At 33.1% G+C, this 72,089-nt stretch overlaps 1 pseudogene; it reads left to right on the top strand.

The window, feature by feature from the left end:
• Nucleotides 1-61,383: 61,383 nt before the first annotated feature.
• LOC149557651 (pathogenesis-related protein PR-1 pseudogene) lies at nucleotides 61,384-61,875 on the top strand (annotated as a pseudogene).
• Nucleotides 61,876-72,089: the final 10,214 nt, after the last annotated feature.

Raw genomic sequence — 72,089 nt, 5'->3', positions numbered from 1 at the left:
CAAGAACTAACATGCAAATGATTAGAAGTAGCATGCAACCATAGATTTTGACATGCAGCTGATTAGAAGCAACATGCAACCACCAAATTCACCAAGAACTAACATGAAAATGATTAGAGGTAGCATGCAACCATAAATTTTGACATGCAGCTGATTAGAAGCAATATGCAACCATAAATTATGACATGCAAGATTTGGGTAGTTGTCAAAACTGACATGCAAACTTCTACAAACCCTCAGGCTGGCAAGATCATAGCTCTGATACCACTGAAATGTCCCTTCCTCTGATTTTATATGAAATTTAAAGCCTCTAATCAGATCTTTAAGATCAAACAACCAATCTTTCAAAGATCCACAAATTTCTCAATAAACCCCAAATCGGGTATGCCAGAAATAGTGCCAAAAACTTCACAGCTTCACATATTATTAGTAAATCTGAAAGTGGACATTTTTATAGAAATTTCAGCAGCATAATAACCTAAAAAATGACATTTTCAGATCTGTATAGCATTTACACAACAGCGCCCAAATGTAGGACAAAAACCATGCTCATCAGGCTCCCGAAATTAGCACAAAAATGCCTGAAAATACCACAAAAACAATAATAATCTATCTCAAAAGTTTAACCACATCCTAATACATATATTCAGCTTTATTTTAATATGTTAAAGTCTGAAATACAGCAGCAACCCAAACTGATATGAAATACTCAACCTGAAACACCAAACTCTTACAAAAAAACACACTCAAAAATCCACAAATCTGCACTGTTCAGCACAAAGGAAAACTCTTTATGAGCATGCACATGGAATGGCTTCAAAATTCCATCCTTAGCCTTCTTAGAAACCTACAAACTCCCATTCTTGGGTCTCCTTTTCCACAGGTTTGGCAGCCTCTGAAGAATAATAAAGAAATGCGCAAAAATCAAGTTCTGGAATGAGCCCAAAATGCCTCCAAACTCCTTAAAAGAGGGCATAACCCTAACTCACATCCAAGAGGGGTTAATAAAACATATTTTAATAATAATTTTCATTTATTAGTCCATTAGCTTCCAAAGATTATCCCCTTTTTTCGAAACTTCACCTTTTTGGGCCTGCCTGTGTTAGAAAAGATTATTATTTTTAATTATTTGAAAAGGGGACATGACACTAATTTTGAAGCCATGGTCAATAAACTTAATTTCTTATGTAAAATTTTAGGAGCCCATTTATCTCAGTCTAAATCTATCTCTCTTGGATGGAAAGATCAACCTTTGGACTAGTTTGATAAATTTGGGTTCCAATGGGGAGGCCCCTATAAAATTGTTAAATACCTGGGTATTCCTTTCTTCGTAGAGCCTTCTTTGAAAGAAATGTGGAACTGTGTCAAGGAAAAAATCCATAATAAACTTAATAAATGGCACAATAGATCTCTATCTCTTGCTGGTAGAATCCAAGTGTGCCAGAAAAATCTTTCTTCATACAATATTTACTATGCTTTTGCCTATTCAATGACTACCAGGTATTGGAAATTCAAAAAGCTATTCGCAATTACCTTTGGTTTGATGGGAAAGGGAACAAAAAGATTCATCTGATTAAATGGGAGTGGTGCCATGTTGACAAACTCCTTGGGGGATTAGGGCTTAAGGACCTCAAACTTAGTGGTCTTGCTTTGACCTCCAAATGGATCTTTCATGCCATGGAGGGAGATGATCCATGAAATTTTTTTATTAGAAATAATATTGAAAGGGGTTACCCCAAGAAAGCCAAATTCTGGAAAAATCTTCCTCTAAGTGATCTGATTTATGGTGATTTTCCTATCATGGTTCAAGGTTCAATTATATTCAAGTCCATTTGGAAAGCTTGGAACCATGTTAGACAATTCATTAAGAGCAATTTTTTTCATGATGATAAGACTCTCCATGGTGAAAGATCCATTTGGTGGAACCTTAAGCTACATAATAAATCCCTTGCTCTTACCCAAGAATGCTCTGCCAAGCACTAGGCCACTTGTGGGATCAAACAATTTATTGATATTTTTGAAAATGATAAACTTATCCTATGGGAGGAGTTAAAAGGTAAATTTAACCTGCCTAATTCTTAGAAGAAAACCTATAGTATGATTATCAACATTTTTTAAATTAATACTAGTTTTATTATGAATGCTAAAAAGGATTCTAACATGTTTTGGAACATTCTCTTGTCTAACATTTTGTGGGATTTCAAAATATTCCTAGATTGTTTACTGAGAGTCTTTTCAAAGTCTCATCCATTTTAAAATTTTCTCGTAGGTTCAAAATACTATGAAAGTTGACAAAGCTAAATTCAAAAGAGTCCTTAAAAATGGTCACGCCACATTTTTAACCAATGAGGTGAAGAATGGGTACTTTTGGAAATTGCGCATGGACAACATTCAGACTTTCAATCACACTATTAGCCTTCTCAGTAAGGAAATCAAAAGAAATAGTCATGGTACTACTGGGGAAATGATCTATATGGTTAAACAGATTCATGAACAGAAAAGCATAGTCTGGATGGAAGGCTCTTTGGGCTAGACTACCTAGATTGATACTTTTGAAGATGTGCTCCACTAGCTGTTAGGATTGTCTCTCTTTTGGGATTCTTTGTAATTATTAGTGGTTATCTCTGGTTTGAGGCTAGGCCTCTTGTGATTATGTTTTAATACTCTATGATTCCTTTTTGTAACTTTGAACTCCTTATATTTAATATAAAAAATTAAAATTTCAAATGAGTTCTTTTAGTTTTCTTTTTAGACTGGTTGGTAGACTCGCTGCTTCATAATTGCTAACATTGTTTGGAGGTGCGACTATGCGAAATTATGATCTTCAAGGTCCATAATTTTTATGCAATTCATATGAATATATTTGATTTTCTTTAAAATTTGTATTCATGTCATTTTTAATCAATTTTTTGTAATGTTTAAGATATTTGTCTTTTAATTATGATTATACTTTGTTTGAAATTTTCATACTATTTTATTCAAATTTTGAAGAATCTTTATGTTTAGAATACCATTAATCGTCATCTTCATTTTAATCTTTAATTATTTTTTGTATCATGCAGAACTCTAGCTCTACAGAAATTTTGTTTATATAGACAAACCAATAACAGTTACTAGTCGAACTCAGGTCAGTACTAGAAAGTACAAATGAAAAAATAGGATTATAGAATAAAATCTAACATAAGTATATTGGCTGGACCAAAATGCACTTTTATTAATTAATTAAAAAATTAAGTGTAACAGTTTTACGAATTTTAATTTATTAAAAAATACAAACAATTTGATTATAGAGGTGCATTTTAACCTCTCCATAACCAAAACCAGCATATTGTATTGTGCGATTACACACTTAGAAAGAAATGTTCAATGGATAAATTAAATTGCTTATACCCTAGGAATGTTTATCCCACATTCTCTTGTAAAGAAAATTTATCGAGTTGATTCTCCTTTTATTGTGTAGTATATACGCCGCAAGGCAACAAAACAAATATATTGCGGTTGAGAATGATATAAGTAGTGCGGTTGACAACAATAGCTTAGCTTTGAACTCCATATGATAAAATAAAAAATAATCATAATATTCAATTAACTTTGAGCTTTGAATCTTTTTGAGTGTGAATTAAAAATCATCGTCTTCGTCGCTTGCACTGAAGATGCATGTTTGCCACTATTTCTATGATGATATTGAAACGAAGAGATACCGTACTTGGAATCACGATGTCACCATCATCATGTGAAGAAACTAAATGAACTGCGCAGATTAGGGTAACCACGCCGAGACGCTAAAAATCCATTTTGCAAACAATTTGTTGTTTATAAATTTGCATAATGTTTGCCGTAGAGATCGTATAATTATTAATTTTTACATATAAACAAAAATAAGAGGAACCATAACTCGACAAATAACCTCTGAAGCTTCACATGGCAACCGATTCAATATTTTTGTACTGTACGAAATCAAAAGGAATATCAATCTGTTCTGCAAAATAAAGATATTTTTACTTGGTTGGAAGTTGTCCCTACTCTATTTATTGAAGTGTAGCTAACATATTCATGCGATTGGAATATAGATTGATTGCCTTTGCATAATAATTGAGGGAGAAGAGTTCTTACCATGGTCTGATTTTGAGGTTTGACCTTGTTGAGGTTACTTTCTGCAATGATTATATATAAAATGTTAATGAAAGCATTACTTTAAATTAGATTTCTTTAAAAATAATATAATTTTTTAAAATTATAAATTCATAATTTATAATAAAATAGTTGTATAATTATTAGAATTATACACTATTTTATATATATATATATATATATATATATATATATATATATATATATATATATATATATATATATATATATATATATATATATATATATAGATTACGAATGATAAGTTAATGATAAAGGAAAATTCTAAATCAATTTCATGACTTGATTAATAGAATTACATTAAACACATTTCAATAATAGACAAATTAATATCAGTTTAACATATTTTAAGGTTTTGAGCAATATGTGTGTGTGCCAGAGATTCTAATTTTCAAATCTTGTCATAGTTCTAAATATAATGTTGTACTCTTGTAATGAGTGGTTCACAAGACACGATACTCTTTTATAGATGGTATTGCAAACAGAGATGATGGATGCAGCTATATACTTAATTAAGCACACGAATTAGAATTGTAATATGATTTGTCACATCCTAATATTCTAAGTGCTTCGTTCCTTCTCATGAATAATAGACTCTTGTAAACCAATACTAATAAAAATAGATTAATGATCTCTCATTTAAAAATAATAGTACTGAATTGTGATACTAATATCACAATTTGCTAACATTTTTAAAATTTCAAATATATAATCAAACAATTTATTTAAAATGTAGAATGTCCATTCTGCCGAATTAGAAGCTCTCCGTCGTAACTAATCTCATACAAAATGTCTAAATATCCCTCAGCTTCATTAAATCAAGCATCTTCTAAGAGTATTCCTAAATTATAAACATGTTGATGGAAATGTTTTTATCTATATTAGAGATTGTACACTACCCTTAAAATAAAGAGTTTTGGTAGTAAGTATGAACACGGATAAAAACAAAAATTTAGTGGAAGTATGTACTGGTTAATGATTACTTTACGAGTGATCATTGTAATATCACGCTCGTGCATCCCCTCAAGCCGTCTGTAGTTTTGCCCCCTCTCTGAAGCAACTCGCATTAAAATAATGGGCACACTTCCCCACGTAATCAGCTATCACCTTTCTCAACGTGCCTATTGCTTCTGCTGACCCTTTCTTATACGACGCCAAACACGGTGAATATAGTTATTAAAAAGTGAATATAGTTTTTTAAAACAAAACAAGTTTGTGATAACAAAACTTGCGAGGAAAGAAAAATTTAGTTTAAAATTAAATTTCCTCTACCAGTCATGAAACATGGAACCAGGCCTGAAATTTGAGTAAGGATATTATTAATTTTGTTTTCCAAGTTAAATTTGAAAACTTGAAGTGCCTGTTATTTTTGTTACTCTTGTTTTTGAGGAAACTGATGTTTGGCATAATAAGATTCAATTCCATATTAACTTGTTTTTATTTTGTATATAAACAGTAACCAGCTTGAGAGTAATTAATAATAGTCTTCAAACATTACGCAAAGATGTTTGAGTGGTAGAGAAAATGTTTATCCCGTTTAGAACACAATCTCTTCACACAAAAATTCTCATCAGTTTTATTGAAAACTTTCTTCGAGAAAGAATTTCTTAACTTGAGATTTAACTGAGAGGCCGCATATGGTCCAGTAACAGAATTTCGTTTAACTAAAGCCTCTTTCATGAAGAACTGACTTAGAAAGTCTCGGATCGTTATGAATAATATCTTGTTTAAGATTAATATTTTAAATTTTCTCGGGCTTTTAAGAGTAATATTTAAAAATATTAAATTTTAAAATTGTTCGTTCTATTTATAGTATTGAGAGTTTGATATTTTGAACTAATTATTATTCCTTGAATTCAAACGGAAAGCTCTGTTTTAACCTGAGATGTTGATTCTCCGAAATAAAGTTCTCGTATCTGCATTTACACACTTCTATAATAAGATTTATTTCATCTCTATCATAGTTTTAGGCTTCAAACTCTTGAAAATCGTGAAATTAGTGAATATTACCGTTTTATTCACGACACTTCTTGTATGTTTACGGACGCCCGAACTTGGCAAAGGTTTGAAATCCCTTTGGATCTTTAACAGATTCATTTAGAGTTGTTACTAGAAAAACGACGGAATTTGAATTCTGTTGTTAAGATTTTAGTTTATTTGTGCATTTATTAAACTGTTATATTATTAGTTTATTCATGGAAAAGTAAATAAAAAAGGGTGAATAGTAAAGACATAAAAATGAGCATATAGGTCTATTAGTGTATTTCAAATTTGAAATTAAAGAAAAAAGTGATAAACAGAGGGTCAAACAATGGGCTCTTTGTGAGCCATTCAACTTCAAGGGCCCATTGACAAATAATATTAGATTTCACTCCTTAGTTGACATCATTACTATTACTACTTAATAATTTACATTATATGATGATAAACAATTTTTCATCCAGTTGAAACAATTTATTTCTATATTTTCAAGTCCAACTTAAAATTAAAGTCTATACTCTTGTGTACTTCATTTAGCTTTGGGCATTTCATAGTAGAAGTCATTGTAAAAATACATACCAAATGGTATACTCTAATACTAAGTCTCGCCGCTCCTTAATTCTTTTCTAGTCCTACCTGATTTAGTTTATAATTTTGGTATACACTTAAATTAACAATATTTATAATAAAATATATTTCAATATACTTATAATTATTATCCATTTATTTTTCCTACCATAATTTACATATACATACATCATCACCATTTCTAAATTATTATTATTTTGAGTTTACTCTAATAGCTTAAGAAATAGATCTGAACTATCTTAAAAATAAATAATCTTACAAAATATAATAAGTAATTAAAAGAATAATATCTTGTAAAACAATTACATTCAATATTCTAATTTTATTTGTATAAACGAACTAATAAGGACAAAAAAAAACAAAACTAATAAGCCTAAAATTTACCTTATATATACAACTGTAAGATAAATTAATTTAAACTACGGAACAACAGTCAAAAACAAGTTTGCTCAGCAGGAGGTTTAAATTATTTATTCTCATTGAATCCCAAATAGTTTATGGACAACAAACATTCTCCTGTACTAGAAATTTGTCTAGTAAATTCTGCTTTTACCGTGTACTATGAACACGACGACAATACCACATAATAAACAACATACTTCAGTTGCCAGCGAGAGCTTTGACTTTTGTACGATAAAATGATAAAATAACATATAAGTCGATTAACAGAGAACTTTGAATCTTTTCGAGTGTGAATTGAAAACATAATCTTCGTAACAGCCACTGAGGATGCACGTTTGTCAACGTTATGATGATATTTAAACGGAAAGATTTCGTATTTAAAATCTGAAATACGTTACAACCATGTGAAAAAGCTAAATTGGCTGCGCTGATCTGGGCAAAAACACCAGGCATTAGAGTAAATATCAATCGTTAAAAATTCAATAATTTTCAAAGCAAGCAAGAATGGAAAGATCTATTTTCATTAATTAGCATTATGTCTGCTGTCGAGATCGTGAAAATGTCAACTTCATAGCAAAAGAACACCGACAGAAAATAGATTACACGAGATCTTATCTGAAGCTTCGCATTGCACTCATATCAAGATTGTTTTTAAGTACGCAATAGAAGAGAAAACCACTTCCAATGTTAATATAGACTCTCGAGGATAAAAGTCATTCTTAGTTTATTGAAATCTTCTTATTATATTTATATAATTCGAAAAATAGTTTTGATTAGATAAAATGATGATGTGGGATGTTTTCACAAATTCAAATAGGTTCACTAACATTAAATTCTGAATCTGTGAATTTAGAGTTTTTCTTGAATGCTTGAAGGATTGAACTGTTAATACTTATTGAAGGTTTGTTTAAAGAGATGATATTTTGGACAAATTTTGTTTTCAAACAAATGTTTTATGGACAATAGCAAATTCTAGCACCTAGCATCGAGTGTCATAGATTATTTCTGTACATAATGGATGGTCAAATGAATAGAGAAGGTCTTCTTTTATATCAATTGAGGAACAAAAACCAAGAAGGTCCAATTGAACAAAGAGGGAAACAAATTGAAATCCTTGAAATGGGTCTATGATCCAAGGAATAATACCTCCAAGAAGGGACAACTTCAATCTTTACTAGGGGTCTGCTCTCTTACTTAGAGATTAGGCAGATGTTATCCCTTACCTCAAAGATGATCTTTCTAAGTAAAATTTAGCTAAGAGGAAAGGGTCACTATCCATAATATTATAAATGTAGGATACAATTTTTTTTTTTTAATAATACACTCACTTTCTTGTCATTATTAAGAGGAATATGATTTTGTGGCTTCCCTTCAATTAGATTTTTTCCCATGACCAAAATAGGAAAAAGAAAAGAAGTGGAAAATAAAAATCAAGAAAAGAAGAATTATATATATATATATATATATATATATATATAAGACAAGAAAACACAACAAAAGGAAGATAAATATAAATAGAAGCAATATTATCAATAAAGAAGAGATCACATCTATGGGGAGATAATATTATTAAGAATAAAAAATTACAAACTCACTATTCTAAAAAATAACATATACTGAATTTAAAATTGCAAATTTTACTATTGACATAATACCTTACCTAGAAGTATCTCTAAAGCTCTAGGGTCACCATATTTGAGGAATATGCAAATTACTTGGATAAATAGTTATTTTTAATAATCGTGATGACCTTTTTTGAATCTTATTCAATTAATTCATTTAGCTTTAACCTTTACTATTTGGTCAACAAAATACTATATGTTGAGTGGCTGTCACCTTAGTATTATCAAAAATTAGGCCCTATTTAAATTGGATGGTAAGAATCATGTTTGACCTTTCTTTTCTTTTTTGTGTCTTTGGTGCATTTTGTCTTGAGATTAACGAATGCCATTTACATCAATGATTTATGAAAATATCATTTGACTTTTTGCATTCCCTAGAATGAAGGTATTTGAGAATAATAATTGAAAAAAAATTCAAACTAATGAATATTTTAATTGCAATACTTTTCTCCGTTAACACATTATCCGCTAAGCCATGGCTGTTGAGCTAACTCGGCTTGGTAATCGGTGCATTTTATTTTGATGTTTAGGCGTTTCATGTGCATTACATCCGGAGCCCAAAAACAATTGAATGCAACAATGCCGGGGCTAATGATTAGTTCAAGAATAATATCAGACATATAAATCCTCTCGAAAGTCGTGTGTTGTTTCGCTCTCGTCTGAAGTAACATAATGTGCACGTAAACAGCCGTCACGTTTGTCAATATGCTGGTTGGTTTCATCGACCTAATCTCATAACGTCGGCTGCATTATTAACTCAAAACACGGTGCTTTATTAGTTCAGAAAACTTCTTACAATGGAATTAGGTTTAAAATCTCAAAACTTGTAAGCAAAGCGAGCAGGCATAACGCTAATAACCATAGAAATGAAGACAACAATGCTCAAAGAGATAAGGATTAGGCTTATTCTTTCTATCGAATGCCACCCACTTCAATCGATAATAAAAAAACACAATATTATAATTTGGGCAATGTATTTAAAGAGGCACTCGTTACACAGCTTGTCATATCTGAATCTCCCTTACAGACTAGTTATCAATTGTTGATGTTGAATTCGATTACATCTGATTTTCCCTTAGAAAGCAATGATCAAATTTCATCAACTGTGAAAAGTTGTTACAGTGAGATCACAAGATATATTGTGCAAGAATGAGTCAATATTGTCAAATACTCCTGTTTCTGGTTGTGCTGGGATTATGCTGTTCAGATGTTTTGACGAGCTCTGAGGCCATTGCAGACTTCATTGATCCTCAGAATGTGGCCAGAAAAGCCGTTGGAGCTCCACCGCGAGACAGAGAAGAAATGACTGCCTACTTCAACATTCTGAAGGATCGCCCTACGGTGAAAATGGACACGTCGGCAGGCAATGAGTGCTTGGATTGATGAGAAAAAGTGGTATGTTCATTCTACTAACACTTGCACTAGCCCAGATTGCACACCTTACACTCAGATTGTGTGGGCAACAACTGAAAGTGTTGGGTGTTCAATTATCAAATGTAAGAGCAATGACACATGGGTTATATGCAGCTATTATCCACCGGGCAACTATATTGGCGATAAGCCTTATTGAGCGGCTTGGTATAGGTAGCTTAATTTTGCAGTTCAGATGTAGCGAATATTATTGTGTGTCATAGTAGTACGATGATTCACAAATACAGTAATGTTAATTATTGTCAATTGGACAGCTGTTATTTCTGATCCGGAAATAGAAGTAGTATTTATGGATAGCTTGGACAGCTGTTCGTCCTTATCTATGAACAGCGGTTGTATTTATGGGTGGTTTGGACAGCTGGTTGTCCACTTGCCAAAAATTAGTAAATGTTTATTATTTATTAATTTTAGTGATTCTTTTTGGACACTTTGCAACCAATTCTATTATTGGCTGTCGAGTTGTCTTAATCTCAGCCGTTGGTTTGATTTAATCTCGGTCGTTGGTTTACCAACAGGAGTAGTATAAAAAGGGGTCATTGGGTCATTTGGAAAAAGAAGTTTTGGAGAAACGTTTGTAGTGTTAGCAAACAGTCTTGCAGTGTTAGTGCAGGAATAGCAGTGGAGAATATCAGCGGGAGAAATTAGGAAGTTGTTGGAGTTCAGCCAGTGAGAGGCAAGAAATTTTGTATCTCTTGATTTGCTGAAGTTTAATATAATTCCTCATCTGTAGAACTGGTTTTCCCTTACGGGTTTTCCCAGAGATAATTTGTCCGAAAATATTGTGTTCATTGTGTTGTGCATTTCTTTCTGTATTTTAAGTGAAGTTGCAGTTGTGTTATTTTTCGATATTAGCTAGGAATTTGTTTTTAGCAGTTTAATAATCATTTATGATAGGAGATTGATAATCAGTGACTGCAATAGTTGATTTTTCACATGGTATCAAAGAATTGTTAAAGGTAGAAGAGTTTTTCCCTAAGAAAGAAATTTTGATCTCTTTAGATTTATTATTGCTTTAAACCCTTGAGATGGCTTTAGCTGGTTTGAGATATGAGGATAGATTGGATGGTGCCTCAAATTTTGGTGTCTGGAAGGCCAAAATTTCTTTATTGTTGGAAGAGAATGGTATCAAGGATTATGCTACCAGTGGTGTACCTGTACCAACGGATGCAACACAGCTTGCAGCATATAGGAAGGACGATGCCAAAGCGAAGAGGATTATCCTTGATGGTGTCAAGGATCATATTGTTCCACATATCTCAGAGCTAGATACAACAAAGAAGATGTGGGACGCCATTCTAAATCTATACCAGAATGCTACCACCAACAAGAAGTTGATTCTCAGAGAGAAGCTAAAGAATACCCAGATGAATCAGGGAGAAGACATCACAAGTTACCTCACCAGGCTCAGACTTGTCAAGGATGAGTTAGCAGCTATTGGAGATAGCCCTAGTGATGATGAGCTAGTGAGAATAGCCCTAAATGGGTTTACTAAACAATGGAGTGTCTTTGTTTATGTTGTCAGTGGACGAGATACTTTACCAAGTTGGGATCGACTATGGACTGATTTCACTCACGAGGAGTTTAGACTAAGTCTTGTCAATGGGGCCAACAAGAGTAAGAAAAATGAGGTGGAACAAGAGAATGTTGCCCTAGCAAGTAAAGGGAAAGCAAAGAAGGGATCTAGCAAATGATCAAATTCACAAAGTGAAAAGAAGAAGAAGGACCTTTCTAAGGTCAAGTGCTTTGCATGTCACGAGTTTGGCCACTATGTCAGTGATTGTCCAGAGAGGAAGAAGGGTAAGAAGCAAGTGGCAGCTTTAGCAAGTGCAGAAGAACTCTCCAGTAGAATGGAAGATGAGTTTGCACTCATAGCTTGTATGGTTAGCTCAACCTCATAGTGTGTTTGGTATATAGATAGTGGGGCGTCATTTCATATGACAGGAGTTAGAGAGTACTTCTCTAGTTAGAAGGAGGAGGACACCAACATCCAGATTTCTATGAGAAACTTGTCCAAACTCAACCCTGTTAGGAAAGGGACTATTCAATTTCAGAAGGAGAATGGAAAGATAATTCCAGTTCATGATGTGTTACATGTGCCAGGCTTAGGTATGAATTTGATTTTTGTATCTGTTCTTCAAGATAGGGGGTATAATGTACTCTTTAGAGGGACACATGTGTTGATTGAGCACAAGGATTGGAAATCACCCATAACTATTGGAGTTAGGAGTGGTCGCCTTTATAGATTGCAGTTTGATACTCCTAAGGCACTTATGAGCAACAGTAATCTTAGAGATCTTGGAGAGTTACGGCATATGAGGATGGGCCATATTCATCATGGAGCACTTAGATTGTTTTGTGAGACCATGACAGGTGTTCCAGAGGTAAGCACAGAGCATGAGGATGTATGTAAGGGATGTGTGTTGGGGAAGTTTACGAAAGCATCTTTTCCAAGGAGTGACACTAGATCTAAGGGTGTTCTTGATCTAGTACATTCAGATGTTTGTGGACCAATGTCAACGAAATATCTCAAAAGATATGAGTACTATGTTACTTTTATTGATGATTTCTCTAGAAAGACCTGGATATACTTCTTGAAGACTAAGGATGAGATTTTCAGTCGATTCCAAGAGTTCAAGGCTCTTGTGGAGAACTCGACAGGAAAGAAGATAAAGGTTCTTCGATCAGACAATGGAGGCGAGTACAAAGGAAATGTCTTTCAGGAGTTCTACATCAGAGAAGGAATCAAGAGAGAATGGACTGTTCCTTACAATCCACAGCAGAATGGAGTTGCTGAGAGGAAGAACCGTTCTATATCAGAGGCAGCAAGAGCTATGCTACATGACCAGGACATGCCCCGCTACTTATGGGCAGAGGCGTGTAATACAACAGTCTACATTCAGAATAGAGTTCCACACAAGGTGCTAGGGAAGATGACACCAGAGGAGGCTTTCACAGGGAAGAAGCCAGATGTTAGTCACTTCAAGATATTCGGGAGTTTGGCATATTGTCATATTCCTAGAGATACATGTACAAAGATCAGACTGCAGAGAGGGGGTACTTTGTTCGGTACAGTGAGACCTCAAAGGCATACAGGATTTTCATTCCAGGGACTAAAAGAGTTATTGTCAGACGGGATGTCAAGTTCATGGAGGACAAGGCATTTAGGAGATCCAGAGATTTGCGAGCAGATGATAAGAGTGAGCAGCCAACGGAAGCTCCAAGACCAAGTCAAGGGCAACAAAGCTCAAGTACAGTTACCAGTACGAGTGTAGACTCAGTTAGTGAAGATTCACAGAGTATGGAGCAACGGGTGCAACAGGAAATGCATCTAGAAGACTTAGAGGTTGACATTTCATCCTCTACAGTTGGCAGCAGGAACCATGAGGTTCCAGATGCACAAAGGGATACTCAGGAGTTTGTGGGAGCTCCTAGGAAGAGTACTAGACAACGAAGACAACCAACCAAGTTCAATGACTATGTGGCATTAGTTAGTCAGTTGGTAGATAGTGAGCCTTCTAGCTATCACGAAGCTGCAGAACATCAGGTATGGCAAGATGCTATGGTCAAGGAATATTCTTCAATAATGCAGAATGATGTGTGGGAGGTAGTACCTAGACCAATAGATAGGGCTGTAGTTGGATCACGTTGGATCTATAAGATAAAGCACGGTGCAGATGGTAGCATCAAGAAATACAAGGCTAGGTTTGTGGTAAAGGGGTTCTCTCAGAAGAAGGGAATAGACTATGAGGAGACATTTGATCCAGTTGCCAGGTATACTTCTATACGAGTTGTAATCTCACTTGCAGCACAGATGGGATGGCAAATCCATCAAATGGATGTCAAGACAACATTCCTCAATGGTGAGTTGAAGGAGGAGGTATACATAGAACAACCAAAAGGCTTTGTAGCACACAGCAAAGAGACCCATGTGTGCAGATTGAAGAAAGCATTGTACGGACTCAAGCAGGCTCCTAGAGCATGGTATGAGCGCATTGATACATACTTGCAAAAAATGGACTTTGTGAAGAGTGAAGCAGATGCTAACCTCTACTACTTGATGGTTAGGGGTGAGATTCTCATTCTTGTTCTTTATGTGGATGACCTATTTCTTACAGGTTCACTAGGGCTCATAGTGGATTGCAAGAGGAACCTTGCAGAAGAGTTCAAGATGAAAGATTTAGGACTTATGCACTACTTTCTAGGCATGGAAGTGTGGCAGACAAATGGGGAGATTTTCCTTGGTCAAGGGAAATATTGCATTGAAATCTTGAAGAAATTTGAGATGGAGGATTGCAAAGCCATGTCTACACCCATGATCACGAATTGGAGGAAGGTAGATACATCTAAGGAGAAAGATGTAGATCCCACTTTATATAGACAGTTGATTGGTTCTCTTATGTATTTGGTCAACATTAGACCAGATATAGCATTTGCAATAAACTCTCTTAGTCAATTCATGGTTGAACCAAAGAGAATGGATTGGATAGCGGCTAAGCATGTGCTACGTTACTTGTGTGGTACAGTCGAGTATGGGATCAGATATGTTCAAGGTGAAGGTATCAGGTTGATAGGCTATACTGGCGCAGATTGGGCAGGAAGTACAATAGACTTAAGGAGCACTTTAGGGTGTTGTTTCAGCTTGGGATCAGGAGTTGTATCTTGGTTCAGCAGGAAGCAGAAGTCTGTGGCTCTAAGTTCAGCAAAAGCAGAATACATAGCAGCTAGCATGGCAACATGTGAAGCCATATGGTTTCGAAAGTTGTTAGTAGCCTTGTTTGGTCAGAAGGTTGAGACTACTGTGATACATTGTGACAATCAGAGTTGCATCAAGTTGTTTGAGAATCCAGTGTTTCATGATAGGTCTAAACATATAGATATCAGATATCACTTCATTAAAGATTGTGTACAAAGGGGAGTTGTTTGACTACAATACATACCTACAGATGAGCAGGTAGCCGACATTCTGACGAAGGCTTTAGGAAAGGCCAAATTTATCTTCTTCAGAGATAAGATGGGTGTCATGCAGAACAGCTTCCTCGCTAAGAGGGAGTGTTAATTATTGTCAGTTGGACAGCTATTATTTCTGACTTGAAAATAGCAGTAGTATTTATGGGTAGCTTGGACAACTGCTCGTCCTTATCTATGAATAGCGGTTGTATTTATGGGTGGTTTGGATAGCTGGTTGTCCACTTGCCAAAAATTAGTAAATGTTTATTATTTACTAATTTTAGTGATTCCTTTTGGACACTTTGCAACCAATTCTATTATTGGTTGTCGAGTTGTCTTAATCTCAGTCGTTGGTTTGATTTAATCTCGGTCATTGGTTTACCAACAGGAGTAGTATAAAAAGGGGTCATTGGGTCATTTGGAAAAAGAAGTTTTGGAGAAATGTTTGCAGTGTTAGCAAACAATCTTGCAGTGTTAGCAAGGGCGCAATGTTAGCGTGGGAATAGTAGTGGGGAATATCAGTGGGATAAATTAGGAGGTTGTCGAAGTTCTGCCAGTGAGAGGCAAGGAATTTTGTATCTCTTGATTTGCTGAAGTTTAATATAATTCCTCATCTGTAGAACTGGTTTACCCTTAGGGATTTTTTCAGGGACAATTTGTCCGAAAATATTGTGTTCATTGTGTTGGACATTTCTTTCCATATTTTAAGTGAAGTTGCAGTTGTGTTATTTTTCGATATTAGCTAAGAATTTGTTTTCAGCAGTTTAATAATCATTTATGATAGGAGATTGATAATCAGTGACTGCAATAGTTAGATTTTTCACAAGTAACACTACTCTCATTATCTATCTTTGTTGTGTTGGTATTAACAACATATTGAAGTGCCGTTGAGTTTATCTTTGCAAGTCACCTTAAAATAATAGTAAGTCCAGGTTTAGATTTCTTCCACGATTAACTTGTGTGAAAAGGCCTGCATTTTGAGGAAATATTATTATTAGGTATTTGTAAATTAGAGTTGAAAACCTAACCGCATGTTGATTTTGTTGGTTTACATTCAAAGACAGCTAACTTAAAAATCAAGCTAAACTTGGAGTTTGATTTTGACAATGATAGTATCGTATATTTAAACGCCCATAGAGGATACTAAAATCACGGGATTTTGTTCAAGAAAAGCTTCTTTAGTCAAGATCTGACTTTCATGAAGAAGTTTGTTTCACATACTCAGATTAACGTTCCAAATTTTTTCCTTCAGTTTTTATATTTCAAGCTAGTAAGTTTTAACCGGAATCCTCCTTTTGGACTAATATTCAGAGTCTGAGAAATCATTGAGGCCATACCTCGCTAATTTCCCACCTTTATTCTCGAAGATTTGGGCTTGTTTTTAACCTTGCAAAGAGTTCGAGAAATTTTGAGATCACCTGTAATGAAACAATTCTTTATCTTTACAATATTTGTTCTCGTTGGGGAGAAACTTGGTGCATTTTCATAGAGTTTGCAAAGTCTATGAATGTTTGAAACCTCGTTGACTTTTTATAAGGTTTAGTTAAAGTTGCAAATCTATAGAAATTACGATAGTTTGAGTTTTGCTTTTCGTTTTGTTTGGTTTCTTGTGAATTTATCATAATGTTATTGTGGATAATTTTTGAAACTATATTAAATTATATACAAGTTAAATTTAAAAAGTATGAAAGGAATAAATAAATATAAAATAAGATAAATGGAAAATATGATAATTAAAAAAATTTAAGTAAATAAATTAAAGAATTAAAAAAATTCAAATTAAATTGAAATAATAGAAACAATTAAGGAAACAATATGAAATAAGAATGTTTAAAAAGTTCCAAAATTTTGTACTTAAAAATATGGTAGTGATAAAAAAGAAGTTGTAGATAATTTAATATTGACTGGTTAGTTGTTGATAAGTAGGCGATACTTTCAATAACAAGTTAAATTGTGATATTGCTATAGGATTTAACTATGTGATTTTGAATCAAACTCATTGACTCATGTTTCATGAGTAATGTTTCATCCGAAAGCCCTTTAAGCTCATCAATTGATAAGTAGGAGATCATTTCCAAACAAGTCAAATTGTGATATTGCTATCAGAATTTAAGGATTTAACTATATGATTTTGAGTCAAACTCATTGACCTTATTTTATATGAGTATCATAGCCATTATTTGATAATTTATTTCACAATATCTATTCATGTTATGATTAAATGCATCTTCAAATTTCATATAATTGTTAACTCTATTTACATTATCAAAAATATGTACAAAGTGATGTATTATTGTCCTAAGTCTTACTTCTCTCCTTTTCTAATCTCTTGCACTTCTCATTATATATTTTTCAATGTACTTATTATCATTATCAATTAATTTTACTTACTATGACTTTCATTTTAGTATATCATCAAAATTTATAATTCAATATATTAAATTGAATTTATAATATAAAAGTAACAATTTGAAAAATACTTTTAATAAAAATAATCTATCTTCTTCACAAAAAAATCAAAATTATAAAAGAGCAAGAAAGCAATGACCTTCATAAAACATCTGCACCAATTTGTTTTTCCTTAAGAAACTAGCAACACTCAACACTTTTCTCTGAGTTGGAAGATACAAATTAAATATAATTACTATAGCATATAGCACCATTGCACAGCTAGAAGGATACTCGACGGGAAATTTAATTAATCATTCTCAAAAAATGTTTATCCTAATAGTTATTTTGTTAACTGTACAGTAAACATTCTCTTGCACATCAAAATTGTGTAATTCACATTCCATAATAAAAAATTTACACATCAATGACAGACAATAAATGTACTGCAGTTGACTATGAGAGTTTTGAATTCCACATGATAAAAATGATAAATAATAGTATTATTCAACTAATCCATGTTAATCGATCTTTATGATGATCTTCAGATTTAAAAAGAAAAATCCTATATTACAACGTCACACACTGAAAAATAAAAAATAAAAAATTGACAACGCAGGTTGGGCTAACAACTTCATAATATAGATTAAATGTCAGAAATGCTGAAAATTCATTCAGAGTAACGAAAATTGTAAAGAATTCGTCGGTCGTAATTCTGCTGGCAATACATGAGCAACCCGACAAATTACCTGTGAATCGTCACATTACGTTTCTTGAGTGAAGTATGAAATGGAAAAGACCAAAATATATATAGATTACCAGGTTGAAAGTTTCCCATAGTTGATTAAAATATCGTTCACATATATAAATTTTATAGAAAAATGCTCTTTTGTAGTAAAGAAATATTAATTTCAAATTTAAATTTCTTATAAATCCAGCATTATTATATCGGCTTGCATTTTGAGGCAATGTTGTTTTGTTTTGTAATTTGGAGCCGAAAACTTTCACTTCCTCACGATTTTGTTGGTCTGTCTTCTAAGATGACTGATAATTTCCCATATTAAAATCAACTTAAATTTGGAGTTGGTTTCATCTGTTACCGTGAATTGAAATGCCCTTATAACATGCACTCACGATGATTTTGTTTAAGAAAAATATCTTTATTGAAACACTGAGTTTCACGAATTATCTCATCACATTCACAAATGTTTTGGACAGATTCAAATTCTATGTATTTGCATTCAGTTTTTATATATTTATTTACTTTCTTTTGAATTCTAACAGTAGCATCATTTTGAGGAATCCTAGAAAACAAGATGTTCTTAATTCTAAAAAATTGGTGAGATCATACATAAAATTTTCCACATTATTCTCAAACATCGCAAATTCTTTCTAACTTATTAATGATCTCAACATGTATCATTCTTGTATCGTTTAAATATATTTGATCTCGTAGAAACTCTTGTTCATTGAACCTACAGTTTTTCTTATTACAATGGTAGTATCTTCTAGCTTTTCTTTGCTCTAATCTTATACTTAATTTTTTAAATCTTTGTAGACTTATGTAGGAGCTTTGTATCATATGGAGATACTATTGATGAATTCAAGAGACTTGGGTTACATAATTTTCTTAATTCGTTGTGTAAATTCATATTATTTTAATTTTTGTAGAGTCCAATGTAAACTTTCTTATATCATTTTAGAATAGCCTACTATTTGAATACCATATTTCATAGGAGGTTTTTTTTTTATTATGCTCAACTTTTGACGGATTTAATAGTAATTAATGACAACCAACAAATAAATATGATGTTTCCTTACACCTGAACCTTTTCTTCAATATTCAAGTAATGCATTACACTGAAATGCAATGTCTATTTAAAAATCTACTTGCAAAACCTTCAAACACAGTCTACCTTTAAGTTTAGTTTGTGTCAACACTTTCAGTTGGGAAAAATTGCAAAGTTTTTGGTCTATGAGTTGGGTTTAAGGCTTCAAGCCCATTCTTTTCAAACCTAATATGCCATAACTTCATCACATTCATTCATAGATCAGCTCCATAAATTATCTCATCAAATTCCTTTATGATGCTACCTACTTATGGTGGAATGTTTCTTTAAGTTGTATCATTGTTCAATCTATCTCTCTATACATCCGTACCTTGCCTATTAAGTTGTATCTTTGCTGGAATCTAGTCTTATTTTGCATATTTATCTGAAAAGTTGAAATTTCCAACTAAAAAACATAGTTAATGAGATATTGTCGTTTGAAGCACATCAGCCTTAGAACTTAATATGTCTCCTTCCTATCTTCTTGAAGCAATCCCAAGTCATGAAAGACAAAACAACACATATTTGTGTGAAACATTTGTATCGGATCCTATAATCCCACTTTATACTAAATATATATAATTCAACATAGTTTAGAAGAAACCACCATTCGCTGTAAAAAAAATGCAACTAAAATATTTGCATCATGATATTACTTTTATCTCTATCTAAAGCTTCAAGAATAGAGCATCCTCTGTTTTGTGTCATTATGAGCATATTGTAATCTTCAACATTTAGATTAAATTTTTTTTTTTAGATAATTGAATAACTAGAGTTATTTTTATAAAAAATCCATACTAATAATAAAATTATTGATCTCATAAATTTTAGATGTATTTTTTGTGTATATATTTGTATAGGCCTTCTAGCTATATGTCCAGAGGCTTGTCTAGATACATGTATTTTTACAAATCTATTATAAACCCCTTTAATTCCTTACAAAGCTTCTACTTTATATATTTACGAACTTTTTCAAAATCTTTATTTATCTTCCATAAATTTCTCATAGCATTGTCATCAATATTTTCTTTCACAATAATCTTTTCTGAATTGGGTTCTTTCTCTCTTTCAATTCTGCTCAAATTTTCTTCGCAATAACCTTCTTTCTAAAACCTTCCATTAATATGCTCATATTTATTCAATTTTATTGATGCACAATATTTTTATTAATCTGCTCATATTTTTTCAATTTTATTAATGCAGAATATTGCTCTTAGATTTAGCCAATATTGCATCTGGGGCAAACCCATAGTTATTTGATCATTACATCAATATAAAAGTTCCTTAATATCTTGTATAACAATGTATTATCACTATATAGTTTTAAATTTAGTTTGATCTTGGTGACCATTCCCTTACAATGTTAAGAATGATTTACCATATATGCTTTTCATTTTCTGTTATAATAGAAAAAATAATATGCTAACAAATATTATTGAAAACCTTTGTGAAGATACCCTTTATGTCCATAAAATAGAGTAATCATATTATCTTCAAATCAGATTTCAATCTTAAACCATCCAATAGAAATATGGAAACAAATTTGTTCATTAAAAAAGGTCTACTATTAATCAAAATTTCAAAAGACTGATATTCATTATTCAATATTCCTACTTGTTGTTTTGACTTTGTTTTGATTGAAATGTGAATTAGATGCATTCAATATAAAATCTTCAAAGAACCAATTTTGGGATTGGTTTTTCTCTTCTATGCAACAACCCCATATTAAAACAAAAAAATATTGGATCTATTTTTCTTTTTATGAACAAGAAACTTGAAACCATTGAAGTCAAGTGACCAAAAATCAGACCAAAAACTGTTTCCATGTAATTCAATTTTTAAATAACTCGAAAAGCATTGATTTTGGATCAGCCTTTATAAAAAATTATAAACCACTTCTTCTATCATTTTTTCTTGGTTCAATAACTTTTTTTGCAAAAAGAGGGGTAAAAATTTATTAAGACAGAAAGGAATACAACAAGGAGAGCTCAACAAGGAGCTCGATCCTAAGCAACAAGATCATCAAATTCTTGCACCATCTCAAAGGACAGTTGCCCCCTATCCCTAACATTCCAACCCGGATCATGACTAGAAGCCCATTTGGCTAAACAATCAGCAGGTCTATTCCATTCTCGCGGAATATACTTGAACCTATTGAATTGAAAAGAGGAAGAGAAGAAAAGAATCTACTTAACAACAGTGGCCAGCTACCAACTAACATCCTCAAGCTCTTGCGAAGAAAGCATGTTCACCACCACCTGGGAATTAGACTCACAAATAATCTTACTCCATCCCCACAAGCAACACTGTTCCACTTGGTTGAATAACTTGATGCAATGTTTTTGAAATGGTTCTTTAAACTAATCTCAACGAAATCAAATTTAAGTACAATATGATTTAAGATTTCAACGTAAATAAGCAAAATTAAGCACATGGAATTCAAACTCTGATTGTACAATCGAATGATAAATTCAATACTACATCAAATATGAAAGCTATTTTGAATTGGAAGCATGTGAATAATTTGGAATGTGAATTGATACAAATATGTAAAACGTGTGAGTGAAAAACTTAATTGCTAGAGGATACACATTTACTCTTCAAGCTTGTTGGCTAGTGTTTAATTTTTGCATGGTTCATATAAAGCTAATGTTGAAGATTCTAAATATAACTTTTTTTGTTTGGATATTTTAAATGAGTTCTAGTTTATTGGGTTACATATTTCAATATAATTTATCAACTAATTATGTACTGATTCTAATTGACACTGACACACTTATATATATATATATATCCATACAAAATGGAAGACCAGGTATTTACATTTCTTTTATTCATACTTATAATATCAATTAATTCAATGAGAAAATATTGTGAAAATTATTTATGCATAGCAATAACCAAGCTGATAAATTAATTCAATAAAATACTATTATGATAGGACCAGTGCCTAAACAAGTCAATACAACACATAACATTGAGCACGTCTGAGCACAAGGTTAGGGACCTCTGTGCAATCAATGGATCTTTGCACTAAAAATACAACGAGAAAAGACAAATTGGCTAGAATTGAAGTCTAGCAGTTGTCAATTTTGCTCAATTTTTTTAGAAAGTTTTTGAAAAATTACCACCTTAAGGTTTGTTTATAAATATTTCAGATCACTTCATACTTTTTTTTAATTTTTGTGAGAATATTTCTTTGTTTAAACAAAATTTAGGAAATAAAACATAAACTTCAATTTGGGAAAATCCAAATAGTCAAAAAGCTCCAATGAGATCCATAATGTCATTATCATTGTAATATGAAGGGGCCCTCACAAGGCAAACAATAGCATGCTTTGCGTCTAAGAGAAATCAAATACAAGGATCTTTCTACTTGTATAATATAAATTCCACATAGTAACATGATGCCTACAAACTTCCCACTTTTCCATGGACAACATCTATAAAAGTTTGTCAATCAGTTAAAAATGTGAGATGTAACCATTGCAAATATCTAAATAAATAACTAGGACTGACTAAAGGAGTTTCATGAATAAGATCTTTGTATGATGTAAAGAATACAACATTTACCAAAGCAAAAGCCTATCCTTACTCATCTTGTAAAAGTATTCTAGCATCCTAGTCTTTCTTGAAACATCATTCCATTAAACCTATCTATCCTACAATGGAATTACACAAGTGTGCTCAATCATGTATGTATCCACCAATGTACCAACAAAAAAATGTCAAAAATTAAATCCATTAAATTAGATAACAATTCAACCCTTTTTACTTAGCATACAACACATAAAGTATCCTAGTCAGTCTTTAACATTAGTTTTGAATTCCTATGAAGTATTTGAAGTCACACATTGCTATATTTATTGGGACTTATATGTATAAGAGATTTTTTTGGTAGAAGCTTATGGATTAATTATTTTTATGCCAGTAGAATGTGTACTTTTACTTATCAATTAGTCCCATTTCTAATACTCTAGAATCTGTACTTCATGGCTTTAACCATTTTAAAGTTAAAATTTGTACACTTATTTTTGATAGAACATGGTGGATTTAGGGAAATACATCATCACCATTTGAATATTTAGATCAGTGGGCACCAAGGCCCACTCCAGGTACAAATGAATACTTCAATGAAAAGATATATTGGTCATGTGAAAGATGCCAAAATAGGAAACTAAAGAAGTGACGACTTATTGGTATGCATAGATTGAAATATGGAGCTTTTATAGAAGAGGTACATTATAACTAATATATTAGTATTCCTATAATAAATAAATTGCATACTCTTTGATACATTATTGATCATATCAATTTTTTGATGAAAATTCATTTCCAACTCCGAATATTATTGAAGAACCATGATCCCCTATTGATATTTCTGGCAGTAGTTCACTGATATAAATACTTTGTGTGATCTACCCGCATTTCCAACTATAGGCTCAAATTTAGTGGGCCTAGGTCCTAAATAGTGTAATGTACGCTATGGGAATTTGGTTGCAATGTGCCCAAAATATCCACAAGAATAGAATCTCATGCCTCTGACAAATCCTGTCTCTTTTGGAAGTGCATTCGACTAAGCTGGTGACTACCTCTACTAGGAAAAGTTTGGTTTCTCTACACAGGATGAGTGTTCTAATTTTTTCTATTGCACTAAAGGTACTGTGAATCCATAGAGTTGATCCATCATCACCACTCCATGTTGGAGGATAAGATCCTTACTATTTTTTTAGATTTTCTCAAGAAGAAGGAGGCTTCCTATACTACCCACTCTCTAATTACCATTGGACCCAGATGTTGTAGGTACTCCCATAAAACCACCATGTCCTAAGGTGACACTTCACTCTACTAGTATAGACTAATGTATTGCTGTCTTGAGGGATTTAGGCTGAAATAACTTAACACACCCAATGAGATGATTATTAAGGCCCCAAATAAAATATTGTGCCATGAGTGGTGAGCTATCAATGATTCTTTTATAAGCTATAAGCTCATATAATTATTTCTCTTACTCTGGTATGGTCATAGTGTACCATCTCAGATTGTGAAATTTATCCACTCTTTGTTGTTTCCATTCATATGGTAGGAAATAATCATGGAATTTCTCTAGGATTAACTCCCATGTGACAGTATTCATATCTACCCCCAACATCTTCTCCTCGATGTTCCAACATGTAGCTCCAAAGAGTTCCAAGTGGTTGACAAAAAATCTCGCTTTGACGTTGGAGTCAAAGTTTTGTATAGAAAAAACATCTATCTAGAGAAATTAGCCATTGCTCCACCACATATCTTAAACCCAACCTATTAAAGGGTTTGATCTTGGACCTCTGAAGGTCCTTCATCTAAGTGTCATTAACTAACCAATGTCTATCACTGTTAAGGTCTCTCCAAGGACTCATAGACCTTTGCCTCTCCTTATTCCCTACATGGTGTGATCCCTCATGATCAACAACCTAAAGAGGAGGTAGGTGCTCCGTAAGGGTCCTCAACATCTAATTTAGGTCAACCTCATATGAATTATCTTGATGCTCACTATGGTGATCTTCCTTGTTCCCCTCTTAAATAGGACCTTCATGGCCAAACTCATGCACATTGCTATATTTGACTCACCCATGGCGTCTTCCATGACCTAAGCTATGGCCTCTCACTGAAGATCACATCCTAGATACCATCCTACAATAATATTTGAGAAAAATGAGATTTTATAATATACATAAGAGGGTAAAATCACAAACTTGTGTCACCTTTTGTAATGGAAAATTTTAACAAAAGTATAATTGTTCACCTTCAATGAAATTAAACTAGTATTATTTTTTATAATTTGAAAATGAAGTAAACTAATGAAATGTGTAGAAACAGATGGAGCTTAGAATTATAATTTTTAATAATTATTTAGAATAAGAATTGACATATTTTTCTAATTTTTATAGATAATTTTTTAGTTGTTGAAAAATGCAAAAAAATTAGGGGTCTAGTTCCTACTACAAAACTATATGAAAATAAATTTATTTCCCTTTGATTTTAGACTATGTTATAGATAACATATATAGCTAGAACAATCAAAAGTAAAAATTATTTTTTGACCTATATTTTCTCTTTTATAATGATTCAAATTTTAATTAACCTAAAATTGATAGTTTTCATCTCCCACCACATTTTTCAAAACAAATTTATTCTAACCAAAAGAAAAATAATACATTCTAGAAGAGGACTCTCTCCTCTAGAACACCAGATAAATTTCTTTTCTTTATATGATTTAATATATTTTTCTTTCTCAAAATCAACATTTTTTTGAGTCTTAAAATATGTTCTTAAAGAATTTTCTAATTACAATATACTATATCTAATTAAAACACTATAAAAATCTATATGAGAATATTCTTGAGTTTGAGCTCTATAAAATATTGTTTGTATATTATTAAAAAAAATCATAAAAATTAGTAAGATTTATTGAAATGGTAGTTTTCTAAAATAATTTTAATATTTCTTTAGTAATTGGATACAAAATAGTATAAAACATGTATTTAATAGACATTTCCTATTTTAAAGGTGTGAGACTATATATAAATTAGCTAGAATAAATTTAGCTAGATCATAATTTTGAACATAATTATTTCTTAGATATAAATACTCAAATTCAATCATTCTGATAAGTCAACCTGAAAGGTGACACAACTTTGTACTTTTAGACAAGAACATACTACTATAAAGCACACACATAAGAAACATGTTTTGAATACAATACAAGATCCAATTAAGTTTTGCATATTTCTAAGTTTAAGTACATTTCAGTTTGAACTTCAAGTATTCAAGTTTGTAATAAATACATATAACAGTTTAATTTTTATTTCAGTTTAACTAGTTATCAACTAGTGGTGTTCCAATATACCTAGAGCTTCCAATGTAGAAACTCTAGCTCTAATACTAGATGTAATGCCCTTCTATGGAACCCAAAAGAAATTAACCTAAAATTACACTAAGTTTATCAAACATTTTTTCAAAAGATAATAACTTAACAATAATAGATATAATATAGCAAAAGAAATAACATACACATATACATAAGCAATGCATAAACATATTACATCTCTTAAGGGTCCAATAATGTTGAATCACATTTAAGTTTAACTAATACTAAATCCACTATATAAAAAATCCACATCAAGAATAACTACAAGATTGATTCCATTTAAAGAATATACAATTACATAGGATGGCACTTGGCATAATTAGAATGCATAATCATCCACTATAGAAGTCACAGGGTATGAAAAGATCAAGTAATATACATCATAAATAAAATACATTATTTTATATGATCCCTGATAAAATAGATATATTACAACACAATATAACCATCCAAGAAAAATATAAGATTATATAGAAAGAATCAACAATAGAGATACATTTAGCAATGACATCCAAAGGTCAGATCTCAATGGTAGAAGTAAAAAGAAATACCACCTGACCTTGTGGTAACCTAAATGGCCCACTCCCACTGTGTTGAGGAGATAATCTCAAGTCCCATATAGATATCAACTCAAAATTCATAACCAACATCTAGGTCAAGAAAATTCTGATAGAAAATCATCTCAAAGGGTATCAAGACACAAGTATCATCTAATCCCAGAGGTAACACAAGCATGTAGGAAATCTACTATGTAATTGGGCAAGTGTTATTGCATGAGCTAACTCTAAGGCTACCTTGGCAATGGCTCTAGACTCCTTCACTCTAGTGTCTCTATATGACATCATTATTCTTTTATATAAACAAGGCATGCTAATGAAGCAAGGTCGCAACCAAGAATCCTGTCTACTTGCATCATAGTCTATACTAGCACTCGAGGCAGGAGCGAGGAAAAAAATGACTCTTATTAATTCATTTTAATCTCATGTAGTGTAATGTTATCACTTATTAAAACAATTTACAATGGGTTTCCCAAGTAGCCACTCTAGGCTCTAACCTCCATTGCAAGCCACTTCCTACATTACCTTCCCTAGGCTTGTAAAAGTATAAACCATAGAATCATAGTTTTCATCTCAGCCCTTTATAAACAACTGGAAAGAACCTATAGACAAATCTCAATATCACCTCAGTACTATATAACCAACTGGAAAGCACCAAAAGATAAAATACAATAATCATCTTAGTCTTATACAAGAAACTAGAAAGCATTAAAAGATAATATAAAATAATCACCTCATTCCTCTACAAGAAACTAGAAAGCATTAGAAAATAATTGATTGAAGACTCAAAGGTTAGACCAAAAAAGTCACATCATGCACCCAAGTTCCACACAAGAAATTGGAAAGTGCCACAAACATCTAATCAAACTCATAATATGCAACATGTGACACAACACTATAGTCAAGTATCAAAGATCTTGTGCATAACATCATCAGAGAAAAAAACCCCTAAGCTTCTAGTAAACATCCTAATTTGGTCAAAGTACTAATTCAAACCTAAAACCCACAATAGTAAATCGCATATCACATAGATCACATAACTTTCAGAATTCATTAGGTTTGAAAACATAAAAGTCAATTTTCACTATGGTTTTGAAGTTTCCATTTTGTTTTCAAGTATTACAATTCGACAAATTTTTTGAATAACCAAAATTATGAGGATTTATTAGTATCAAAAATTATTTCCTTATAACTAAAAATCATTTCCCTTTTAAACCAAACTTAAAAACTTACAGCTAACTTTATAAAAACTAATGTATTTATTAAATTATAATTATTAAATTATTTAAAATAATTATAAATTATAAATAAAATTATACTAATTTACTAATAACTATAATTATTAATTAATAATATAATTAAAAATATTTTGAAAATTAATAATTACATTCAAAATGTCTTAGGCCTGCTAGCTACATGTGTACTGTCACAGCATGTCGCAATAGTAGCATACTCCAATAGGCAATCCCTTCTACTAGGGCAACAATAAATTGCCATGCAGCCTGCGTATGCAACTACTAGATGTGTGGGGGATTGGTGGTCCCACCCACCTTTAAACAATTAATTTAAAAAAATAAAAATAAAAATAAAAACATTCAATACTTACCCTCCCCATCAATATGAAATTTCACATCCTTTTTTTCTATTATGACATGCGATAATAATTATCACAATAAATTTATTTATTGTGATAATTTTTACTAACATATGTAATATTTTTTTAATAAATTCATGAGATAGATTTGATAGAAAGATTATGAATAGCCAATCAATTTTTACAAATCAAATCTTGATTCCTTCTCCAAACCCTACTCAATTTTAATGAGTCAAAACATGAATCTCTAAAAATTTACCAAACCTTACTCATATTAAAATAGAAATATATAAAATTAACAAAATGAGGGTTTCAATTTTTCAATTCATATATAGATGATTTCAAAATGAAGAACAATGAAATTTATAACAAGGGTTTCAACCCAATTCAATTCAAAAAATAAATTCTATTTAGACTCGAAGAAGATAGAGAATTCAAAGAATGGAAACTACTAAGAAAAACCCACAAGATCCTACCTAGATTTGATGCTAAAATAAGGAACACACGAAGCTCACAAGTAATTTCTCCTTCTTTTGAAACCCTCTTCTCGAAAATTGGCTCCTCCAAATCTTAGTATGGAGAAATGAACTCTAATTTCCTAATAAAGAGCTTTTCTCAAAATTATGGCTTTGATTTTGTAATCACTCAAAACCTGTTTCGTTTTATCATTTTATTATATTTTAATTTTCATTTCCCACCTTTTTTTAATTCAATTAAAATATCTTTATTAAATCAATTTCTTTCTCTCTTAAAATAATTTATGAGACATTTTTGATAAAATATTTATTAACTTTACTAATAATAATATATAGAGTTTATTTTTAAAATGAAACTCCTAAATATATTATTATTAAATTATATAAATATGATTACACCAAAACAAAGACTTTAACTATATCTTTGAATTTAATTCTTTTATTTAATTAATTTCTTGACTAATTAAATATATTTAAATATTGACTTTTTAATATAAATTTTTTATTAATTTAAATCATTAAATTACCTTGTAACTTGATTTAATTGTAAAAATCACAATAGACTCACAAGATGAACTATAAAAACCCATCATAAAGTATAGAATATCTAAGCAAACTCAAGGGTCAAAATCACAAATTCACTTCACTTGATGAATTTGGAAGGATTAAAACTACTCAGATACTTGTCCTAATTTCTAGGACAAATGGCTCAAGGTTAGGATTTGGACTCAAGAAATAATCTCGTCTTTTGCCATTGAGATGTTGTGATATGGTAAGCTCATCCTGACAATTCAGGGAATTTGATACCTAGTACCTGCAATCTGCATAAAATCAAGGCATAAATTTGTGCTAGTGTTCTTTAATGATATTTTGATCTATAGTAGGACATGGTAGGAACATTTAAAGCACTTGGAGACAATATTGAGCATTTTACAAAGGGAGTCCTTGTATGCCAATGAGTCCAAATGTGATTTGGGGATGACAGAATTGTTGTATTTTGGACACATCATTAGTGTAGAAGGAGTGTGAATGGACCCTAAAAAGATCTGTGCTATTGTTGATTGGCCACCACTAGAGAACCTTACATAGTTAAGAGGGTTCCTTGGTCTATGTGGATTCTATCACAGGTTTGTCAGTGACTACTCATGACATGCAACACCCATGATAGATTTGCTAAAGAAAGGGGCATTTTTGTGGACTCGGGAGTGTTTTATGCAGTTCAAGGAAATAATGACTACATGCCCAGTATTAGCATTGTCTGATTTCACGAAGCCATTTGAGCTTCAATGTGATGCTTCTAAGAGGAAGTTGGTGCTGTACTCATGCAGGACAAGCATCTTATAGCTTATGAGAGTAGGAAACTTAGAGGGCCTAAGAGATCATTCAGCATATATGATAAGGAGATTTTTGCCATCATGCATGCCTTGGCCAAATTCAGATAGTATCTTGTGGGCAACAAATTTTGTATTAAAACTGATCATAATAGTTTGAGGCACTTTTTGGGATAGCGTGACCTGAATGATCATCAACAGAAGTGGGTGAGTAAGTTACATGCATATGATTTTGATATCACATATGTTAAGGGGACACAAAATATTATTGCAAATGCTTTATCCCATAGGCCACACCTTACTTCTATGATTCAAATATCAGAGGATTGGCGACACTTTATTGTAGCAAAATATGCCAAAGACACGTGGGCCTTTGCTATAGTGGAGGGAACAACAATCAACACCAGATACACTCTCATAGATGATTTGATCATTTACAAGAATAGAATTTACTTAGTCCTAGGATTGAAAGTGAAGTAGTTGATTTTGAGAACATTCTATAATTCACCTACAACAGGCCATCCTGGGTATTTCAAGACTTACAGGTTAGTATGGGAACGATTCACCTGGAAGGGACTTAAGGCTGATGTTTTGCAGTATGTGTGTGAGTGTCATGTTTGCCAACAAAATAAACAAGAGCACACTTATCCAATAGGGCTCCTATAGCCAGTTCCTATTCCTGACAGGAAGTGGGAGTGCATCTCTATGAATTTTATTATGGGCTTGCCCAGGGCCCAAGGGCATGATTGTATCTATGTAGTTTTGGATAGGCTGACAAAATATGCTCACTTCTTTCCTATTGCTACTACATACTCAGTAGCTCAGGTGGCAGAGGTCTTCTTCAGGGAGGTTTTCAGGTTACATGGTTTTCCTTAGAGCATTGTGAGTGACAGGGACAACTGCTTCATGAGTCTATTTTGGTAGGACGTATTTTGGTTGTGTGGTACTGAGCTTACACCTAGCACTAGTTATCACCCATAGACTGATGGTCAAACAGAGATTGTAAAAAAATGGGTGGAAGGATATTTGAGGAATTATGTGACAGATCAATAGCGAGCTTAGGTCTGATGGATATATCTTTGTGAGTATTGTTATAATACTACATACCATATTACTATACAAATGACACCCTTCATGGCACTTTACAATTATGAGGCACCTAGTTTCTTAGATTTGTTGTTGGGAGATAGTCGGGTACCCCGTGCAGGTGAACTATTATAGGAAAGTAAGGATATAGTTGCTACTCTTAGAGACAACATTGATAGAGCTCAGAACTAGCAAAAGAAGTATGCAGCCAAGAAGAGGACTGAGCATAGCTTTGAGGTAAATGATATGGTTTACCTCATGTTGCAACCATATAAGAAGTTCACTCTCAAGAAGAGTGGTGTAGAGAAACTCAAGCCATGCTATTATGGAGCATTCAGGATTGTTAGGCGAGTTGGTGAGGTGGCTTATGAATTGGAGCTTCCTGCAGATAGTAGAGTGCACAATGTGTTTCATGTATCACGCCTCAAAAAAGAATTGGGTTAGAATGTGATGCCTTCTACAGTATTACCTCCCTTGGATGATGAGGGAAAATTAATCTTAGTGCCAGAATCCATTCTAGATAATAGAGAGAAGTAGCTTCACAGGAGATTAATCAGAGAGTATCTAGTTAAGTGGAAAGATTTACCTATTGAAGATGCTACTAGGGAGGGAGAAGTGATTTTTCAGCATCCAGCATTAAGATTGCTTGAGGCCAAGCAATTTTAGGGGGGGCGGACCTGTAATGTCCCCATTTTGGAGGAGTTAATTATTTATAAAGTTATCGATAAAAAAATATATTACAAGGTAACTTTATATTTAATTAAGTGATATATCTTATAAAGTCATTAAATAAAATAATGTTCTAGAGGTTTCTGGAAGGAGTAGAGATATAATTAAAAAAAGAGGCTGACCTATCGAGGAAAACAGAATAAATAGGTATTAAGGGCTCATTTCCTATCATGGAGATTTATTATTGATTTTTTCTGATGTGCATTGTGGAGCCTAGGGTTTCTGCAAGTAGTCACAATTGGCCATTGAGAATGAAAACTCTCAATTGGTACGCAATTTTGAGGGTGTGAAAGATCACTTTAATTATTGCAACTGTGGGAAGGATATTTCAGTCCTTTCACTTGTGCTTAATTGCTGGTTTGGAGATTCAAGTGGAGTTGCACTTTCACCATATCATCTTCAGCAGTCAATCTCTAGTATTTGATCAATCTAGGTTCTTCATTTTAGTTTGTAGTTGTAACAAGTTCTCAATTGTATACAGCCAGATAGGGTTTTTCTGTAATGTGCCATGTCATAATGTTTGTTGTTGAAAATTTCCATATCATTTGTAAAAACATTTGGCTTTCATTGAATGAATACATTGGCACTACTATTTCCTTATTTCAGCAATATACTTTATCATTGTATTAAATTTAGGGTTTTGTTTAGTGGCCTACTGGAAAGGGTCATTACAAATCCCCTTTTTTTTTGGCTTAATGCCAAAATATTATTTTTTGATAATCTTCATATCTATTAATGCCTTTGTTAATACATGACTATTGGTTGCCTCATTTGTCACAAATGTTGATAACCATTTTTATCTTTGATGCCTTGCTCTAATCTGCTTCCCAATGCTATTGTATTTCTTCTTACTCTTTAACATTTATACCTAAATAAACCTTTGAACATATTGATGATCTTTTGTCAAATTGATCCATAGCTCCATCCAAAGTCCATTTTTAAGCACTTGTCCATACAAATATTTTTACACTCCCTATTCCAACACATCTTTTCACTATGACTCTTTAAGCCACAAATATTACATGGATGAAGATCCCAACACTTGTCTTCATTGTGTCCTTTCCTATTACAATTTGAGCATTGCATATATTTTTTACTTTGAACAATTTTTCTTGAACCAAAAACATCATTTCTTTCATCAATTGCATATCCTAGTCCTTCATATTTTGGTCTCATTGTTGGTAGAATAGATTCTATGATTCTTTGTTCATTTTTTTCTAGTCCTTTACCTTTGTAATCCATTTTCTTCATGATATTCCAACCAACATTCTTATAATTGGAGCTAATAGTATTTGATGCCACATTTTCACACTCTTTCTTACATTCTTTATCACAAAAAAACTACAACAAAATCATACTTTTCTAGTGGTGAATTCAAGTCATTTGTACTACATGAAACATCATATACTAATTTTTTCTTCACATGTATATTTCTTTCAATAATTTATTGATTTAGTTTAGCCCTTAACAAGTCATTCTCTTCTTTTTGTCTCTTCATTTTGTCCTCTACTTCTTCATTTCTTTCCTTAACATCATCAAACATCTTCATTTTTTCTTCTAATTTCTTATTTTCTTTCTCCAACTCTTCATTTCTTTTCTTAACATCATCAAACAACTTTAGTTTTTGTTCTAGTTCTTCGTTTGCATCTATATAAACACTCATCTGAGCTAGAAAGTTAAGCCTTTCTACACTTAGTTCATTTCTTAGCTTTGTCAATTCTCTTTGTAAAACATCATTTTCACATATTAATCTTGCATTTTCTTTCTTTACCTTCATTAATTCTTCTTCTAAGTTATTTGTCTTCTCTTTTTGAACTCTACTAGCTTTTCCCATTGAAATCAACAATTTAACACACTTTTTTCTGTCTTTCAAAAAATTCTAAATGCCTTTTTACTTCCAGAATTAAATCTTCAAACAATTTGAAACAAGCCCTTTAGATAGGTAGACTTTTCACTTCTTAGTTAACACCTTTTTTTGACTATGATCTTCATTTCTTTTAAAGATAATATAATAATTTCTCAAATGCCATTAAATAATTATAAGAATTTGCACCATACTTTTTTTCCAACTTGCCCTCTTTCCTACTCAACATTTCCTAAGTGGTCTTCTTCAAAACAATTTTCTTTCTCATAACACAAACAATCCTCCACCATTTAGTAGCACAACACACCACTTTCTCTTCTATCACAATCTAAAATTATGTACAACTTTCTATCCAACCAAGCTCTAATACCAATTTGATGAAACCTAGGACAGCTCTGATACCAATATGAAAGATGTAACACAGACAATGTGCTGCCACACAATAAAATATATTATATTTCATTCACCGTTTCGCCCATATCAATTACATTACATGATGCCTCTATTTATAGAGGTCTTAGATCATATATGGAAACATCTAAATTAGCCAACAAAACACAAATAGACTTTACTAGAATTATCTACGACTTCCAAAACTTTACCTAACCCTATCTAGAAATTTCTAGAATCTTTTATTGTGAGTTTACATTTCATTTGAGGGGAAATTACACGTTCCAACAACAATACTCTTATGTTATATTTTTTCTATAATGCTATTTTTCCATTCTTACCATCTAGTTCTGAGAGTAGTTAACTACTGAGTGTTATTGGTTTGTCTATATAAATAGAAACTATGTGAATGTAAGTGCTTTATAGGTTTAATGTTTCCTTAGTTTTTTTTAATAGATTTTATTTAAGAGATAGAGATAAGTTTTCTATTAGAATAGTTTAAAGTCGATTTTCCACTTTAAAAATCAATATAGTAAATTTCAATAGTATAAGAATGTGTGAATTATGATAGATGAAATAAATATATATAACTACAAATTTGATAAGTTGAAATTTAGGTAGACAAAGTGACACGGGAGAAATAGACATGAGAAGTAAGGTTTAGTACAAGAGTGCATTATGTGATACATATTTTTGATAATTCATTCAATCATAAAAGAGCCAAAGTTAAATGGAATTAAAACCCTTTGGTCTTGCTCTTGAATTTTGAGGTGAGGAGGTTATCAAATGAATCTCCAGCTCCTTTGTTGACTTCTTGGGAGTTGATATTGCCACAGAAGATTTTGCTTGGTCTTTGTATGCTTTCTTCTTTTTTTTCTATAGATCTAGGGACTATGCTACCTATCTCTATTGGGTTGAAGTCTCATCTTGGTTTTTATTTCTCAAAGTCTACAAATTAAAGACTTTATTCTCTACTATAAAAAATACTCTATTTCTCTTCTCTATTTGAATTTCCAAAAGGTTTTAAAAAGGCATGGGGAGAAGGTGAAGAAGGACTCCAATGTTCCTCCTACAAAGAAGAATTTTCACTAGAGAATGTCAATTCTTATTAGTTTGTTTCAACTACCAATTAGCCAGATGATGTCTTTGGGGTCCCTTCTCAAGGGTCCAAGATTTCCTTAGTCATTGAAATTCCTAAATTCTCCCCTAGATATTTCTAACCAAGTTTAGCATGTGGCTCCTCTGACTTCCCCATATTTCCCTCTATTCATGTCCTACATGGACTCCTTGTTATCCCTCTTAGTGCCTCCCTCCTTTTGTTTACTATGTGCATCCCAAACGAAGTTCCTCCCTCTCACTCCCTTTCCCAACTCTCTTATTTCCCCTCTCTTGGAGCCTTAGCTCTTCCCTCCCCCTCTTTTTCCTCTTCCTCTCCTTCACAAAAATGTATAGGGTCAAAATTTTCCATACTTTGAACTCCTTCATGAAGATAAAAATGTTTGTGGATGTGGGGACCTTCAACAAAAGTCGTAAGAGATCTACTAGATATTCCTTAAGTGATAATGAACAAAGTTGCTCAAAATTGGAATTATAACACTCTAGAGTAGTCCTACTCAGAAATCTTGTTATAATCATTGTCTTATCAAGGAATATTAAGGCAATAAAAATGGCTTTCGTAAAATTAAATTTCTCCCTTCTTCAGATAAAAGAAAATTGGATCTTCCTCAATCTTCTTTGACTCTATGAAAGGCTTCCACAACTTATTTATTAGAGGGGACCTTTTAGCTCTTGATCTTTAGGGAAATAAATATATTTTGATCAATAGTAACTAGTGAACTAGATTGAGTGATCATCGGTTCAAGCCCATTCAGATCATTGTCTTATGAGTGCATCTTAGGAAATATATGATGGCAATTTTCTTTCCTCTATACTTAGTTTTATTTCTAACCAAAATCCACTCATCATGAAGTAGAATCCCATAAATATGAATCAAGTGTATTCAGTTTGGTTTGATATACAGTCCTGGATGTCATATCACCTCTATCCAACTAATAGAAGGAGAAATTTAATAGATTTGGCATGCATACCTAGGCTAATAAATTGAAATATATATTATCTAATATGAAACATTAGAATAAATTAAATTTTGGAAGTATTTTAACTGAACGTTTGAAATGAAGGTGAATCTTAACAAAGTCCATAATCAAGATTCAGATAAATAGTTAGGATTCTCTCTTTTTTATACGATAAAGAAATTATGGAGGATCTACATGAAATTACAAAAATGGAGGAAAACTTTAGAAATATAGACCTAGGTTCCAAAAAATAGCAATCTCTTCCATTGATTGACTTTTGAAATGAAAAAAAAGGACAAATTCCATTAAGGAGTTAATCAACTTGGTTGGTTTGTCTCTGAAATTTCTATTAATATTGGCAATAAAGATGTTAGAAACTTCTACTTTATTATGCACCCTACTTCTCTCAAGTTCAAGACTACTTGAGCTAAACTCTAATTGCACATATTATCTTCCATATGGAAGCAGGATTTCTAGACAAAAAGCTTACCCTAGGAAAGACAAATATATTACTTTTATTTCAAATGTCTAAAAAGAAACTTGTGTAAATATGCAAATGTATTCTCAGATAAAGAAAAGATGCAAGATACTTACAAAAGATAAATCCTTATTAAAGGAGATTGAAACTCAAAAGGGTGACCTAAAAGGTAAAAGCTATTTAATGATTACTTATCAATTATTAAATAGAGAATGCAAAAGGTGCATAAAATGAAATCTTAAGAAGGGATAAAAGGTAATTTAATTAATGAAATTAAATTAACCTTTTTCTCTAACATTTTCTTGCATAAATATTTGGATATTTTGGTGTAGGAGCTTGTTAGCTTGGTAAGGAATTCTTTTCTTTGGGTGACATCTTTAAAGAATCGAATAATATATTTATTGGGACATTTTAGTGCAGCATCTTTGTTGGGATCCTAAGGAACTCTTTACCTCAGGTTCTATTCTTAAATAATTAAATAATACATTCATTTTTTAATCAATTATGAAATGCAAGATAATAGGATGACAAAATGTGCAACCATAAGGGTTTGCAACACCATTTATAAAATTCTATCAAATCAAAGTATTAATAGAATTAATTTTGACCTCACCAAAATAACTAACCTCACTAGAATTTTCTCACCTCAAGAAGAAAAATCACTAATTCCATTGTTACTATTCATCATGCCATGTACTCTATAGAGAAAAGTAAATTGAAAAAGTATGAAATTTAAGCTTGATATGTCAAAATCCTATGATATGGTCTCATGGAATTTTCTCTCATTTATTCTAAGAAAAGGTTTTATTTTCAAGGAAAAGTTTTGTCTCTTATTAAATCGTTCTTCTTTCTCATATGTATTCTATACGCTAGTAAAGACTCTTACAAATATTTCTTCTTTCCTTTTCGAAGTCTTCATTAAGGTGATCATCTATCTTCCTACATGTTTACTATTCTAGTAATTAGTCTTGGTATGTCTACTGTCCTTAAATGGAAACACTTCATTTTGAGACCCAATATCTTCCTATCTTCCTCCTTTTCTTATCTTCCAACTAATCTCACCATCTCCTCCCCTAATTATTATTTATATATACATCACATCTCTCACTCAATCTCTCTATTTTTATGACATGTCTCACCCTAATCCCCTTGTCTCATTCTCTCCCTCCCCTTCTCTACCTCTCTTGTCCACTCTTCTTCTCCTCATAACCATATCCATCCATGTGACAATATATACATATACATATACATAATTTGTAATATTATTAATTATTAATTCAAATTCATGCAGTTCTCCTCAAAGACTTACTAGGTTTACTTTTAGGTTTTTTTCTTCAAACCATTAAATATACATATTCAAATATCTTATGTCTTATAATATTTTCAAATTTATTAGAATAAATCACATTTCAACACTTAAATTTTGTGTTCTTAAGACAAGTTATCCCTAAGAACTAACATTAAGTAATTTGGAATTGGGCTGTAGACCGATATCACAAGGAAAATTCTTCTTGCCAAAGTCAATCATCTAGCCTTCTAAGCCACAATCTTATATCTAGCTTCTTGAATAACAATTTTCCAATAGGTAGGCCTATTATCTCCCTAGAAAAGTGTTGAAAAGAAGATTTTTGAAATGAAGAAGATTGATGAAACCTATCATGGAACAATCATTATTTTGTCACTAATGTCAAACCAACTACTTGTTGGTAAGAAAATTGCTTACTTTGATCTAAATGCTATTAGATTGATGAAGAGAATTTGAAAAGAAAGAATAACAAGAGAACCTAAAGAAACCTTAAATTATATGGTGTATAAAAGAAGTAATACAACCAACCAAGATATTGATGATATAGTGTACTTTTTATCTACTTAATGCTATAGTGAAAGGATACTTGAGCAAAGACTCAAAGAAGCCCAAGAAAAGAAATTTGTCTACCAAGCTTGACTGAGCAAATAGTAGAAGTTGAGTAATTTAGTGTAGGATGAGTAGAAAGTTAGTTGAAGATGAGCAATAAGTTCAGTATGTGATGAGAAAAGAGAAATCTAGTAGGCGTTCACTAAGCATCAGAAGAGTGTGTTTTCTGAGAAAATAACATGTTATTGTTGAGTTCCATTAAAATGAGTTTGATCAAATATTTGATGAATCTAATCTGAAAAAGTTGATCTCTTGAATTATATAAGGTGTGTGGAAGGTAAGTATGATGACCTAGTGGCACAAAATTCAAGCTAAGCTATTTTGAAATCAATTCAAAGAGGATTATAAAGGAAGTTTCTTGAAGGGAATAAACTGGAAGAGAGGATAGATTCAATGAATATGACCTAACCCTAAAATGGATGATTGTGGTTAAGAAATAAAAGATATAAATTCTCTATATAAAGAGATAACATGCTAGAAGTAATTAGTCAAGTGCACAAACCTAAGAAAGAAAAATATTTTAGGGTGTTGTTTAATATGATGTCTGAATGAAATATTCTGCAATTGGCATATTAAGAAAGAAGGCTTAAGAGGTGAAGGCTTGAAGGGTGAACAATCTATTAGAGATGAAGAGAATGAATGCCAAGTAGAATGGAGGAGTGAATGTGAGGTCTATAATCTACAATTGAGTTGTTTTATTATTAGATCAAGTCCAACTCTTACTTTCTAACAACTATATCAGTCTAGACAAATTCTTTGGACTAAGGTTGACCTCATAGTCATGAGTAAATCCTTTAAAAGGGTGACATTATAATGGAATATCCTAAAGTCCTCTAACAAATATCACTCCTAAGATGGTGATTGAAATCCTTTAATCAAGGTCACATTTAATACTGTGCATTGTAACCTTTAATAAATATGTCTCTTTATAGGGATAATTTCAGAAGATTGAAAATTGTTAGCATGTTACTAGTATTTTTCCAAATTGGATTTCCACATTAAATCATTGTGTCAAAATGTGTGATTATTTTTTTGGTATTTCATGTTTATATTTTTGCAAAGTTATTTTGGCCTAGGACAATTTAAAATGCAAAAGCTTAAGATATTGAATGATTAATGCATGCATAAGTATAAGTTGAAGTACTGAAAATTTTTATTTGTACATTTGGAACTTGGATATCTAATTCACCCCCACCCCCCCCCCCCCCCCCCCCCCCCCCCCCCCCCCCCCTAGTTATTCTAAACATTCCAACAATTGGTATCAGTGCACCAAGTGCTTATGAAGAAAAAGTTTGAAGGTAGTTAAAGCTAAAGATCAAGATGTATAGAAAGAAGGTACCCAAGTTAAACAAGGAATATTCTCCTGCATGGAAAAGTGGGATGAAGCTACATCTAGGAGGGTTTGGAGATTATGCACAATCAACTATTGCCACTAAACATGTTGATGCAATCGGAGTGCCAACTATTGAACAATTGAAACAAAAGAAGGAACACAATCAGAGATTCTTGTAGATTGCATCTTCCCTAAGCTATTTAGAGTATGATTACATCAAAGTATGTGATTCTACTAAGAAGATGTGGGATTCCCTATATAATATTTATGAAGGAGACAAGAATTTACTAAGAGCCAAAGTTGAAAGAATTAAAGGAAATTTTGATGAAATGAGAATGCAAGAAGGTGACACTATAGTCCAGTATTGTGCAAGAATCAAACATGTTAGTAATACAATTCGAGGATCTAGTGGACAAATTAAAGATGAGATTGTGATCAACAAAGTATTGAGAACTCTATTTCCTATCTATGCTATTAGAGTCTCTGCTATACAAGAATTGAGGTGCACCCCTGGTAGTAATCTAACCCTCCAAGGATTGGTTGGTAGAGTCATTGCTTTTGAACTTTCAATTTTTGATAATTTCAAATCTAAGAGACTAACTGGTAGACTCATTGCTTCATAACTACTAACATTTTTTGGAGGTACGATTGTGTAAAATTATGATCTTTCAGGTCCACTCGATTTTACAACAATTGCAAATAATTGTGCAATCTAATATCTAAAGACATGATTCAATGGATTGCATGGTCATGGCTATTTCATAGCTATTACACTTTGTGAATGTTCACAAGATCACATGAGTTTAATGGTTACCTGAGGTTAAAGTTACGACATGGCAATGACTTGGTTCGTGGCTTTGTAGGCTTCACATTGAATTAAGGATTTTAAGTAATGATGTCATGATAAAGGTTAAGGATTTTAAGGCATAGGATCATGTTGGGTTAATGTTAACCATGGTTTTGAGTGGTGATGGTGCAGAATGCTCTAGTTTGCATGGTTGCTAGGGTGAAGAGCTAATCTTGGGTTAAGGTTTCAGAGGTGTGACTAGTCACCATGTTGATGATATGATTATGTGGTAGTGTAGTGTCATAATGATGTGGTGTATGGGAAACTCTTGATTGGTTGTAAGTTCAAACCTAGGTCATAGATCAAATGAAGGATCAATAGATCTCGCCATGTCGATATGTATAATTACTTGATCTTTATCCTTAGCGACATAATGTTAGCTTGACATGTGGCAGGTGGGGCCATTTCTATAAGAACTTTTTGTTTGCATGGTTGCATAGTTTGGTTAAGTATTAAATTCTTTTATTGTGACATTGCAAGAATGGTTAATATACTTGATTGCATGGTTGTGCAACTAGTGAATACCAATGAAGGATGGAACATGAAGCAGTGGAAATAAGTAAAATGATGTAGTTAGTTGGGTTTAACCCTCGAGGTGGTGAATGAAATATTAAAATGATTGTAGAAACAAAGCATGACACAAGTTTGTATTGAGTGGATAAATTGGTTGGTGTCTCAAGTAGAGCATTCATGAAAAGGATCAGATTTCTAGTTGAGAAAATCCATGGTGAAGATCAAATGAAATAAGATTCATGGAAAATCTACCAAGAGAAGTCAATATTTTGAGGGCAGTTATAGATATTAAGGCTATGCCGGTGGAGGTAGTTGAAGAACATCATGAGTAAAGGTAGTAGAGGACGAATTGATTGATGTTGAGGATTCCTCCAATAAGTTTCTACTGCTAGCTTTGCATCTACTTCTCTAAGTTTTGTATGAATGCAGAGAATTTTTTGTAATGTAACAATGTAGAATTTTAAAAAAAAAAATTTCCCAATCATTTTTTTGACATGTGTCCTCCTCTCATTTGTAGCTTGTTGCAATCCTTCTCTATATAAGGATTTCCAAGATGAGGAGGAAAGGGTTTTGATTTTACCATTGTGATACACATAGGTTGATTCTAATTTTTATTTCAGCAACTATGATACCACAAGGATGGTTCCAATACAATCTTGTTATTGTGATACCACCCACTTTTTAGTATTTCTCTATTATTTACAATAATGTTGTACTTTCCTTAAAGAAAATAGTTTAAATAGTCATTTGTTGCGTCTTATCTAAGTTTTGTATACACTTGATGTATTAGTTTCAATGAAATTAATACAAACAAAAACCAATTTCTTAGTTTCATTCTAATTCTCATCTCCTCTCTCTATAATTTGCAATATTTTGTGGTTTAGGGATGAAGAACTTAAACCCTTTTGCATCCCTTTAATGTTGTATGCTTTTTATATTTTTCTATTGGAACAAAGAGCCAAGTAAATTCTTGATATAGTTGAGAGAGTTGCTGGTTATTTTAGAAGGATATTTCATAAGTATGAGGTCTTTATGAACACTGTTGTCTATTTGCAAGATAGATAAATATATTAGATATATGAGTATATGAGTGTGTTTGGGTATCCAAGTGCATGTTATCACTTAGTTATTGCCCAATGGATAAGGGACTGATGAGCTTGGGGAATGCATGTTTGTGTTGTTCATTCCTAAGTCTTGCTGATATTCAACATCATAAATCAAATCCTTTCCCTTTCATTTCGAAAGAGGTAACATAATTACCCTAACTTTTCTTATCTAGTTCATAGGTTGTGTTATTAGCTATTCAATGCCTATGTTTTCTATATAGGCATTAGAAGGTTACGGATATTATCTACTTTCTTAGATTCAAGTGTATGCTTTTGAACAATTGGTACCATATAAAGAACTTGAGGTTCACCAGCATAGGTCTTGTAGACCCTGAAGAAGAAGGAGATTAAATAACCTTATAGTTGGCCTTGGTATCTGAGTAGGTGCATTGAACATGGGGATTACCCGCCCCTAAGTTTATTTTTTCTTATCATTGGGTTATTAAAAGGTTGTTAATTCAGGAGCAACCACTTAGATTCTACATGTATTTTTCATTCCATACACACTGCATGTTTTATAATAGTATTGTAGGAAGATTTAACTCTAAACTCCATAAAGGTATTTAGCTCACAAATAATAGAATCCTTAATGAGGAAGGCTAGAATCTATGTTCTTTCCAATGTGCTTTGAAGCTCCTAGACAAGATTTTAGCTGAGGATCATCTAATCAAGTTTTCTCCATTTCCCATTATTATCTATTTAGTTACTACACAAACCAATCTAGTTTGTAAAATTATTCTTCAATAAACTATATTGAGTTTAACAAAGAGGATTACCAATTGATCTATGATACCAAAATATAATCTTATTCCAATCCCTGATCACCCATTTAACTCCCCACATCAGAAGTTTTCAATTGTTAACAATATTGGTCCATATTCTTGATCTAGTCTAGAGGTCATTTTTAAAAGGATGATATTTTAAAGGAGAATCTCAATCCTATATATTTAGCCTTCATGATTTTGCATCATCTGGTTGTATTTAGAATCAATCTCCATATAATCTTCACCTTAAGCATCCAATTAAGATCAATGATTCTCCTCTAGTTTAACCCTCCCCCCTCCCCCCACCAAGATTTAAGTTTTTAGACCTTCTCGTAGGACATAAGACTCATCTTGAATTTATCCCTAATGTTTATGAGAAGTTACAATTTTCTTGAATGGTTGAGAAACTTCCCCTTCCATTCATCTAGCTTTCTTTGCCTATGTTCAAAAACTAGAGAGTGAAATTTACTATGTTAATTTTATAAGTATGAATTTGTTTTTAAGTATTGCAATAAAAAATCCCTATTTTCAATTTAATCTAAAAAAAACCCAAGAAAATAATAAAATTATAAAGCACTATCATTCACTTAGTTTTTATTATTAGTGTCATGTATCTAAAAGGTGGAGACTATAATTTTCATTCTAATTTTTTTCTAATTAATCCTTGTGTTGGTAAGCGTGCAAGAAACTATATACCATTGTTTGAAGTAATTTTTTAATTAAATTTATTTTTCTTTTCTTATTTAAACTTCTCTAATTGGAAAATAGATTTATTCCACTAGTTTATTTAATTTAAATTCATCAATGAAAAATAGAGAAAAATATTTTTAGTGCACACGTATATGGGTTATGCATTGACAATTAATAAAACCCTCAAAATGTGTTGGTGTATTCTCCATTGTAGAGGAATTTCGTTATGCCAAATGTTAACTCTACTATTGTCCATAAATCCTCTCTCTCATTCTTCTTCTCCATATGGCTTTTACACAAATTTTTTTCTATCTAATCATAATAATTAATCATTTATTCTCGATTCAATATTCATGTGCACTTTCTGTTGTGTGGAGGAATTGGCAAACACATAGATCCAAAAAATTCAAGTATTTTTTGTTTTGTAGAGGAATCTATAGTCCTAGAGATCCAAATAACTCAAGCCATGTGAAATTTCTCAAACATAGCCTATAATTTTGAAAATTCTCAATATTTAATTAGTATGTTCTTTTGAACTTATACTTGTCTAAAGCATGACTTGGACAAACTCATGAAAGATTTTCAAAAAATAGACTGAATGAAATCTCATTGAAGAAATGTTCCCAATAAATTTAGGTGTGCAGCTATGATTCCAAATTGTGCACATCTGCTAGACTTCAAGCATCATAGATTCTGGAATAGGTTGTTGCATTCAATATAACCTTGTAATTTGTATTTTCTTGAAATTTAATAAATCCTTGTAAACAAAATTATTGATTATGTATCTTAAAATAATTTTCAAAAGACCTAAATATAGTGTAACAAATCTCACAAAAAGAGTTAAGATCTAGATATTGTGTAGTACTAAGAATAATACTTAATAGTTAATCTCTCTCACTTGCCTAATCTTACAATTTGTTTTGTATCCTTTTACTTCTAACTAGGGTTTCTTTGACTACCCATCTTAACCTCTCTTAATAAATTTTCCAAAATAATTAATTCTTTTAATGTATTTAGATCCTTGAAAATGAACATTTGTCCTATTTTGAGATAGATTGCTAGTCGGTTGGTTGATGCAGTTCAAAATGTTCAATTTTCTAATCAAACAATGTATAGTCACAACAATCATAGTGTTGCAGCTAAACACAACTCCACGTATATTTTAAATATAAATTGCAAATTATTTTCAACATTAAAAATCTCCACATAGCAGATGCTAGTTAGTTTCTTGCACTAAATTAAAACTCTTAAGGTACCCTAGACTTAGATATAGCTACACAAGTAGCATATTCCTTCATTGAAATTATGAAATGGAGAGATATAGTAAGACAATATTCCAATCCAGGAGAAAGTAAAATTCAATGTCAATGTAGACTACAAAATATATGCCTATTTTTCTTCCTTGCCATATCTGAATCAATCTTTCTTTTCACCCGTCTTGTTCAAATTATCTATGCAGATGTGAGTGACTTTAGTCTTTGTAAAAGCGATTGGTAGTTGACTTAAATGTATCAGATTTCTAGAATTGAGGTTGAATCAAAGCTTCAATAGCGATATATCATATAATCTCAACAAATTCTCTAAAACCTTACAAATTCTTTCCAAATCTCTATAATCTTTATACACCACAAAAGAATTCTTGAACAAGACTTTTTTTTTGGGTACAATTTAAGCTTGACATTTTTTTTATAACTTTACAAGAATTTTTTAACTATATAAAAAATAAACACAAATTTGATTAGAAATAAGAAAACATAATCATTTATTTTAATTTAATTAGAATAAATGATATAAAAGAAAAAATATATAAAATATAAAACAAAATAAATGTAATATAAAATAGCTAAATATTTTATTTAGATATTTTAAATTTAATTGCTAAATCTTAAGATAAATAAAATTCTATGTTCAAACATTATAATGACAAAATGTTTTCTGTTTGAAAATAATTTTTGATAATCTTATATTTGATGATAGAAGATGTGTTAATCTGCATTGGAACATGAATTGTTTTGGTAATCTCCACATTATGAAGAAGAGGGCTCAGGATCATCTTGATGTTATTACTAGGCAGATTCAAGATCTAGGTTTCTCTGAAGCTCTTGGTATAGCAGAATCCCAAGCTTCTACTGATTTAGCTGAGTGGGATCTTAGAGAAGAAATTTATTGGAAATGAAAGGCTCGAGTTGACTGGCTTTAGGAAGGGGACAAGAACACTACTTTTATCCATAAATATGTGCAGGCTCAACATAATAGAAGTTACATTTCTTCTCTTGTTACTTCTGATGGGACGCATGTGTCCTCCTCTCAAGCTGTTTCCAGGGAAGCTATTCAATTTTACTCTGCTCTCTTTTCAGATGATTTACCTCCAACAGAGATTGAGGAGAATACAATCATGTCTCGTATTCCCTCTATTGTGACCAAGGAGATGAATGACTCTCTTATGAGGCCAATTAGTATGTCTAAATTAGACAAGGTGGTCTTCAACTTGCGGAAAGGAAAAGCTCTCGAGCCTGATGGCTTTCCCGTTAAATTCTTTTAGGAATTCTTGGATATTATCAGTCATGACCTTTTGGATGTGGTTTAGGAGTCCTATTCCAACAAATAAATGCTTTTGACCTTGAATGCTACTTTCTTAGTCCTTATTCCGAAGAAGGAAGAGACTAATCAGCTAGATTTCTTTAGGCCCATTGCTCTTTGTAATGTGGTCTATAAAATCATTACTAAGCTCCTTGCAAAGAGGCTTAAAGTTTGGCTTCCCATGGTTATCTCTGAGGAAAAGGGGGGCTTTGTGGTAGGAAAATAAATTTTGGATGGGGTGGTTATTGCTTCTGAAGCTATCCACTCTATGTGTACTTCTAGGGAATGTGTCATGTTCATTAAGCTTGATATGGCTAAGGCTTATGATAGAGTCAATTGGGATTTCTTGTGGAAAGCTCATCTGGCATTTGGCTTTAGTCAGGAATGGATGAGATGGGTTCTTAGTTGTGTTAGTACTCCTTCCTTCTTGGTCCTTATTAATGGTGAACTATCAGAGCTTTTTGGGGCATCTAGAGGTCTTGGTTAGGGAGATTCCCTCTCTCCTTATTTGTTTATCATTATGGCTAAGGGACTAGGTAGACTTATCAAGTTTCCCAAAATCTAATTCAAGGATGGCATTGGGGAATTGGTTTGCCCGCTCTTTCCCACCTACAATTTTTTGATGACACGACCCTTGTTGGAAGAGCTTAGATTCGAGAAGCTAAAGCCTTTCAGCTAATTTTGGATACTTATTTGGCTGCCTCTGGGTAAAAAATTACTGACCACAAGCCCTCTTTTTTCTTCTTCAATACTCTTGAGCCTATCGAGTAGAGGAATGCTAATATCCTAAGATTTTAGATTGTCTCCCTCTGACTTACTTGGGGGTTCCTATTGTGGTGGGTAGATAGCCTAGGCTATTTTGGCAAAGCTTGCTTGACAAACTTCAACAAAAAGTCAATCATTGGATTCATAGGTGGATTTCTATTGTTGGTAGGGTGACACTTCTTCAATCTATGATTTAGGCCCTTCCCATATATAGAAGCATGGTTCATGCTGCCCTGGTATATTTTCTTAAGGAATTTGATGCTCTCTTGTGCCAATTTCTTTGGAGTGGCAATTTGCAAAATACCAAATGGAACCTCATCAATTGTGATACCATTTGTAGGCCAAAAAGGAAGGAGGCCTTGACCTTCATTTTTTTATCTTGTGCAATCAAGCTCTTGCTGCCAAGCTCTATTCGTACAGGTGTTCATGTCAGTCTCAGCTTTGGGCCCGTATCCTATCACACAAGTATTTACCTAGTGTTGAACCTTTAGATATTTTAAAGTTTTCTCTTGAGGGAAGAGGCTCTATGGTGTGTAATATCCTCAAGATTGGTGCTCACCTGGTGAAGAGAAGTTTATTTTGGATCTATAATAGAGGAACTGAGGCTCTATTTTGGAGTGATTCTTAGAATGGGCATCCTCCTCTCTTATCTTCTCATCCGCACTTGTAGTCTCTTTCTGATTTTTTCCTTTCTACTGGATGGAATAAGGTGGCTCATTATAAAGAGACTTATAATTTGGGCCTTGCTGTGGGTTATAGATGGAAGAATTCTTCTGATTGGCCGCTTGGGGGCTCTCTGGGGGATTGGTTGGAACTTCTCAGATATTGGCTTCTAGGGAGTGTAGCTCTCTACAAGAACCTGATGTTTTGGCTTGGGGAGGTGCTTCTTCTAGCAAGTATTCTATTTCTTTAGGATACCTTGCACTGATGAAGAAATTTTTTGGTGAGGTGGAGGTCTCTTGGTGGAAGAAAGTTTGGAATAGTTTTTCATGGCCCCAGTGTAACTTTTTCCTCTGGATTCTAGTTTACAACTATTGTCTTACTTAGGAGAATCTCTACAAGTGAGGATTCCAAGCGCCTTCCATCTATGTTTTATGCCACAAAAGTGAAGAGACTATCTCTCGCCTTTTTTTCTAGTGCCCCTTTGCAAAATAGATTTGGCACTTCTGGTGGAGTGTGTGGGGATGCACGTGCTGGCATGTCTCCTCTTTATCTGAATTCTAGGACCATTTGGGTCATCCCCCTTCCAAGACTTCTTTTCTTCAAGTTGCTTGGACTATTGGCCCTTCCCTTATCTTATGGCATGTTTGGCTTGAGAGGAATATGAGGATCTTTCATGATGTGCAGTTTGAGATCAGGCATCTGTGGGGGAAAATTGTTAATTCTCTTCATGAAACTATACTAGCTAAATGTGATATTGGTGGAGGCTTGGATCCTAGTGATGTTGGTATTTACACATGCCATTCCTTTCCTCTTCAGGGCACTACTCCCTTGGTACCCCACAACTACTTTGGAAGTAGAGCTAGGCATCACTCTCAGCATGTTAATCATGAGGGGCATTGATCTCCTCCTGAGGTGGGCATTCTTAAAATCAACACTGATGGTTCTTCTCAGGGAAATCCTAGTCCGACTAGTATTTGAGGAGTTGGACGTAATAGTTCTAGTGATATTCAATTTCTGTTTTCTATATACAAGGGTTTCCATAATAATAACCTCGTGGAAGCCCTAGCTATCTTGGTTGTAGTGGAACAGTGTTGTCAACATTGCTGGAAAAGAATTATATGTGAGACTAACTTGTACGTTTTTTGTGAATTTATTGAATAACAGGAACCTTATGCATGTGGATTGACATTTGGCTCTGGTTATTTAGCAGATCATTCAATTATGCAATTCTCTGGATTCTGTGTGTTTTATGCATATCCCTTGTGAGTGGAATGATGTGGCTGACTGTCTGGCTAAATGAGCCTTTGAGCATGGGCCAAATTGGAACATTATTGATCATAGGATGCTTCCCCTTGATTTATCTCAAATATTGGTTCAACTTGTGGACCAGGATAAAGCTTTGTAGTTCTTTTTGTTTCTTGTGTTGTTCTGCTCTCTTTGGTATTCAATAAACTTTTTACCCCTCTTTTAGTAGATGCTAGAAGATGTGTTATATTAGTGTTTAGTTATTATTCCAATTCACATTTATGTTTTCACATCCACATTTTAACACTCTTGCTACTGGTTTTTAAAATTTTCCTTCATAATTTTAAAAAGTTCTTTTGAATTTTATCGAAAGTTAGAATTTCAAATGAGTTCTTTTAGTTTTCTTTATAGACTAGTTGGTAGACTGCCTGCTTCATAACTAACATTGTATGGAGGCATGACTATGCGAAATTATGATCTTCAATGTCCATAATTTGTATGTAATTCATATGAATATATTTGATTTCTTTAAAATTTGTATTCATGTCATTTTTAATCAATTTGCTGTAATGTTTAAGATATTTGCCTTTTACTTATATTATACTTTGTTTTAAATTTTTATACTATTTTATTCAAAATTTGAAGAATCTATATGTTTAGAATACCATAATCGTCATCTTCATTTTGATCTTTAATTATTTTTCGTATTAGGCAGTGCTCCAGCTCTAGAGAACTTTTGTTTATATAGACAAAAACAGCCAGCAGTCGAACTCAGGTCAGTACTTGAAGGTAAAAATGAAAAAATAGGATTATAGAATAAAATCGAACATAAGCAAAATGTTATAAATAGTGCGTTTGACAACAATAGCTTTGAACTCAATATGATGAAACGAAAAATAATCGTATTATTCAATTAACTTACTTTGAATCTTTTTGAGTGTGAATTAAAAAACATCGTGTTCGTCGCTTGCACTGAAGATGCATGTTTGCCACTATTTCTATGATGATATTCAAACGAGGAGATGCCGTACTTGAAATCACGACGTCACCATCATCATGTGAAGAAACTAAATGAACTGCGCAGATTAGGGTAACAACGTCTTAAAATAAAAATAAATATCAGAGACACTGAAAATCCATTGTGCAAACAATTTGTTGGTGATAAATTTGCATTATGTTTGACGTAGAGATCGTATAAATATTAATTTCTACGTATAAACAAAAAGAGAGGAACCATAACTCGTCAGATAACCTCTGAATCTGCACATGGCAACAGATTCAAAAAATTTGTACTGTATGAAATCGAAAGGAATATCAACTTGTTTTGCAAAATAAATATACTTTTTCTTGGTTGAAAGTTGTCCCTACTCTATTTATTAAAGTGTGGCCAACATATTCATGCAATTGGAATATTATTATTAGTCTCTATTGTCAACATTTATATAGATTGATTGCCTTTGCATAATAATTGAGGGAGAAGAGTTCTTACCATGGTCTGATTTTGAGGTTTGACCTTGTTGAGGTTACTTTCTGCAATGATTATATATAAAATGTTAATGCAAGCATTACCTTAAATTAGATTTCTTTTAAAATAATATAATTTTTTAAAATTATAAATTCATAATTTATAATAAAATAGTTGTATAATTATTAGAATTATATACTATTTAAAAAAATAAATTATTGGTTATGAATGATAAGTTAACGGTAAAGGGAAATTCTAAATCAATTTCATGACTTGACTAATAGAATTACATTTAACAGACTTCAACAATAAACAAATTAAAACCAATTTAACATATCACAAGGTTTTGAGCAATATGTGTGTGTCCTAGATATTCTAATATTCAAATCTTATCATACTTCTAAATATTTTGTTGTACTCTTGTAATGAATAGTTCATAAGACATGACACTCTTTTACATATGGTATTACAAATAGAGATGACGGATGCAGCTATATAGTTAATTAAGCACACTTGAATTAGAATTGTAATAGGAATTGCCACATTCTAAGTGTTTCGTTCCTTCTCATGAATAATAGACTCTTGTGAACCAATACTAATAAAAATAGATTAATGATCATCTCACTTAAAAATATTAGTACTGAATTGTGATAGAAATACACAGTTTGCTAACTTTTTTAAATTTCAAATATCTAATTAAACAATTTATTTAAAAGATTGCTTTAAAATGTAGAATGTCCATTCTGCCAGATTAGAAGCTCTCCTTAACTAATCTCATACAAAATGTGTAAATATCCCTCACCTTCATTAAATCAAGCATCTACTCACAACATTCCTAAATTATAAACATGTTGATGGAAATGTTTTTATCCATCTTAGAGATTGTACACTACCCTTAATAGAAAAGAGTTTTGGTAGTAAGTACGAACACAGATAAAAACAAAAATTTAGTGGAAGTATCTGAAAGGATTTAAACAAAGAAATTAAATGTCGCAATAAGAAGAAATACACAACACCAAATTTATCTTGGTTCACCACAATAGTGACTACGTCCAGACTGCAGAGTATTGAATTAATAAGAAAAAGTTGTTTACAAAATGAGCAGGAGCAGCATATAAATGGGCTCCAATAATATTACAAATGAAGATTCTTTGGAAACCAAGAGACTCGATTATTGGAGGGAACAAAGATGACTGTTGGCCTTCACAATATAAACAAACTCCCACCTGAAGGACAACCAATGCTGCAACTGATCACCCAATACCCTGCTCAAAGAATGATCTATCTTTTCTTCACAAGTCCAAGAGAAGTTCTAGCACATTCAAACTTCTCTTTGGCAACAACCTTCGTCAATATATCAGCCAGATTGATCTTGGTGTCAATCTTGACAACATTCAGCTTGCCCTCTTCGACTGCATGACGAACAAAGTGAGCATGTGCATCAACATGCTTGGAGTGACATTGGGATGACTGATTATGTGCCATGAAGATCGCACTACGACTGTCACAAAATAGATTATATTCATTTTGATGAACTTTCAAGTCACCAAGTAACCGCTGAAGCCAAATCATTTCCCTTGCACCTTCGGAAAGAGCTAAGTATTCAGCTTCAGCTGAAGAAAGAGCAATGGAATGTTGCAACCGTGAAGCCCAACTGATCGCAACTCCAGAAAATGTGAAGGTGTAACCAGTGGTAGACCTTCGTTTATCCAAGTCTCCAGCAAGATCAAAATTAGTGTAACCTTGTAGCTAAACTTCATTTCTGCCAAAACATAAAACATAATCTAAAGTGCCTTTTAGATACCTTAGTATCCATTTGACGGCTTCCCAATGAGCTTTTCTGGGATTGCTCATGAACCTACTCACAACTCCCACCGGATGAGCAATGTTGGGGCGAGTAGAAACCATAGCATACATAATACTACCAATGGCTGATTTGTATGGAATTTTCTCCATAAATTCTTTTTCTTCTTGTGTTTGAGGACATAATTTAGAACTTAATCAAAACTGACCAGCAAGAGGAATAGGAGTTACTTTTGGTTCACCCATGCCAAATCTTTCAACAACTTTGTCAATGTATTGTTTTTGAGACAAAGTGATTTCCCTCTTTTTCCTATCCCTTGTGATTGTCATGCCAAGAATCTTTTTGGCCACCCCTAAGTCTTTCATTGCAAATTGGCTTGCCAATTTTTGCTTCAACTCATTAATGATTCTTTTGTTTGTGCCAGCTACTAACATGTCATCGACATAAAGAAGAAGGATGACAAACTCTCCACTTGGAAGTTTCTTGAAGTAGACACATGGGTCTGATTCACATCTTGTGAAATTATGCTCAGCCATGAAGCGATCAAATTTTACATACCACTGCCTTGGGGCTTGTTTCAGGCCATACAAGCTCCGATTTAATTTGCAATAAAGGTGTTCATGTCCCTTCTTTATGAACCCTTGTGGCTGCTCCATGTACAGTTCTTCTTCTGCATCACCATGTAGGAAAGCGGTTTTTACATCAAGTTGTTCTAATTCAAGATCCCATGCTCCTGCTAATCCCAGAACAGTTTGGATAGTTGTCATTTTGACAAATGGTGAGAAGATTTCATTGAAATCTATCCCTTGTTTTTGATGAAATCCCTTTACCACCAATATGGCTTTGAAGCGTTTATTGCCTTTCGCTTCATCTTTCACACGATATATCCACTTGTTCCTAAGTGGTCTTCGATTAGGCGGAAGAGAGACCAAATCCCAGGTTCAATTCTTGAGTAAAGAATCCATTTCTTCACGCATCGTTGTTTGCCATTTATCACTATTGACATCATTGAGAGCTACTTTGAATGTAGACGGTTTTGAAAATTCTGAAACTAGAATTGAAGGCTCTGCTTCTTCAGTGTACAATAATTCATAATCAGAGAATTTAGCCGGCATTCTCCATTCTCTAGTGGATCTTCTCATTTGGGGTTCTCTGTTCTCTAGTTGAACCAATTCAAATGGAGAACCGGTTACACTAGTTTGCTGGTTTAAATGTTGAATGCCCTCTCTGCTGCTTGAGAACAAATTATTATGAAGTGTGCCTTCTCCCTATTATATATTTGTATTGGGTGCCTCAAAACCGGTATGTAAACCATATTGATTTGGAGACATGTTACCTCTACCTGCCATATTACCTACACGATGAAAGGGTCTTTGACTGCCATGAAACTACCGTGAAACTATCTCCTCTGCATGAAGTTGTTCCTGTGAATTACTGAGATGCTGGTCTGTGCTCCCACCATGATTACCCTGCACATTAATGTCTCGCAAATCAATTTGTAGACCTTGTGAAATAGCTCTAACACATTGCGGATGGAGTTTTGCACCCTGTACATTCACCTCTGTTACGTGCATTTGAACCTGGTTTTCATTTGCCCCTTGTGGATTATGTGTAGGCTGTGGATTAGTTGGACCTACACTCTGAAATTGCCCACGTGTATTGCCAAGATTGTGGCTTGAGTTTCCACTGTGCTCAAATGGATATAGTGACATACGTTTACTGTGAGTACTCTATATATAGACGGGATTGGCATGGATATCAATTGGCATAGCCCGCGAATTACTCTCATCCTCCAAATTGATGTCTTGCGGTTCTATTTGCCCACCTTGCATCTATGGATGAGCATTATAGTCCTTTGATTGATAGCCCAGTGTAGTAAGAGGATCCCTTGTACTTTGGTTTGAAAAATTTTCACAAGCTTGATCGTGATGGAGAGACTAATTCTTGTCATGAGAAGAGATATCAAAAAACTCTTGTGTAGAACTATCATCATGTCCTGGGTTCCCAGGAGTGGAAGAAGGTGAAAAATTTGGAAATAGTACAGAGGTGGGACTATATGAAATAGTGTTAGAAACTATTTTTGGATTCAATCCAACATTCCTTTGTGCAGCGATTGGCACAAATTCTTTTTCAGACATTTCCTGAGAATTTAATGCTGGAAATGTTTTCTCATTGAAGACAACATCTCTACTTCTAATAATCTTCTTATCAGTTAAGCTCCACAGCCTAAAGCCAAACTAATCCTCTCCATAGACAACGAATATGAAAGGCTTGGATTTAGGATCCAACTTGCTTCTTTTTTCTTTGGGCACATTTGCAAAAGCCTGACAACCAAAAACTTTAAGATGAGAATAAGAGAGTCTACTACCTTGTCATTCCTCTTCTGGAATTCCGAAGTTCAACCTTGAAGGACTTCAATTAATGAGATATACGGCTGTATTACATGCCTCAGCCCAGAATTCTTTTCCCAATCCTACATTAGAAAGCATACACCGAGCTTTCTCCATTATTGTCCTATTGAGTCTTTCCACTGCCCCATTTTCTTGAGGGGTGTAGGGCACAACTTTCACCCTACGAATACCATTATCTGCACAATAATTGTTAAACTCCAGCAAACAAAACTCACCTCCATTATCCATTTTTAAACATTTGATCTTATGGCCCCTTTGGTTTTCAACAAGAGCTTTGAAAACTTTAAACTTAGAAAAGACTTCAGATTTATTTGCCATCATATATATCCATACTTTCCTAGTACAGTCATCAAGGAATGTAACAAAAAATTTTGAACCTCCTAAAGAGCTTACCTCAACCAGACCAAAGACATCCGAGTGTACAAGTTCCAATGGTTTCTCCTTGAGATCATGTCCATCTTTCAAAAAGCTGACCCGCTTTTGTTTTTTGTAAAGACAATGTTCACAAAATTGCAAGTTTGCTGATTGGAGACCCGATAGTTGATCCCTTTTCAGCATTATCTCAAGGCCCTTTTTGCTCATGTGGTCTAATCTTTGATGCCAAAGTGCTCCATCGCTGCCCATGACTATCATAGTAGCCCCTATTTTAGTAGGCTTCTCAAGGAGATAAATATTGCCAACTTTGTTTCCTTTGGCAATTATTCTCGAACCCTTGGTAACTTTCCAAGTATCCAGATATAAGAATGGATAATATCCTTGGGCAAAGAGCTGACTAACCAAAATTAGATTTCGCTTTAGTTTGGGAACATGGCGAACATCTTTTAACAACCATTTCCCTCCATCTTCTAGCGGTAAAAAAATGTCACCTTTGCCAACTATTTCGGAGGATTTGTTGTCTCCAAGAAATACCTCTCCAAATTGACCACCATGGTAGTTTGTGAAATAATCCGTACATGAAGTAGAATGGAAAGAAGCTCCGAAATCTATCACCCAAGAATCTGATTTTGTGTCACTTGTAGAAAGAACTAAAGCACTTTCATCTTTCTCATAGGATGTATTTGCTTCCATGTTTCTCACATTTTCTTGTGCTTTCTTGTAAGCCTGACAATTTCTCTTTGTGTGGCCAGGCTTACCACAAAACTAGCATTCACCATTCCTATCTCTTGACCTTGAATGATTGGGTGACTTTGATCTTCGCTGATTGTAATTATTATTTCCTCTATGATGGCTTCTTCCTCTTCTCTCAGTGCTGACCATAGTGAGAGCATCACCAGATAAGGAGTCTTTGTTACTCCTTCTCATGTCTTCACTTAATAAAGTGGCAACAACTTCATCATAGGCCAACTTTGACTTTGTAGAGCTTGAAGTACTTACAGCTGTAACTACGGGATCCCAACTGTTAGGTAAAGAACATAACAAGATGATTGCTTTGGATTCGTCATCTTGAGTCATACCAACTGAGCTTGCTTGACATAATAGGGTTTTCAAATCATTTAAATGATTTGACATTGCAATCCCTTCATTTTCAGTTTGTAGAGTTTCTTCATAATGAAGATTTTGTTTGCAGCTGACGCCGTTTGATACATATTCTGAAGTTTGTCCCAAACATCTTTCGTTGACATCTCATTTGAGACATTGAACAAGACATTTTTCGCTAGTGAGAGAAAAATGGGTGCCATCGACTTGTCATCCATCTTTTGCCAATCTTCATCAGTCATTGTAGACGGTTTCTTAGACTTTCCTTCAATTGCGAGAGCCAAGTCTTGCTTAACCAGCAAGGAACACATCTGCACTTTCCACAGGCTGTAATTCTTGCCTGTAAATTTCTCTATTTTCAAATCCTCCATCTTTCCAAAAAATTCACCACTGATTTTCCAATCTGCACATCTCGCGCTCTAATACCAATTGAAAGGATTTAAACAAAGAAATTAAATGTCGCAATAAGAAGAAATACACAACACCGGATTTATCCTGGTTCACCACAATAGTGGCTACGTCCAGACTGCAGAGTATTGAATTAATAAGAAAAAGTTGTTTACAAAATGAGTAGGAGCAGCATATAAATGGGCTCCAATAATATTACAAATGAAGAGTCTTTGGAAACCAAGAGACTCGATTATTGGAGGGAACAAAGATGACAGTTGGCCTTCACAATATCAACAGTATCTACTGGTTAATGATTACTTCATGAGGGATCATTGCAATATCAGACTCGTGCATCCCCTCTAATTAAAGCCATGTATAGTTTTTCCCCCTCTCCGAAGCAACTTACATTAAAATAATGTACTCGTTTCCCCATGTAATCAGTCATCACCTTTCCCACCGTGCCTATTTCTTTTGTTGACCCTTTCTTATACGACGCCAAACGTGGTGAATATATTGTGATATTGCTATCATGATTTAACGGTGAATATAGTTTTTGAAAAGAAAACAAGTTTCTGATAACAAAACTGATGTTTCGCATAATAAGATTCAATTCCACTTTAACTTGTTTTTATTTTGTATATAAATAGGAACCTTGAGAGTAATTAATAATAGTCTTTAAACATTACGCAAAGATGTTTCAGTGGTAGAGAAAATGTTTATCCCATTTAGAACACAATCTCTTTACACAAAAATTCTCATCGGTTTTATTGAAACTTCCTTAGAGAAAGAATTTCTAAACTTGAGATTTACCTGAGAGGCCATTTTAATATGCTCCAGTAACAAAATTTCGTCTAACTAAAGCCTCTTTCATCAAGAACTGACTTTGGAAGTCTCGGATCATTATGAATAATATTTTAAGATTAATATTCTAAATTTTCTTGATCTTTTAAGAGTAATATTTAAAAATATTAAATTTTAAAATTGTTCATTCAATTTAGAGTAGTATTGAGAGTTTGATATTTTGAACTAATTATTCTTCCTTGAATTAAAACGGAAAGCTCTGTTGATTCTCCGAAATAAAGATCTCGTATTTGCATTTACACACTTCTATAATAAGATTTATTTCATCTCTATCATAGTTTTAGGCTTCAGACTCTTGAAAATCGTGAAATTAATGAATATTATCATTTACAGACGCTCGATATTTGAATTCTTTTGTTAAGATTTTGGTTTGTTTGTGAATTTATTAAACAATTATATTATTAGTTTATTCATGAAAAAGTAAATATAAAAGGGTGAATGGTAAAGACATAAAAAAATGTTAAAAATAATGTTTATTATAGTAGCTGGGCATTTAATGCACAGTCCATAACTTTCTACTTGCTTCTTGGAGCTTCTCTCTTTGTGCAAAATGTGAATTTAAAATTATGTAGAAATCTCTAGAGTGCTTCCTTTCTTGAAGCTTCTCAAGAACCCTCTAGAAATATTTATGAGCTCTATAAATAGAGCATTCCTCTCAGTTGTAATAACATGAAGAAACTTTATAGCTCTTTGATATATTTGAGTCTTGTTTTTTGCTGCTCTATTTTCATTCTTTGTGCTGCTGTTTTAATTCATCAAAATGAGCATATAGGTCTATTAGTTTTCTTTTCCTTTTTTTTGCAAAAATAACATAAAGGATATCAAAGAGGAAATGATAATTTAAAAATTAATAAATTGTGATACATATAAATTTAAAATTAAAGAAAAAAAAGTGTCAAATAATGAAGGTTTGATTCCTTAGTTAACATCAGTACTACTACTATTTAATAATTTACATGACATGATGATAAACAATTTTTCATCTAGTTGAAACAATCTATTTCTAATATTCTCAAGTCCAACTTAAAATTAAAGTCTACTCTTGTGGACTTCATTTAGCTTTTGGACATTTCATAATAGAAATCATTGTAAAAATACGTACCAAGTGATATACTCCTATGCTAAGTCTTAATCCTTTTCTAGTCCTACCTGATTTAGTTTTTAATTGTGATACGTATTTTAATTAACAATATTAATAATAAAATATATTTCAATATACTTATAATTATTATCCATTTGTTTTTCCTACCATAATTTACATATACATATATCATCTTTAAAAAAACAATTCTTACAAAATATAAAAAGTAATTAAATGAATAATCTCTTGTGAAACACTTAAATTCTAAATTCTAATTTTATTTGTATAAACGAACTAATAAGCCCCACCTCAACCCCCCGTCCCCGCCCCACCCCGCACCCCCGCGCTCCACCCCACCGCACCCCAACCCACCCCACCCCACCCCCAAAAAACACTAATAAGCCCTAAAAATTACCTTATCTATCCAATTGTTTGATAAATTAACTTAAAGTATGGAACAACAGCCAAAAACAAGCTTTCTCTGCAGGAAGTTTAAATTACTTATTCTCATTGACTGTCTATCTCAAATAGTTATTCCGTAAACTACACAACAAACATTCTCCTGTACTGGACATTTTTCTAGTAAATTCTGCTTTCACAGGTGTAGTATGAACACAACGACAATATGACATAATAAACAACATACTTCAGTTGACAGCGAGAGTTTGGACATTTTTATGATAAAATGATAAATAATCATATAAGTCGATTAACATAGAACTTTGAATCTTTTCGAGTGTGAATTGAAAACATAATCTTTGCAACAGCCACTGGGGATGCACGTTTGTCAACGTTATGATGATATTTAAATAGAGAGATTTCGTATTTAAAAGCTGAAATACATCACAGCCATGTGAAAAAGCTAAATTGGCTGCGCTGATCGGGGCATCAACACCATGCATTAGATTAAATATCAGTCGTTAAAAATTCAATAACTTTCAAAGCAAGCAAGAAAGAATGGAAAGAATGTTTGATGGACAATAACAAATTCTCCCACACAGCATTGACTGTCATAGACTATTTCTATACATAATGGATAGTTAAATGAATAGAGAAGGTCTTTTCTTTCAATTGAGGAACAAAAACCAAAAAGGTTCAATTGAGCAAAGAGGGAAACAAATTGACATCCTTTAAAAAGATCTACGATCCAAGGAATAGCACCTCAAAGAAGGGACAACTTCAATCTTTACTAGGGGTCCACTCTCTTATCTAGAGATTAGGGAGATGCTATCCCTTACCTCAAAGATATTGGACCGCCAAATGGGCATTGGGATTTGAAGGATGCAATAAGAATAACTAAAAGGAAGAATAGAATTGAGAACTAAGAGCTGTAAGAACATAGGTGTATTTATGGACATAAAAGATCGCAAAAGAAAGAGCTAAAAGGTCTTACAAAGGAAGTGGTTTTATTTTGAGATGGAACAACAATTTGTATCTTCCAAAAACTTCCATTTTTATTCCTTGTTGAAGGGGGAAAATTCTTAAAAAAGATCATTAGAGGCAAAAGATAGAATCATTGTGTCATTGAACAAGAGGCTCACAAATCCACCAGCCTATCTTTCTAAGTAAAATTTAGCTAAGAGAAAAGGGTCCTGACCCATCATAGCATCAATGTAGGATATATTTTTTTCACAATAATACACACAACTTTCTTGTTATTCTTAAGGGCAATATGATTTTGTGGCTTCCCTTGAGTGAGATTTTTCCCATGACCAATCCAAAGAAAAAGTGGAAAATAAAAATCAAGAAAAGAGGAATATAAAAATATATATATGAAAGACAAGAAAACACAACAAAAGGAAGATAAATATAAATAGAAGAAATATTATCAATAAAAAAGAGATCACGTCTATGAGAAGATAATATTATTAAGAATAAAAAATTACAAAGACACTATTCTTAAAAATAACATATACTAAATTTAAAATTCAAACTATTGAATATTTTAATTGCAATAGTTTTCTCCATTAACACATTATCCGCTAAGCCATGGCTGTTCAGCTAACTCTGCTTGGTAATCGGTGCATTTTACTTTGATGTTTAGACGTTTCATGTGCATTACCTCCGGAGCCTAAAAACAATTGAATGCAAGAATGCAGGGGCTAATGACTAGTTCAAGAGTAATATCAGACACATAAATCCTATCGAAAGTCGTGCATTGTTTCGCCCCCGTCTGAAGCAACATAATGTGCACGTAAACAGCCGTCACGTTTGTCAATATGCCGGTTGATTTCATCGACCTGCTCTTACAACGTCGGGTGCATTATTAACTTCAAAGTCCAAACACGGTGCTTTATGGAATTAGGTTTAAATCTCAAAACTTGTAAGCAAAGCGAGCAGGCATAACTCTAATAACCATAGAAATGAAGACAACAATGCTCAAAGCGATAAGGATTAGGCTTATTCTTTCTATCGAACGCCACCTACTTCAATGAATAAATTAAAAAATAAAATTTTATCATTGGTCAATGTATTTACTAAAGCAGTCGTTGCACAGCTTTGTCATATCTGAATCTCTCTTACAGACTAGTTATCAATTCTTAATGTTGAATTCGATTACATCTGAATTTCTCTTAAAAAACAATTATCAGATTTCATCAACTGTGAAAAGTAGTTACAGTGAGATCACAAGATATATTGTGTCAAGAATGACTCGATATTGTCAAATACTCCTGTTTCTGGTTGTGCTGGGGTTATGCTGTGCAGATGCTTTGACGAGCTCTGAGGCCATTGCAGACTTCATTGATCCTCAGAATGTGGCCAGAAAAGCCGTTGGAGCTCCACCGCTAAGATGGAACAACACGGTTGCCGCTTTTGCTCAGAATTATGCGAGACAGAGAAGAAATGACTGCCTACTTCAACATTCTCAAGGATCGCCCTACGGTGAAAATATCATCTGGGGAAAAGTCCCCAAATGGACACGTCGGCAGGCAATAAGTGCTTGGATTGATGAGAAGAAGTGGTATGTTCATGCTACTAACACTTGCACCGGTGATGATTGTACACATTATACTCAGATAGTGTGAGCAACAACTGAAAGGGGAGGGTGTTCAATTATCAAATGTAAGAGCAATGAAACATGAGTTATATGCAGTTATGATCCACCGGGCAACTATATTGGCGATAGACCTTATTGATCGGGATAGTATAGGTAGCTTAATTTTGCAGTTGAGATGTAGCGAATGTTATTGTTTGTCATAATAGTACGCTGATTCACAAATACAGTAACACTACTCTCACTATCCATCTTTGCTGCGTTGGTATTAACAGCATATTGAAGTCTCTTTGAGTTTATCTTTGCAAGTCACTAAAATAATACTCAGTTCAGGTTTAGATTTTTCTACCATTAACGCATGCTAAGAAGCCTGCAATTTGAGGCAATATTATTATTAAGTTTTTGTATGTTACAGTTGAAAACCTAACCGCATGTTGATTTTGTTGGTCTACTTTCAAAGACAGCTAAGTATATCCCTACTTAAAAAATCAAGCTAAACTCGGAGTTTGATTTTGGCAATAATAGTACCGTATATTTAAACGCCCATACAGGATACTACAATAACGGGATTTTTTTCAAGAAAAGCTTCTTTCGTCAAGAACTGGTTTTAAAGAAGTTTGTTTCACATACTCAGATTAACGTACTAAATTTTATCATTCAGTTTTAATATTTTAAGCCAGTGATTTTTAACCGGAATCCTCTTTTTAGACTAGTATTCAGATATTCTTGATTCTGAGAAATCATTGAGGCCATACTTCGCTAATTTCCCACCATTATTGTCGAAGATTGGGGCTTGTTTTTAACCTTGTAAAGAGTTCGACGAGTTTTGAAATCATAGATACATTTCTGTAATGAAACAATTCTTTATCTTTATAATATTTGTGCTCGTTGGCGAGAAACTTGGTGCATTTTCATAGTTTGCAAAGTCTAGAAATGTTTGAAACCTCGTTGACTTTTTATAAGCTTTAGTTAAAGTTGCAAATCTATAGAAATTACGATAGTTTGAGTTTTGCTTTTCAAGTTTTGTTTGGTTTCTTGTGAATTTATCATAATGTTATTGTGAATACTTTTTGAAAATATATAAATTATATACAATTTAATTCAAAAAGTATGAAATAAATAAATAAATAAATAATAAAATAAATGGAAAATTTAATAATTAAAAATCTAAATAAATAAAAAGAAGAATTAAAAAAATTTAAATTAATTGAAATAATAGAAAAAACTAAGTAAACAACATGAAATAAGAAATTTCAAAAGAGTTACAAATTTTGGTACTTTAAAATATGGTAGTATGTTACTGATAAAAAGAAAGTTGTAGATAATTTAATATTGACTAGTTACTCCTTACTTTATATGAGTATCATAGCTATTATTTGGTAATTTTTTTAAGAATATCTATTCATGTTATGCTTGAATCCATATTCAAATTTCATATGGTTGTTGACTCTATTTAGTTTCAGCCTCTTTAAGATTGCATACATTATCAAAAATATGTACAAAGTGATGTATTATTGTCCCAAGTATTACTCCTCTCCTTTCCTAATCTCATCCGACATTCAGTTGTAATTGATCTCTTTCACTTTTCATTATAAATTTTTCAATATACTTATTATCATTATCAATTAATTTTACTCACTATAACTTTTGTTGGAATGTGTAATTTCCCCTCAAATGAAATGTAAAAGTGCAATACACGATTCTAGAAATTGTTGGATAGGGTTAGGTAAAGTTCTGGAATAGATAAATCTAGAAAAGTCTTTGTGTTTTGTCGGCTAATTTAGATGTTTTCGAAAACAATCAAAGACCTCTATAAAAGAGGCACAATGTAATGTATTTTGGTATAAAAAATCAGGCAATGAAATGAGTATATAATTTCTGTAAGTGCCTATACTATGAATTATGTGTTTTATTATCATTGTGGATCCAATCCATCCACCCCCATTAGATTGGTATCAGAGCTAGGTCGGACAGAAGGTTGGACAAATTTCACATTGTGATAAAAGAGCAAGCGGTGTGTTGGTGCTACTAAATGGTGGAGGAATGTTTGTGTTATGAGAAGGATAATGGTTTTGAAGAAGACCACATAGAAAGTGTTGAGCAAGAAAGAGGGAAAGTCAACAAAAAAGGTATGGTTTGAATTTTTATAATTATATTTGAGAAATTATAACAGTAGAAGAATATTGTGAGGATTTTAGCTATCTAAAGATTTGTTCAAGCTGTTTGAAGATTTAATTCTGGAAGTAAAAAGGTGTTTAGAATTTTTTTAAAGAAAGAATAAAGTGTGTTAAATTGTTGATTTCAATGGGAAAAGCTGGTAGAATTCAAAAGGATAAGACAAACAAGTTAGAAGAAGAACTAGTGATGGTGAAGAAAGAAAATGCAAAATTATTGTGTGAAAAAGATATTTTGCAAAAGGAATTGGAAAAAGTGAGAAATGAAATGGGAGAAGAAAAATCTAAATTGTTAAATGAAATTAGTGTCCATATAGAGGCAATTGAAGAGTTAGAGGATAGGCTAAAATTTGTGGAAGAAGTTCATAATTGGCAGGTGAAGGAAACATGCAAGCTTAGAGAGAAAAATAAAGAATTAGAAGAAGAGTTAAATTTGTTTGATGATGTTAAGAAAAGAAATGAAGAATTAGAGGATGAAATGAAGAGACTAAAAGAAGAAAATGATTTGTTAAATGCATGTGTCAAAGAAAAATCAGTATGTGATGTTTCATGTAGTACAAATGATTTGAATTCAATGCTAGAAAAGTGTGACTCTGTTGAGGTTGTTTGTGATAAAGAATGTAAGAAGGAGTATGAAAATATGGCATCAAATACTACCAGTTCCAAAGATAAGAATGTTGGATGGAATATAATGAAGAAAATGGGTTACAAAGATAAAGGATTGGGAAAACATCAACAAAGAATCATAGAGCCTATTGAGCCAATCATGAGACTAAAATATGAAGGATTAGGATATGCGGCAAATGAAAGTAATGATGTCATGAGTTCAAAAAAATTTGTTGAAAGTAAAAAATATATTCAATGTTCAAATTGTAATAGGAAAGGGCATACACAAGACAAATGTTGGGATCTACATCCTTGTAATATTTGTGGCTTAAAGAGTCATAGTGAAAAGATGTGTTGGAATAGAAATTGCAAAAGTGATTGTATGGCAGGTTGTATCAAAATGGATTGTGGATGGAATTATGAATCAAATTGGCAAAAAATTGCAGGAATGATCAGAGGGTTATTCAAGTATAAATGTTCAAGCGTAAGGAAGACTTCAGTACCAGTGGGAAACAGATCCAAGCAAGGCATCAAAGAGGCAAAAAGTTATTGGAATTTGTGACAAATGAAGTAGCATTATTAGTGGATCCTATGAAAAGAGGAATTTGTTGGCAGTGAATCATTTGTAGAAATTACAGGCAGTAGCCTTGGAAGACATTATTAATGAAAATGATCAAAAATAGCATCAGGCAAAAGAAAGGATTTGGAATTTGTATTCAACATCATTTGAGGCTAAAATTAGGGGGGAGTGTTGGAATGTGTAATTTCCCCTCAAATGAAATGTAAAAGTGCAATACACGATTCTAGAAATTGTTGGATAGGGTTAGGTAAAGTTCTGGAATAGATAAATCTAGAAAAGTCTTTGTGTTTTGTCGGTTAATTTAGATGTTTTCAGAAACAATCAAAGACCTCTATAAAAGAGGCACAATGTAATGTATTTTGGTATCAAGAATCAGATAATGAAATGAGTATACAATTTATGTAAGTGCCTGTACTATGTATCATGTGTTTTATTATCATTGTGGATCCAATCCATCCACCCCAATCAACTTTCATATTACTATATCATCAAAATTTATAATTCAATGTATTAAATTAAATTTATAAATACTTTTAATAAAACTAATATATCTTCTTTACCAAAAAAACAAAATTATAAAAGACTAAGAAAGCAATAACCTTCATTAAACATCTGCATCAATTTGATTTTCCTTAAGAAACTAATAACACGCAACGCTTTTCTCTGAGTTGGAAGATACAAATTAAATATAATTAGTATAGTATATAGCACCATTGCACAACTAAAAGGATACTCGATGGGAAATTTAATTAATCATTCTCAAAAAATGTTTATCCCAATAATTATTTTGCTAACTGTACAGTAAACATTCTCCTGCACATCAAATTGTGTAATTCTCATTCCATATTAAAATGTTTACACATCAATGCCAGACAATAAATGTACTGCAGTTGATTATAAGAGTTTTGAATTCCACATGACAAAAATCATAAATAATAGTATTATTCAACTAATGCATGTTCATCAATCTTTATGATGATCTTCAGATAAAAATAGATGTCCTAATTCACCTGTATTACAACGTCACACACTGAAAATTAAAAAAAAAAATTGACAACAGATTTTGGGCTAACAACTTCATAATATAGATTAAATGTCAAAAATGCTGAAAATTCATTCAGAGTAACTAAAACTGTAAAGAATGCGTTGGTCATAATTCTGCTGGCTGGGCCGTGGAGAAGAGATCGCACAAACAAATACATGAGCAACCCGACAAATTACCTGTGAAGCATCACATCACGACAAAAGACCAAAATAAATATAGATTACCAAGTTGAAAGTTTCCCCTAGTTGATTAAAATATCGTTCACATATTCATATTAAGAGTATAAATTATATAGAAAAATGCTCGTTTTTAGTAAAGAAATATTAATTTCTAATTTAAATTTCTTATAAATCTAGCATTGTTGTTTCTGCTTGCAATTTGAGGCAATGTTGTGTTTTGTAATTTGGAGCTGAAAAGTTTCACATCCTCACGATTTTGTTGGTCTGTCTTCTAAGATGACGGATAATTTTTTTTGTTACGATGATTTTGTTTAAAATATCTTTATTGAAACACCTAGTTTCACGAATTATTTCATCACATTCAAATTTTTTTTGGACAAATTCAAATTCTAAGTATTTGCATTCAGTTTTTATATTTTTATTTACTCTCTTTTGAATTCTGATAGTAGCTGTTGAAATATTAAATGCAGTTGGTCATTTCTCCCTAGAGCCAAATTCCCACCTACCACCCCTAATGGATTGTAGAATAGTCATAAACATTTATCATAGGTAGGTGAGTTTTCAAATTCAGAAATGAGGGGAAAAAACATTTTGTAAGTATAACAAAAGGAATGTTCTATTCATTCAATTAGTAGACAGAGAGAGAGAGCAGAAGAAGAAGTGGAAGTTGCAGAGCAGAGAGAAGTTGCAGAGAAAGTGATCAACAGATCTAGTTTGTTGCAGGGATAGAAGAAGTTTATTTCGTGACTGCAGATCACATGCTTCTTTGTGTCATTCTGTAAGTTCATAGCTTATTTGTTTATTTCAACCTGTTGAAGTAGTGATTGCTCTAGGCATTATTGTAAGCAGCCATTAGAGCTACAAGTATAAGGTTTTGAAGTATTGAAGTTGTTCAAGTTTTACCAGTTTAGGGTTTTCTGGTTGAAGCCGAATGCTCCCAGATTTTGTAATAGTTTGAATCAAAGTTGAATAGAAAGCTAGCAAGCATACATGAATCCATTGTTGTTTCTTGTTCATTGCATTTGTGAAGTTTATTGTTGATTATTTCAAGCTCTAGGTCTTTGGTTTTAATGGTGAAAATATTCACGTCATAAGTCTGTACTCGGTATTATCTTTGGTAGAAGTCATCTGCAATTCAAGCCGAGTTCACTCGATAACATCTTCTACCAAGCTCCTCCCTACAGTGGCTACCGAACTCACTCGGTGCTTTCTTCTACCGAGCTCCACCCTCTTGTGGCTACCGAGTTCACTCGGTAATGACACTACTGAGCTCACTCGGCATCCTTTGGCTACCGAGTTGTTTTCTCTCCATTTATCAAGCTCACCTGGTAAACACTCCTGCCACTTGGTTTCTTTGGCTACCGAGAAAATACTATCACTCGGCAATAGTTTTTGCTGAGCAGATCTTTAGGGTTAGGGTTGTGAGTTTGAATTTAATTTTGATTTATATTTCTTACATGGTATCAGAGCTTTGAGGCCTCACATCCAAAGTGAGTTAGGGAAAAGTTTTTTCTTGGGATATTTGACATGGCAGGAGATGCACGAAGGATATGGTAGCAGCCACCACCCTTCAATGGACAAAATTATGATACATGGGCAAAGAAGATGAAAACCATTATGGTTGCAAATGATTTATGAGATTTTTTAGTTAATGGGTTCAATGATGTGACAGACCCACCTCAGTATGCTGCCCTCACAAATGCACAAAAGACTCATTTGAAAGAGTCAAGGAGGAAAGATGCAAAGGTATTTAGTCTTATTGAAGCAGCAATGACAGAGACAATTTTTTCCAAGATTGTAGCAGCAAATTATGCAAAGGAAGCTTGGGATATCCTTGAGAAAAACTTCAAGGGGACTAATAAAGTCCATACAGTAAAGCTACAGAATATAAGGAGGGAGTTTGAGAACCTTCAAATGAAGGAAAATGAATCAATTGCAGACTTCAGTTCAAGGACCTTCAATGTGATTAACCAACTGAAGTCAAATGGAGAAGACTATCAAGAGTAGAGGATAGTGGAAATGATATTGAAGAGTTTACCTCATAAATATGAAAATTTGGTCATGACCATAGAAGAGGCAAAAGACCTCACTATTTTGACAATGGATGAATTGATGGGTACTCTTCAAACCCATGAGCATAGGATTAATAGATCTACATCTTCTTCTTCCCAAGAGAAAACATTCAAGGCTCAGTCAAATCCAAGAAGAAGGGGGAGAGAAAGAAATGGCTGAGGTAGAAACTCTAGAGGTAGAGGCCGAGGTAATGGAGGACAAAGAAATGCTATAGCAAAAAGCTCAGGAAGAGCAGATGGAGCAAGTAGCTCACAAAATACTTCAAGAGGAGGTAAGAAAAAATTCACCTTAAATAAGAGTAATGTAGAATGCTACTACTGTCATAAATATGAGCATTATGCAAGTGAATGTTGGAAGAAGCAAAATGATCAATCAAGACAAGAAAATGTGGCTGATGTGAACATGAGAAGTGGAAATAACGCCACTACCTTCATCATGTGTAATGTTGGTGAAGAAGGAAGCCCTGAGGTTTGGTACCTTGACAGTGAATGTAGCAACCATATGAGTGGAAATAAAACTTTGTTTTCATTCATTGACAAGAGTTTCAAATCAGAAATTAAAATGGGTAACAATGGAACCCTACCAGTTGTGGGCAAATGATCTATTATGGTTCGCACCAAGAAAGGTGAGAAGAAAGAAATAAAAAATGTATATTTTTCCCCTAGTATGAAGCACAATTTGATGAGCATTGGTCAGCTCATTCAAAATGGATACAAAGTGCTGATGGAGAATGACCGGTGTATCATTCAAGAAAAAGATGGGAGCAAAAACTTACTTGCAACAGTTCAAATGACAAAGAACAGAATGTTTCCCTTGAGGATTGAGACATGTTTCTCATCTCAAGTTGGTGCTACACCTCCTACACAATCAGCTCTAAGGTGTGTGATTGAAGAACCCTCACGGCTATGACACCTCAAGTATGGTCATCTTGGCTATGCTGGTTTAAATTTGTTGTCAAATAAAAGAATGGTAGAAGGTTTGCCACGTATAGAAAATTCATGTGACAAGTGCGAGGATTGTATTTTGGGTAAGTAACATAGGCTTCCCTTTAATTCTGAAAATTCTAAGAGGGCTAGATATCCATTAGAGTTAGTGCATACTGACCTAGTTGGTCCTATGCAAGTTACTTCCATTAGGGGGAGTACTTATTTCATGACATTCATTGATGATTTCAGTTGTAGGACATGGGTGTATTTCTTAAAAAATAAATTTGAAACATTTGATAAATTTGTAGAATTCAACGCCCAAGTTGAAAGAGAATGTAGACACTATATCAAAGTCCTAAGATCAGCTAGAGGAGGGGAGTATACCTATAATTCTTTTGTAAATTTTTTTAGGAAACATGGCATAAAGAAAGAGCTCACAGCCAGCTATACACCACAGTAGAATGGAGTGGTTGAAATAAAGAACATGACCATTGTTGAAATGGCAAGGAGCATGGTGAAAGAGAAAGGTATCCCAACTAAATTTTGGGGAGAGGCTGTGGCAACAATAGTTTACTTAATTAATAGGTGTCCTACAAAGGCAGTCCGTGATAGAATTCCAATGGAAGCATGGTCATGAAGAAGATGGACAGTTGAACAATTAAGGGTGTTTGGATGTGTAGCATATACACATGTGCCTAAAGAGAAAATACAGAGATTGGATGACAAAGGTGTGAAGTGCATCTTCATAGGGTACCGTTTAGAATCAAAGGCATACAGATTGTATGACCCATTGAACAACAAGATGACTCTTTCAAGAGATGTGGAATTTCTTGAAAATTAGTCTTGGTATGGTTCAATTAATGAGTCACCAAGCACATCAAGTAAAGTTCCAATTATGAGTGAAGAAGATGGTGATGAACAGCAAGAAGGAGCAGATAGAAGAAAGGGCAAGCAACCTTAGTCATTACTGAGCTCCTCTAGGAATGACCAAGTGTTAGGGCAAAGCAACAACAGTGAAGATTCTGATCCCACACTCTCCTCCCTATTACCAAGAAAGACCAAGAGTCTTAGGGAGATATACCAAGATGAAAGGTATGAAGATTATGATGAGAGTGTTAATTTTGCATTATTTTCTCATAGTGATCCAATATATTTTGAAGAAGCAATTAAGGAGAAGAAATGGTGTAAGGCCATAGATGATGAGATAGATGCTATAGAAAGGAATGAGACATGTGAGCTAACTGATTTGCCTTCCAAGAAGCAAGTGATTGGAGTGAAATGGGTCTACAAGACCAAATGTAATGCTGAAGGCAAAATTGATAGGCATAAGGCAAGGTTGGTAGTCAAGGGCTACAAATAGTAGTATGGCAGAGATTATGATGAGACATATGGCCTAGTTGCAAAAATGAAAACCGTGTGTGCTGTCATAGCAATTGCTGCTTAGCACAAATGAAAGGTATACCAAATGGATGTGAAATTCACCTTCCTAAATGGTGTATTGAAAGAAGAAGTATATGTGGAGTAGCCACCTGGTTATGAAGTTGCAGGTGAAGAGAATAAAGTATATAGATTGAAGAGAGCTCTTTATGGGCTCAAGCAAGCTCCAAGGGCATGGTACAACAAGATTGACTCATATTTGATGAGCAATGGCTTTAGAAAAAGCAATGGTGAGCCTACTCTCTACATCAAGACATCAAATGGAAATGTGTTGATTGTTGTCTTGTATCTAGATGATTTAATTTTTACTGGTAATGAAAAGGCTCTAATTGGTGAATTCAAAGAGGCCATGATAAATGAGTTTGAAATGATAGACTTAGGTTTCTTGAAATACTTTCTAGGCATAGAAGTAAAATAAATGCATGATGGCATCTTTATCTCTCAAGAAAAATATGCAAGGCAGATCTTGGAGAGATTCAAAATGCAGAACAGTAAGGCAGCCCTCACACCAACAACAATAGGTCTGAAGTTGAGCAAGGAAGACTCTAGCAAGAGAGTGGATCCAACACTATACAAGAGTATGGTTGGAAGTTTAATGTATTTGACTGCAACTCGGCCAGACCTAATGCATGCAGTAAGTTTGATTTCCAGATTTATGGAAACACCAAAGAATTTCCATTGGCAAGCAGGAAAGAGGATCCTAAGGTATGTGAAAGGTACCAAGGGATTTGGAAATTTTTATACTGCAAATGATGATTTCAAGTTGGTGGGATACACATATAGTGATTGGGCTAGAAGTATAGATGATAGGAATAGCACTTTCGGATACATGTTTCATATGGGATTAGGTGCAATTTCATAAGCATCCAAGAAGCAACCTATTGTTGCTCAATCTACAACAGAGGCTAAATATATAGTAGCAAATGTAGCAGCATGTCAAGCAATTTGGCTAAGGAGGATCTTGACAGATTTAAATGAAAAGAAAGAGGATGGAACCACAATTTATTGTGACAACATCTCATCTATTGCATTGTCCAAGAATCTAGTCTTCCATGGGAGAAGTAAACATATTGAGATCAGATATCACTTCATTAGAGAGTTGGTGGAGAATGGGGATATCAAGATGGAATTTTTCAAGTTTGAGTAGCAGCTAGCAGACATATTTACTAATCCATTAGGAATTGGAACTTTTGTACACCTAAGAGAGTGTCTTTTTGTAGTTGATCTAGATCAGTAGTGATCCTTGTTTGTTTGGCTCGGGACAAAGGGGGAGTGTTCGAATATTAAATGTAGTTGGTTGTTTCTCCCTGGAGCCAAATGCCCACCTACCACCCCT

The sequence above is a fragment of the Cupressus sempervirens genome, chromosome 5, assembly GCF_028749045.1.
Source record: "Cupressus sempervirens isolate cs-2001-9-10 chromosome 5, ASM2874904v1, whole genome shotgun sequence".
Classification (NCBI taxonomy): Eukaryota; Viridiplantae; Streptophyta; class Pinopsida; order Cupressales; family Cupressaceae; genus Cupressus; species Cupressus sempervirens.
This window is presented reverse-complemented; position numbering and strand designations above follow the sequence as displayed.